Below are 72,089 nucleotides of genomic sequence, written 5' to 3'. Positions count from 1 at the left end.
CTCCGCCCAAATCTCATCTCAAATTGTAATCCCCACGTGTTGAGGGAGAGACCTGGTGGGAGGTGATTGGATCATGGGGGCAGTTTCCCCTCTGCTGTTCTTGTTATGGTGAGTAAGTTCTTAAGAGATCTGATGGTTTTCTAATGGGCTCTTCCCGCTTTGCTTTTGTTCTCTTTCCTGCACCATGAGAAGAAGGTATTTGCTTCTCCTTCGCCTTCCGCCATTATTGTAAGTTTCCGGAGGCCTCCACAGCCAATCAGAACTGTGAGTCAATCAAACCTTTTTCTTTTATAAATTACCCAGTCTTGGGTATTTCTTTATAGCAGTGTTAGAATGAACTAATACAAAGTTCCACGAAGGTTCTACACCACACCAAATTTGATTAGTCATTGGGACATTATGCAAAAAAAAAAAAAAAAAAATTCTCTTGATGGAAATAGTATGGATCCAGAGTAATCTACAATAAAGGGATGATCTGATAGAATTAGCAAATGTTCCAGTCTCTTTACTGGTTTCCTAAGAAGTCCCCTTGAGTTCTTGGAGCATGTGACTCATTGGAGCATCTGTGGAATCCATTCCTTTGCTTTGACATACATTCGCGTTGAATTTAGAGAGCTCTGGCTTTGCTAGTACTGGTCTAGACTGAAGGCAAAAGGAGAATTGATGGTTGTAGTTGGTTAAAGTCAAGACAGAAGGCTGGAGTATCAAGGGCACTCCCCGAGCTGGGAGTACAAGGACCTTGTCAGTCTCATTATCTCATCCCTCACATGGAGCCTGCTATTGAGTAAGTGTGATTCATGCTTCCATTTGAATGAGAAATGAAGCCTGAGGAATGTGTGATAGCCAGGGGTGGCAATGCCTTCCCCTAGTCCATCGTTTCTTGCAGCCCATTATGGTGGTTCCCCAAATGGAAAACTCTCTGCTAATGGCAAACCACATTCTGGCTCTTTCCCCAACCAGAGTGAATAGAGCGAGCCAGCTGTCTCATGTGATACCGCGGACTCTGCCATTGTGTCAGCCCACCTGGGCACTGCTATTATATTTCTGTTTCATGGAACAAGTTAAATGGTGGGAAGTTGCCCGGACTGAAAGGGCCCCAGGGCAGAAAGGAGCAAGCGACATCAAAGCATTCCTTGCTCACTCAGTGACTTTCAAATGTACTTCAAGCAGGCAGTCATGCCACTCTAGCTAAGCAGGGGGAAGATGCAGGGAGGATGCTCTGGCTCTTGCAATTAAGCATACTGGAACCCTGTGGCTCAGGCCCGTGTCATGGGAGGAAGGCAGGACTAAGTGACTCATTTATGGCTTGGCACTTATGTGTTCAGCCAAGCAGCTGGTGCCTGGAGATCAATAGGTTCAGCAAGCTCAGGTGTGGTTCTGGCCCGTGTCTGTGACCAGGAGACAGACAATACTCAGAATCATGATTGTTGAAGGTGGGCTGAGAGCAGACTCCAGTTCTCTGGGAAAGAGTCAAAATATGTCTAGTAGACCTCATCATTAAGCAGACTGCAATCCAGGCAGAGCATATATTCCTGGAAGGCACCTGTAGGGCTGGGCAGGAAAGCTGAGCTGGAAGCCCAGGTATACTGAACTCATGAAATCTATTGAGTACCGGGATGACAGGGGGTTCATACCGGTATATCTGACACGTGGGGCCAGTAACTCCATGAATGCCCCCTGTCCCTCACTCGGGCAGGGGACATCCACATGCCTTGCTTAGGGTCATTTCAGGGCCCAATCAACACTGAGACTATAAATAAGGGACCAGGGACTCCAGGCAAGAGGGGCCCAGGGCTATAAGATTGTTCAGAAGTCAAGGAAAATTGGATCATCCTCTAACAGGACACATCTCTGCTCCAAATGGGCAGCAATGGCAACCCCCACAATGCAACGTGGTATTGCAGAGGGTCGATCGTGGCTGCTTTCCATCCTGGGTCTGTGGGATGGACCATTAAATGAACACGTTGCCAACTAAGGATTTTGTTGTAGCATTTTATTGATAAAGAGAAAAGACTAGCTCACGGACTCTAGCTCACGGACTCTCTGTGTGGATCCAGCAGATAGCCCAACTCCCCACTTCCCACAGGTAATTGCCTGCTCCTAATTGGGTCTGAAAGCAGTGAGTTTGTATTTAAAGGCAGGAGTACAGAACTCTTTGTATTTTTTTCAGAGGCCTCATGGAGTTTAGGGCTATGTGTAGCTGTGGCTTAAAGAGCCAGATGGGTTCTCCATGCAACCCAGGTCCTGCACGTAAAGCTCTGTGTCCTGGGCAGAAAGTATCACTTCTCAGAGCCAATGTTTCTTTATTTATAGATAGAAAAAAAAAGAATTACTGATACATGCTACAACATGGATAAATATTTTAAAAATTATACCGATGGAGCTGGGCGTGGTGGCTCACACCTGCAATCCCAGCACTTTGGGAGGCCGGGGCGGGTGGATCACAAGGTCAGGAGTTTGAGACCAGATCACGCCACTGCACTCCAGCCTGGGCAACAAGAGTGAAACTCTGTCTCAAACAAAACAAAACAAAACAAAACAAAACACCCATTATTCTCTTTATAAACTTTTTCTTTTTCTTTTTTTTTTTTTTGAGATGGAGTTTTGATCTGTAGCCAGCCCGGAGTGCGGTGGTGTGATCTCGGCTCACTGCAACCTCCGACTCCTGGGTTCAAGCGATTCTCCTGCCTCAACTTCCCAAGTAGCTGGGATTACAGGCATGTGCCGCTACGCCCAGCTAATTTCTTTATTTTTAGTAGAGACGGGGTTTCACCAGGTTGGCCAGGATGGTCTTGATCTCCTGACCTTGTGATCTGCCCACCTCAGTCTCCCAAACTGCTGGGATTACAGGTGTGAGCCACTGTCCCCTTCCTGAAACTCAACTCTTAACCACTTGGGTCTGGAGAGTTTGTGTTTGTTTTGTTTTGCCTTACCTTGACTTCTTACTTTTAACTCCCAGTTTTTGTTTTCTAATTTTTATTTTATCATATGTAGGCTCACTCTAAGTTGTCTCAGATTGACACAAAATGAGGCAGAGTACAAAATAAATAAACATAATTGAATAAAGTTGCTTTTTAATAACAACAGAACTCATTTATAGGTGAAAAGATACTGAAAATTTGTCTGTTAAGTAATCTGTTATGCGCAGAATCTTATATTCCAGCTGACTTTCATTATAAAACAGAAAATGTGTCCCTTCAGGAAAAAGAGTTCTAGTCCCAAAATGTTATAAAAATTATACTTTAAAATTGCAGCATCTATGTAAATTCACATATTTTAAGGCAAATAAGTATGCTATTGTGAGTTATTGAGAATAATATGCAAAGGAAGTCACAAAATACAAATGCAAAATAATTAGAATTGCTTTTATGTCTTCATGAAATGACTTAAAGCTTGCAGGCTTGCAGGAAAAGAACATGAGTTTTCCTAACAGGAGACGCCACTCTGAGTCTCCATGTTCACCTTTCCCTGGAATCCACTGAAGCGGGAATTCTCAGATCATGGGCAAACTTATCCTTTCACTTTTTGACATCCTTGCAAGTCTCTGATGATGTTGTTGTTGTTGTTTGTTTTTGAGACAGGGTCTTGCTGTGTTGCCCAGGCTGGAGTGCAATAGTGAAATCATAACCCACTGCAGCCTCGACCTCCTGCGCTCAAGGAATCCTCCCTCCTTAGCCTCCTGAGCAGCTGGGACTAGACATAAGCAACCATGCCCAGCTAATTATTTTATGTCTTTTGAAAGAAATGGGGTCTTGCTATGTTGCCCAGGCTGGTCTCAAACTCCTGGTCTCATGCAATCTTCCTGACTCAGCCTGTCAGAGATCCTAGATTACAGGTGTGAGCCACTGGGCCCAACTCAGGCTCCTGTTGTTATAAGTCCATCAATATTGGTCTTTCCAATCAATTTCTTTTTTAAACTTAAATTTATTTAGAGAGGAAACAGTTTAAATAATATACAGTGTGTGTGAATTCATGTGTTTGATATTTTCATAAGGTACATTAAAATCAATTCAAAAGTATTTTTTAAAATACTATGGAACTGGGCACAGTGGCTCACGCCTGTAATCCCAGCACTTTGGGAGGCTGAGGCGGGAGGATCACCTGAGGTCAAGAGTTTGAGATTAGCCTGGCCAACAGGGTGAAACCCCATCTCTACTAAAAATACAAAAATTAGCTGTATGTGGTGGTGTGTGCCTGTAGTCCCAGCTGCTCAGGAGGATGAGATGTGAGAATCGCTTGAATCCAGGAGGTGATGGATGCAGCGAGCTGAGATCATACCACCACACTGCAGCCTGGGCAACAGAGCGAGACTCCAACTAAAAAAAAAAAAAGGATAGTGTGTTACCCAAAAACTATCTCTTTCACCCGATGTTGCCCATGGAGCAGTGGTGGGGTGCTCTTTCCTGGGCAATGAGTCTGCACTGGACTGCTCCCAGCCCTTGGAAGTAGATTAACTAGGCTGAATGGAGGAGGAAACCTGGCCACAGCGAGATATGCTTGTTAATGGGTCAGCAGAGAGAGGAGGAAGACTCCCCCCAGTTAAAGAGAAAATGAGGCTGGCTGGGTGTAGTGGCTCACACCAGTAATCCCAGCACTTTGGGAGGTTGAGGCAGGCAGATGACCTGAGGTCAGGAGTTTTAGACCAGCCTGGCGAACATGGTGAAACCCCGTATCTACTGAAAATAGAAAATCAGCCAGGCGTGGTTGCACACGCCTGTGATCCCAGCTACTTGGGAGGCCAAGGCAGGAGAATTGCTTGAACCCAGGAGGCAGAGGCTGCAGTGAGCCGAGATCACACCATTGCACTCCAGCCTGGGCAACAAGAGTGGAACTCTGTCTCAGAACATAAATAAATAAAAATTTTAAAAATAAAGAGAAAATGAGGCAAGGTGGGAATACTTTTGCTGAAACATATGCAAGGAAGTCTTGTTGAATGAGTGCTGAGCAAGGATGTTAAGAAAGATCTTCAGGAAGCTTGGGGTGAGGACTCCTCACTGTCACATGGTCACCATTAGCGAATAGCTCACCCCAATTCTTTCTTGTTGTGATGTAGAAATGACAGGTTCGTTTCCAACAGTCATTCCAATAGAAATCCAACAGTAATTGCAATTGGCTTTTATTTTATTACTTTTATTTTTATTTTTATTTTTTTGAGATAGAGTCTTGCTCTGTTGCGAAGGCTGGAGTGCAGAGGCACGATCTCGGCTCACTGCAACCACTGCCTCCTGGGTGCAAGTGATTCTCCTGCCTCAACCTCTCGAGTAGCTGGGATTAGAGGCATGCACCACCATGCCTGGCTAATTTTGTATTTTCGGTAGAGACGGGGTTTCACCATGTTGGTCAGGCTGGTCTCGAACTTCTGGGCTCAAGCAATCCTCCCACCTTGGCCTCCCAAAGTGCTGGGATTACAGGTGTGAGCCACTGCACCTGGCCAAAAAGGCAGACTCTTGAGCCCTATCCCAGAGGTATGGTCCTCCAGAGATTATAATGGGTGCTAACATTGAGAATCACTGTTCTAAAAGAAACTCTGTTGTTGTACAGTAAACAGAGGGTGAACAGCAAGGAAAACTGAGATCTACTCACAGATCTGTAGCCAATTAGCTGTGACCTCAGACCAGAGCCAAGTTGCTGTCACCTGGAACAGGGGAAAAGGCCTGGATCTGAGCAAAAGTTCCCAGCCTTTAATCACCTGAGAACATTTTTATTTATTTATTTATTCATTCATTCATTTTTGAGGCAGGGTCTCATTCTGTTACCCAGGCTGGAGTGCAGTGGTGCGATCTCAGCTCACCACAACCTCTGACTCCCGGGTTCAAGTAATTCTCTCACCTCAGCCTCCTGAGTAGCAGGGACTACAGGCACACATCACTACACCTGGCTAATTTTTGTATTTCTAGTAGAGACAGGGTTTCGACATGTTGGCCAGGTCGGTCTCGAACTCTTGACCTCAAGTGATTCGCCCATCATGGCCTCCCAAAATGCTGGGATTACAGGGGTGAGCCACCGCACTCGGCCTCTGGGTAGCTTTTTGAATTCTGATGCTGCTACACCTGAGTCCATCCTTTATGATTCAATTTATATTAAGTTGTAGAATAGGCCGAAACTAATTTATAATGAGAAAAATCACATCAGTGGTTGCCTGACGGGAGGGTGGGAGTGGATCGACTGAGAAGGTATAAAGGGGAAGTTTTTTTGGGATGATTGTGATGTTCTGTCTTGAGGGGAATATGGGTTACACGGGTGCATGCATTTGTTAGAATTTATTGAGTGGTACACATAAGATTTTTACATTTTACTATATACATCAAAAAATTTTTTTGTAGAGACTGGGGTCTCACTATGTTGCCCAGGCTGGTCTTGAATTCCTGGGCTTCCGCCTTGGCCTCCCAAAGTGCTGGGATTTCATGAGCCACCATGCCCAGCCCAGAATATTTGATTATTTTCTTTCATGGTATGTTATTATTTAAAGCCATGATTTAGAAGATGCTCTGTCTCTGGTCTGGGATGCAAGTTTATTCATTGGAAAAGTATGATCTACATTGCAACATGATCCTCAGCAACACATTGAAGCAAAAAGGAAGAGACTTATGTGCCTTCTCTCTTCTTTGTTGGAGACAGAGTCTCGCTCTGTCACCCAGGCTGGAGTGCAGTGGTGCCATCTCGGCTCAATTCAATCTCTGCCTCTTGGGTTTGAGTGATTTTCCCACCTCAGCCTCCCGAGTAGCTGGGATTACAGGCGTGTACCACCATGCCCAGCTAATTTTTGTATTTTTAGTAGAAACAGGGTTTCACCATATTGCCCAGGCTATTCTTGGACTCCTGAGCTCAAGTGATCCACCCGCCTCAGCCTCCCATAGAGTTGGGATTACAGGCGTGAGCCACCGCGCCTGACTTATATGCGTATTTTATGTCCAAAGAAAAAATGACTATAAATAAATATGAGAATCTTGTTATAATATGTGTGCTGAAGTGTTTAGGGGTAACATGTACTAATGCTACAATTCCTTTTGAAATGCCTTCAAATAGAATGGTTTGAGGGATGGATAGTTGAATAGATTATATGATAAACTGAGCATAATGAAATGTTAATTGTAGACTTCAGGGGTGGGTATGGATGTTCACTGCAAAATTCTTCCAACTTTTCATTAAGTTGGAACATTTCTTAAAAATGTTAATTAATTTATTTTTTAGAGACAGGGTCTTGCTCTGTTTCCCAGGCTGGAGTGCAGTGATGTGATCCTAGCTCACCGCAGCCTTGAACTCCTGGGCTCAAGGGATGCTCCCTTCTCAGCTCCCAGGAAGCTGGGACTACAAGTGTGCTCCACTGCATTTGGCTAATTCCCCAGGCTCGTCTCAAACTCTTGTCCTCAAGCGAGCCTCCCATCTCGTCCTCCCAAAGTGTTAGGATTACAGGTGTAAGCCCCACACCGCAGGCATTTTTATAATAAAACATTGAAGGGAGATTCTGATGCTGAGACCCTACGCTCACATGTGTTAATGGGATCTTTCCTCGATTAAATATTCTATCATTGGAAATTGATACATTTCTTGTCAAGGGCAACAGTTGTTAAGGCATTCACGTACACATATTCCTGGGAGAAGTGACACTGTGGGAGATTTTTTTTTTTTTTTTTTTTTTTACCCCTGAAAATGAACTTACCGAGGAATACATTCATGATCTCTCCACAGGTTCTAATAATGGCAGGGGAGAGACCTGGGTTCTGCACCTGGCCTTGTTGTGGTTACTGTTGCTTTCAGGCGATGGCACCTATTCTCCAGTTGAGTCTGGACTTGTATATGCTTTGGCCATATATGGCCACCAGGGGGAGAAGTCACCACACAGTTGCTTGGAGCGCCCACACTCTTCAAACTCACAGCCTGAAATGTCACCCGTGGCCATCTGAGGTCATCCACAGTTATTTTCTGTCTGTCTTTCTCTCTCTCTCTCTCTCTCTCTCTGTCTTTCTTTCTTTCTCTTTCTTCCTTTCTTTCTTTCCTTCTTTCTTTCCTTTCATTCTCTTTCCCTCTTCCTTTCTTCTTTCTTCTTTCATTTTCTTTCTTTCCTTTTCTTTTTCCTTCCTTCCTTCTTTCCTTCCTCCTTCCTTCCTCCCTTTTTCTCCTTTGCTCCTTCCTTCCTTCCTTCTTCCCTCCCTCCCTCCCTTCTTTCCTCTTTTTTTCCTTCCTTCCTTCTTTCCTTCTATCCTTCCTTCTTTCTCCCCTTCTCTCCCCTCTTCTCCCCTTCCGAACAGTTTTGCTTTTGTTGCCCAGGCTGGAGTGCCGTAGTGCAATCTTGGCTTACTGCAACCTCTGCCTCCTGGGTTCTGGCTCTGTAGTTGGGGACCTAATTGGCATTTTGTTTTCTGTAAAGAGGAATTTTTCTAATTGCCACTTAGCAGGGAGCCTGACTAGGGATGGAATCTGGGGTCTTTAGTATTGGTGCACCCTCCTGGGGACCCCGCATCTTTGGTCCACGCATATTCTCCTTGGGGTGACATCCTGGAATTAATGATCTCTTACACATCACAGCACCTCGAAGCTCCCCCAGCCACATCCTCATCTAGCCTCTCACTCTGATGCCATCATTACCTAGGGACACCTCCGCATAGGCCCACACCATGTCCCAAGCTGCTCATCTGAATGACATTTGTGCTCCGGGAGGTGGAGGTGCCCTGGGGTTCCTCACCAGGAGCGTGGGCAGGTGAGCTGGGTAGAAACATGGAAGGTGGTACAGCAGTGAGACGTGACAGGCTAGATGAACACACAGCATCATTTAAAAAAATCTAGTGTTGGCCGGGCGTGGTGGCTCACACCTGTAACCCCAGCACTTTGGGAGGCTGAGGCAGGTGGATCATTTAAGGTCAGGAGTTCATGATCAGCCTTACCAACATGGTGAAACCCCATTTCTACTAAAAACACAAAAACATTAGCCAGGCCTGGTGGTGCATGCCTGTAGTTCCAGCTACTCAAGAGGCTGCGAATTGCTTGAACCTATGAGGCAGAGGCTGCAGTGAGCCGCTGAACTCCAGCCTGGGCGCTGAACTCCTTTTCAGTGGAATTTCCATTTCCTGCAGAGCTGCCGCTGCAGCTCTTTATTTTTAAAAGTAACACCTCTACCCGCAAGGGTGCGGGCACCTGGGCGCAGCGGGAAGGGCCCGCGCCTCTAGAAAGAAGGGCCGCCGTCCCCACAAGGGCGGTGCAGGGGAGGCCCGTCAGCCGGTCTCTTGTCACTTACAGGCGGCTCCTCCGGGCAGAGCAGACCAGGGCCGGGCCGGGCTCGCGGGCAGCGGAGTTTGCTGACTCAAAGGCGCGCGGCGGCGGCAGCGGCGGCGAGCCCCCAGGAGCGCACACGAGCGCAGCCCCGCGCTCCCCGCGCACGTAGCGGCCCCGCGCCCGCGCTCGGCGCCAGCAGTCCGCCTGTGGCCGCGCGCCTAGTGCTTCCGCCGCCCCAGCGCAGCCCAGCCCAGGTGCGCCCCCGCCCTGTCCAGCTAGCCGCCTGCTTCCTGATATTGAGTTAGGGAGGAAATGCCCCCATTAGCCGGGAAGCTGAGGCTGAAGGTGATCCAGCAGCACCCTTCGGAATTCGCCACCTGAGTCACCTTAAGCTTCCTAATCCCGACCCCACAGTTATGGGGAGGATTGCGATGTTGAGGGGAACGGATAAATAACGTGATAAACAAGAATGGCAGAATGTTCGTAGCATCTAGGTGGTGGGCTTATGGGTGTTTATATAAAATTACTTCAATTTTTGTCTGTTTGAAATGTCTCTTAATAAAACATTTGGGGGGAAAGCTAATGAGATCTGCCAAGGGACCTGACTGAGGAAAGCATTTCCCAAATGGCACCTGAGGCTGGGTCCCCACACCTGTTTGCATGGGAAACCGCAGCCATCACTTAAACTGCTAATAAGTGACTGAATGACACAGAATAATAAACGTAGCCTAATATTTCATTTTCCAAGCATGAATTTTCCCATTAGACACAGTTTGTCGCTGATCATCCTCCAGGGACCATTCCAGGCCCACCTGAAAATGCATCTGTTCACCACACCTACGTTAACTCCCTAACAAAATGTATAAATATGCAATGTTGTGTCTTAACATCTTGGATCTTGAAGCTGTATTGCTGAACCCTCAGTCATTGGTATTTAATTTCCTAAAATGGCACCCAAGTGATGACACACAAGTGAATGCAACCATGATCACTTTTGAAAATCAAATTAGGCCGGTGCGGTGGCTCACGCCTGTAATCCCAGCACTCTGGGAGGCCAAGGCGGGTGGATAACAAGGTCAGGAGATCGAGACTATCCTGGCTAACATGGTGAAACCCCATCTCTATTAAAAATAGAAAAACCCAGCTGGGCGTGGTGGCACGCGCCTGTAATCCCAGCTACTCGGGAGGCTGAGGCAGGAGAATCGCTTGAACCCAGGAGGCGGAGGTTGCAGTGAGCGGAGATCATGCCATTACACTTCAGCCTGGGCGACAGAGTGAGATTCTGTCTCAAAAAAAAAGAAAGAAAATCAAATTAAAGTGTATTTTTTATATTCTTGTCCCTATGCTCCACAAAGAAAAACATAGGGTAGAAAACAAAATGCAGCATGTATCTAAGATCCTAAGAGATTCTGTAAAATTAAAATCTTTCTGAACTTATTGTCAAGAGCATGACTTTACAGCTGTAGACAAAGCAGCAATGAACCCTTGGAGAGTCTACTGACAGTCATTTGACTATCTGTTAGAATTATGACCCTATTAAGAATGGTAAATTGCAACCTGAATCCAGGAAACTTAAGTGATGGTCACCTTTTTTAGGTTGTGGCATTTTTGTTATACCATCAGTGAGGCTGGGTAAAAACTGAGACTCTACAGTGGTTAAGAAAGCTTGCTGGCCGGACGCGGTGGCTCGTGCCTGTACTCCCGGCACTTTGGGAGGCCGAGGCGGGCGGATCACGAGGTCAAGAGATCGAGACCATCCCGGCTAACACGGTGAAACCCCGTCTCTACTAAGAATACAAAAAAAATTAGCCGGGAGTGGTGGCGGGCACCTGTAGTCCCAGCTACTCAGGAGGCTGAGGCAGGAGAGTGGCGTGAACCCAGGTGGTGGAGCTTGCAGTGAGCCCAGATCGCGCCACTGCACTCCAGCCTGGGCGACAGAGCGAGACTCCGTCTCAAAAAAAAAAAAAGAAAGAAAGAAAGAAAGAAACCTTGCCTGCTGGCCAGGCGTGGTGGCTCACGCCTTTAATCCCAGCACTTTGGGAGGCCAAGGCAGGTGGATCATGAAGAGCTTGAGACCAGCCATGGTGAAACCCCCATCTCTACTAAAATACAAAAATTAGCCAGGCATGGTGGTGCATGCCTGTAATCCCAGCTTCTTGAGGAGAATCCCTTACACCAGGAGGCGGAGATTGCCGTGAGCCAGGATCGCGCCAGGATCGTGCTACTGCACTCCAGCCTGAGTGACAGAGTGAGATTCTCAAAAAAAAAAAAAAAAAAGGAAAGAAAGAAAGAGAGAGAGGGAGGGAGGGAGGGAGGGAGGGAGGAAGGAAGGAAGGAAGGAAGGAAGGAAGGAAGGAAGGAAGGAAGGAAGGAAGGAAGGAAGGAAGTCCGCCTACTGAAAAGATCACCATAAACATTGCTTTTAAAAACAAACATCAAAATTCTTAATAGATGAGCATTTTAACCCTCGGAAGACTGAAAATTGAGTATGAGACGTGTAAAAGATTCAAGCCTGTAATATTAATGTTTTGTTTTAAGGAATCTGGGCATATTTGGAATTCTATGTACGTGTTAATGTGTAAGAGAACTTGGCCTACTGAAGTAACCATTTGCCTTGTACGTTAAGTTTTAAAATGTGTAATTTAATAGCTGGATACGAATGAGTTGAAGATGGTCTTATTAACTTAATAAACAGTATTGGAACACTCACTACAATTTAAGATTTACCACATTTATAAATTTAATTTATTAGATGTTGAGTTACTTGTTAATCACACAATTAAAGACCTTTACAAGGGAAACAAATATATTAAATTCATGAATGAAGTTTAAAATATTTAGAGGTAATTAAGTCAATGGGATCAAACATTAATCAAATGCCTTTTTGGTTGTTAAAGTTTGCTAGTGTTATAAATGGAATAAGATTAAGTGTGATATTATAAAATATATATTTGGCCATCATCCTCATTTCCTAGTATAAAACTCTTAAAATCCTTAGAATCTCCAAAGTGATTTTTTTTGTATGCTAGTGAGTTGACTGGTGGCTGGCAGTCCCTAAGTAGCTTCAGGAAGGGGCTGGTCACTGGAAAGACCACACCCTGATTAGAGGATCGGTACTTCCAGCCCCGTCCCCAATTTCTGTGGGGTGGGGAACAGCTTAACATTGAGTTGATCACCAATGAGCAATGGTTTAATCAATCATGCCTACAAAATGAAGCCTCCATAAACACACAAGAGGACAGGGTTCAGAGAGCTTCGGGATAGCTGAACATGTGCAGGTGTATGGAGGGTGGTCCACCTGAGAAGGGCGTGGAAGCTCCATGCCCCTTCCCCCATGCCTCGCTCTATGCATCAGTTCATCTGTATCCTTCGTACCATCTTTCTGATAAATGTATGTGTTTCCCACAGTTCTGCGAGCCACTCTAGTAAATTATTTGAACTGAAGGAGGGGGTCATGGGATCCCCAATTTATAGCCGATCAGTCAGAAACACAGGTAAAACAGCCTGGGCGGAGCTTGCAATTGTCATCAGAAGTGGGAGAAGGCAATCTTGTGGGACTGAGCCCTCAACCTGTTGGATCTGACACTGTCTCCAGGTAGGTGGTGTAAGAATTGAACTGGGGCGGGGCGCTGTGGCTCATGCCTGTGATCCCAGCACTTTGGGAGGCCGAGGCGGTTGGATCACTTGAGGTCAGTAGTTCGAGACTAATCTGGCCAACATGGTGAAACCCCATCTCTACTAAAAATATAAAACTTAGCTGGGCGTGGTGGCTCATGCCTGTAATCCCAGCTACTCGGGAGGTGGAGGTGGCAGTGAGCCAAGATTGTGCCACTGCACTCCAGCCTGGGCGACAGTGAGACTCCATCTCAAAAAAAAAAAAAAAAAAGAGGAATTGAACTGTAGTAGAGAACACCCAGCTGGTGACGGCTGCAGAATTAACTGGTTGCTTGGTGTGTGGGGAGAAACCTCCACACCTTTGGTCACAAAAGCCTTCCATGTTGACTGTGGAGTGAGAGCAGAGGAAAAACTTTTTCCACACAGTTAGGAAAACTTTAAAAACTAAGGAATAATTATACTCTTAAACGTGTAACTTTAACAAATCAAATATTCTAAAAATAGCATCGAAACAATATTTTCTGTGCACAAGAACTACTCTTGGAGGCACACACACACACACACAAAACACATAAACAATTATGACCAGGCCAGGCATGGTGGCTCACGCCTATAATCCCAGCACTTTGGGAGGCCAAGGCGGACAGATCACCTGAGGTCAGGAGTTCCGAGACCAACCTGGCCAACATGGTGAAAACCCATCTCTACTAAAAATACAAAAAATTAGCCAGGCGTGGTGGCACATACCTGTAATCCCAGCTGCTTGGGAGGCTGAGGCAGGAGAATTGCTTGAACATAGAGGGCGAAGTTTTCAATGAGCCGAGATCATACCACTGCACTCCAGCCTGGGCAACAGAGTGAGATTCCATCTCAAAAACAAAAACAAAAAAAAACAATTATAACCATTTCTGCCTCTCTTGGTATAATGTCCTTACGCTGGGGATAAGGACATGGAATATCTTCTCAGTTCTTTGTATTTAGGGCTGTAATGGGAGCATTTGGGAAACTTTACTTTCTTGTATTTGTGGTAGATGTACTACTACACCAGCTTCATAGGGCTGTTGTGGAGTTTAAATGAAATAACCCAGGTAAAGCTCTTATGCCGGGTAAACAGTAAGTGTTCAGTAAATTTTAGTTGTTATTATAACTTGGTCCTCTTCTCCAATCTCTCCTGTCTCCAAGCTAAGTGCACTTAGTTACATACAGTAAGGAAAGCCACCTCCACCCCGTCCTTCCACCATCTCTTAGGAAAATTGCAAAATCCACAGAGTGAAAATGGAAGTTGCCTGGACTTAAGGTTAAGAAATTATAATTAACTGATAATATACATAACATTGTATTCAAAAACACTTTACATTTACATGAATGGTTCTGCCTTCTTGGGAAACACTGCCACAGGAAATATTTGCGATGTAGGGAAGATGGTTTTTATCTTTCATCAAACAACTAATAATGGGATATAAGAAAATATTTAAGGCCGGGGACGTGACTCAAGCCTGTAATCCCAGCACTTTGGGAGGCTGAGACGGGCGGATCACGAGGTCAGGAGATCGAGACCATCCTGGCTAACACGGTGAAACCCCGTCTCTACTAAAAAATACAAAAAACTAGCAAGGCGTGGTGGCGGGCGCCTGTAGTCCCAGCTACTCGGGAGGCTGAGGCAGGAGAATGGCGTAAACCCAGAAGACGGAGCTTGCCTTGAGCTGAGATCCGGCCACTGTACTCCAGCCTGAGAGACAGAGCGAGACTCCGTCTCAAAAAAAAAAAAAAAAAAAAAAAAGTAAAAAAAAAAGAAAAAATTTAAACAAATGACAATTTGGATTTTTTTTTCTGATATTGTGATTATAATTACTGTTTTTTCAAAACAATGAAATATAGAATAATGGTGAATAACATAACCACTCTTAAATATCAATCTTATACAGTGTTTCAAAATATTTAACCTACGCACGCCTCTCCAAAAAAGACTAGAAAAACGTTTTGAGCGACCTTACCTGTTTGTAAGACGAAGGAGTTTAACATCTCATCCATCCACTCACCTCCTTATTCTTGTTAGTGGACTACTCTTCTCCCAGTTAACACCCCAAACGTGCTAACTTTGGCACTTCCTTTGACCCAATCCCTTCCTTTGATCTACTCAGGTCCAAGATCCATACATTTCATCTTGGCCAGATCATGGTGGAACTCACCTTCTGTGTTCTACTCTCTCAACTCTCAGAATCCTACAGTAGCCTCTCTACAGCAATCCAATTTACTGGTTTTTCAAACGCCTTTAGCAATGGAACCCTTTTTTCAAATGAACTCCATTTATAAAACAAAGAAAACACGATTCCATTACTATACATTTATTTGATGAATTCAATTTTGTAGCATTTGCTAATTATAGAGAAATCAATGACCATCCGAAGCTGTTTTGTTGAACACCAAGATTTGAAATTAGGGATTTGTGAAAGATCGTAGAATCTCCTATCAGTGTCAACATCCCATTTTTCCCCTCTATTTGATTGCTCAATATTAACAAGATTCCAATCTACTCAGAAAAATATTTGCAAATGGAAACAATTCAGACATTTGAAAAAGGAGTAGTTGAAATTTTTGTTTCAAAGTTGAAGTACTAAGGGCATCTCACGTCTTCACATTTTATCACTTACAGAAGTTGCAAGTAAGAAGACCAATCCTTACTGTAAATGCTAAAGTGTCTATAATGGGAATTATCACCACATGACTTGCTATATGTTCATATGGCTTTACATAACTGACAGGAGCACACACCCAAGCAGAGGTAGGCACCTTGCCCCGTATTCCCCAGAACCACCAAGGGATGCTCTGCAGTGATGTCTTGCTCATTCTGCTCTACCAAAGTAACTTCATTCCTAGAAAAGAGAAAACAAAAACAAAAAAGCTCTTGCATTGTCAAAAGCTACATTTTAAGGCCTGACACGGTGGCTCATGCCCATAATCCCAGCACTTTGGGAGGCTGAGGTGGGCAGATCACTTGAGGTCAGGAGTTCAAGACCAGCCTGGCCAACATGGTGAAACCCCATCTTTACTAAAAAATACAAAAATTAGCCAGGTGTAGTGGTGCACACCTGTAGTCCCTGCTACTGGGGCAGCTGAGGCAAGAGACTCACTTGAACCCGCGAGGCAGAGGTTGCAGTGAGCTGAGATCAGTCACTGCATTCCAGCCTGGATGACAGAGTGCGACTCAAAAAAAAAAAAAAAAAAAAAAAAAAAAAAAGAAAGAAAGAAAAAGAAAAGAAAAAAAAAAGCTGCATTTTAAAAGCATTCGTTTCAATGGTGAATTTTATTTTATTATTATAAACTAAAAATAAATTGATTGATTAAAACTGACAAAAACGAAACAAACCTTTAGCTATTACTGAGCATATCAAACATAAACCCATTCCCAATCATCCAATTTCTAAGCCTTTGATATAAATGGCAGTATGGTATAATTGGCACCAACCCTCAATCAAAGAACAAGAAACCAGTAGAGAAGCCATCTTCTTGCATGGAGGAGCTGGGGTTTTTTGTTTTGGGCGGGTTTGGTTTTCTTTAGTGCTCTGCATGTGCTGTGTAGCCTTTAGTACCTGTACACGTGGTACTAGTTCTGGATATTGGGTGCATTATAGTCTATAACCATGTGGAGGTAGTAGAGTACAGTGGTTAAGGCTCAGGCTCCAGCGCCAAAAAGCTTCCTTCTAATCCCCAAATTCTTTAGGCAAGTTACTTCTTGTCTCTAAGCCTCAGTTTTCTCATCTGTGAAATAGTACCTATCCAACAGGGTTATCATTAGGAAATAATAGATATAAATTACTAATATAAATTACTAAGTCCAGGACTGCAACAGAGTAGGAAAGAGCTTCATAAACATGATTTTGATGTTGTTGGTTTTAGTGCACATCTCATCTTTCCTAAATAAATAGTCGCATAATATCCAAATCTCATTATGACAACTTTTGCAGAAGAAAGTATGCTTATACTCGTTTATACAATTTTCTGTGAATGGACAGAGACAGGACTAAATTTTTTCTAACAACCAACCTATGTATATGTATGAAATTTCTCTGAAAGGATAAACTTTGGTGAGGAGAAATAGCGAGGTGGGGGCAAACATGAGAGGAAGATTGCTTTTTAATCCATATCCTTTTGAACCATTCAAATATTATGTAGAGTGCATTCAACAGTATATAAACAGGCCAGGCGTGGTGGCTCATGCCTGTAATCCCGGCACTTTGGGAGGCCAAGGCCGGAGGCCTGAACCCAGGAATTCAAGACTAGCTTGAGCAACATAGTAAGACCTTATCTCTGCAAAAAATAAATTAAAAAAAAAATAGCCAAGCACAGTAGTGCACACCTGTGGTCCTAGCTTCTCAGGAGGCTGAGTTGAGAGGATTGCTTGAACCCAGGAGGCAGAGGCTGCAGTGAGCTGTGATCATGCCACTGCACTCCAGCCTGGGTGACAGAGTAAAACCCTGTCAAAAAAAAAAAAAAAATATATATATACACACACACACACACACACACAAAACTATATATATATTTATATATACTATATATATTTCTCTATATATGCTATATATAAATATATTTTGCATATATTTATAAGACATACAAATATATTTATAAGATATGTATTTTTCTATATATTTATATAGAAAATAGAGTATAGTGAATAAATATTTATAAATATTTTTATTTATATACATAAATATATATATCCATGTACACAAAGAGACAAGCACTGAAGGTATTGTAGGGGCAGCAAAACTCCACCTCTGTCCTCTTTTAGCCTGGGCTGGAGCATTAAATTCACATAAGACAGATTAACAGGAGAAAAGCATGCAAGTTTATTTAATACAAGTTTTAAATAGTGTGGGGGCCCCCATAAGGAAATGAAGACCCAGAAGCATTTAGAGTTATTTTAACAAGATCTGTACAGAAGTTTCTCAGTCTCAACTTTCCATCCTTGATAAGAATGCTGTGGGCGTGGCCGGGCACAGTGGCTCACGCCTGTGGTCCCAGCACTTTGGGAGGCCGAAGTGGGTGGATCACGAGGTCAGGAGATCAAGACCATCCTGGCTAACATGGTGAAACCCCGTCTCTACTAAAAATACAAACAAATTAGCCGGGTGTGGTGGCGGGTGCCTGGGTGTGGTGGCGGGTGCCTGTAGACTCAGATACTTGAGAGGCTGAGGCAGGAGAATGGTGTGAACCCAGGATGCAGAGCTTGCAGTGAGCCAAGATCGGGCCACTGCACTCCAGCCTGGGTGACAGAGGAAGACTCTGTCTCAAAAAACAACAAAAAAAGAATGTTGTGGGGGTTTTGGGGGGGGGTTGTTTGGTTGGTTGGTTATTTGTTTGTTTAGAGACAAGATCTTGCTATGTTCCCCAGGCTGGACTCAAACGATCCTCCCACCTCAGCCTCCCAAAAAAATACTGCATCTTTCACATGAGAATTTCATCTCCTGCTTTTAAGAAACAGAATGAAAGTCACATTCTTTTTTCTTTCTTTTTTTTTTTCTTTTTCTTTGAGACAGGGTCTTTTTCTCTGTCACTCAGATTAGAGTGCAGTGGCACAATTATGGCTCACTGCAACCTTGACCTCCCCAGCTCAAGTGATCCTCCCACCTTAGCCTCCCAAGTTGCTGGGACTACAGGCACAAACCACCATGCCCAGATAATTTTATTTTGTTTTGTTTTGAGACAGAATCTTGATCTGTTGCCCAGGCTGGAGTGCAATGGCGCAATCCCAGCTCACTGCAACCTCTGCCTCCCAGGTTCAAGCAATTCTCCTGCCTCAGCCTCCTGAGTAGCTGGGCTAATTTTTGTATTTTTAGCATTTTTAGTAGAGACAGGGTTTCACCATGTTGGCCAGGCTAGTCTTGAACTCCTGATCTCAAGTGATCATCCTGCCTCAGCCTCCCAAAGTGCTGGGATTAAAGGCGTGAGCCACCGCACCCGGCCTTTTTTTTTTTTTTTTTTTTTTTTTTGTAGAGATAAGGTCTTGCCATGTGTTGCCCTGGCTGGTCTTGAACTCCTGAGTTCAAATGATCCTCCAGCCTCGACCTCCCAAAGTGCTTGGATTAATTACAGCCATGAGCCACCACACCCAGCCAGGGGTGTCATATTCTTAACCCCTTCAATATAAATAGACAACTCACAAAAGAGAAAATACCAATAACTAATAAACATAAAAGGAGAATCTATTTCTCAACAGTTTAGTAAAAAAAAAAAAAAAAAAAATTTGAGACAGGGTCTCACTCTGTCTCTGTTGCCCAGGCTGTAGTGCAGTGGTGTGATGATGGCTCACTGCAACCTCAACCTCCCAGGTTCAGGTGACTCTCCCATGTGTCTCCTGGGTAGCTGGAACTACAGATGCACCCACCACACCTGGCTAATTTTTTGGATTTTTCATAGAGATAGGGTTTTACCATGTTGCCCAGGCTAATCTCAAACTCCTGGGCTCAAGCAGTCTGCTCACTTCAGCCTCCCAAAATGCCAAGATTACAGTGTGAGCCACTGACTGCAGCCCAAAAAATTTGTTTTACCTTTTATTTTTTATTTTTTTATAGAGATAGAGTCTCACTATGTTGCCCAGGCTGGTCTCAAACCCCTGGCTTCAAGCAATCTTTCCACTTCAGCCTCCCAAAGCACTGGCATTACAGGCATGAGCCACCACACCCAGCCAAGTCAAAAAATTTTTGCATTGAGAATATCACATATTGACAACAGATAGTTTCATGCTTTGCTCATGAGAGTATAAATTGGAAAAGCAATTTTAAGAATTTATTTATTATTATTTTATTTTTGAGACAAAGTCTCACTCTGTCACCCAGGCTGGAGTGCAATGGCGTGATCTCGGCTCATTGCAACCTCCACCTTGCAGGTTCAAGCGATTCTCCTGCCTTAGCTGCCCAAGTAGCTGGGATTACAGGCATGGGCCACCACGCCCAGTTAATTTTTGTATTTTTAGTAGAGACAGGGATTCGTCATATAGGCCAGGCTGGTCTTGAACACCTGACCTCAGGTGATCTGCCTGCCTCAGCCTCCAGAAGTGCTGGGATTACAGATGTGAGGCACTGTGCCCAGCCTGGAAAAGCAATTTTAGAGAGCAATTTAGCAATGTCCTACTGAAAGGACAGGCAAACCCCAAAATTGGGGCTTAGCCTGGGAGGGTCCTTGGCTTCACCCAGGAAAGAATTGAAGGATGAGCTGGTGGTGTTAAACAGCAACTTTTATTGAAGCAGCAGTGTAAAGCAGCAGCAGAGGTACTGCAGTTGTGGAGCAGGGCTACCCCATAGGCAGTGTGCCCAGAAGAGCAGTTCAGAGGTAGTTCATCGGTCACAGTTACACCTGCTTTTAATTACATGCACATTAAGGGGGAGTTGGTGCAGAAATTTTTAGGAAAAGCATGGTAACTTCCAGGTCATTGAGTCATTGCTATGGAAAGGGATGGTAACTTCTGAGTGTTGCCATGGCAATGGTAAACTGACATGGCACACTGGTGAGCATATCTTATGGAAAGCTGCTTCCACCCTGGCCCTGTTTAAGCTAGTCCTCAATTTGGTCTGGTATCCAAGCCCTTCCTCCAGAGTTGAGTCCCACCTCCTACCTCACTATCACAACTAAACTCCTATGTGCCTTATGGCCCAGCAATACTACCTCAGTATCTCTCCTACAGAAACCCTCACACATGTGCCTGAGACGATAGGTACAAGGGTGGACACTGCAGCATAGTTGGTAACAGCAAAAAACTGGAAGCAAGTTAAATGTTCACCAATACGGAAATGTTTAAATAATCCATAGTATATTCATAGTGTGGAATATTATACATCAGATTTTAAAATTAGCAAGTGCTAGCTGTTCAACACACATAGAAGCTGATATGACATTGACTTTTGAGAAAAGAATTTGACGGGCAAGGAGACAGGGGTCAATTCTCAAATCTCTCTCTCAAGCTGGGGTCTGGGGCAGGTTTTATGGGCAAAGGGGAACAATGGAGGATATAGGAAGATGAAATAAGGTGTGACCTGACTGGGTTCATGCAAAGAAGCAGTAGTCTGATGAGATCATGCAATGAGGTGATGTTGGGTCTTCGGCTTTTAGAAAAGTCCATACTCCAACCAAACAGGGCAACCCTTGCTTTTTAATCTGGTCTCTGTTGCTTGGTCCATGCACTTAGATTCTGCCTGTGGTTGGCTTTTTCATTCCAGCTGGTTCTGAGGTCAGGACCTGGGCCTGCTTGATTCTTCTGGCCATACTCAGGTTAGGTGACTTGCAACCTGGGGGTCCTTAGGAGCTGAAAAACAACTCATCATTTTGTTACATTTATTGTTGACAAAGTTGAACCAGATTGTATAGTTCCAGGGTTACATATGGTTACACTGAAAGATCTTTAAGGCATACTGAGAAAGGCGAGATAGAAAATATAGTGTGCTACTTGTTAAGGGTGCAGGGTCTTTACTGCAAATTGTCAGGTTCTTGGCATTTTGAACAGAGAATTGGACAAAATGCACAGCAAAGCAAGAAAAGAATTAAGCAACGAAAGCAGAGATTTATTGGAAATGAAAGTACACTTCACAGGGTAGGAGTAGCTGGAGCAGTGACTCAAGGGCCCTGATTGCGGGATCTTCTAGGGTCCAATTACCCTCCAGAGGTTTTCCATAGGCCATTTGGTGGATACCTCATGCAAATAAAGTAGTGGCCAACGATCAGTCTGATTGGTTGCAAAAAGCAACCAATCAAAGGCTAAAGTGAAATTACAACGTTACACTCCTATGCAAACATCTGATTGGTTGCACAAAGCAACCAATCAGAGGTACTTTCCATTTTCCATCTGCCAGGCTGAAAGTGGGGGGCAGGGGTGGTTTGCAAAGGGTTTGCCTTTGGTCCTTTTCATACTTAGGTGTTGAAAGTTGGGGTTTTCCTTTTTAGTTCTAGGAAGTCAACATGAATTGGCCTTAGGTTCCCTGCCTCCAGACCCTATTTTGCCCCACTACTGTTTATATATTTAAAGCTTTTTTTTCATTTATATATTTACCTATTATTTTATTTTGTTTCCTTTTTTTTTTTTTTTTTTTTATGGTAGAGATGGTGGCATCTCACTACATTGCCCTGCTGGTCTCGAACTCCTGGCCTCGTGATCTTCCTGCCTTGGCCTCTAAAGTTTTAAAATAATAAAACTTCTATTTTTCTATGTACATATATTTATGTTATGTGAATATATGGTCTAGAAGGACAACTTCAAACTTTTATAAGAGATTACCTCTGGGGAGAGGAATGATCCAACATAGCTGGTAGCCTATATAATACCTTTGTGAGAACTTTTTAATGGTTACCTTTCTTCCAGACAATTTACTGCCATCTGCTGGAAAATTATCATTTAAAAATGTCAAATGTACTACCCTGTGAATAGTGACCCCTAGGGTTGCTCATGGCACAACTTGCACATAGTCTGTGGCCTTAGAGGATGTTCCTTGAGACTGAGATCAAGTTTTATTCTGAGGGCTATACAAAATAAGTCAATTTGACCACATGGATAAACACTAGCTTTCAATGTGTTAAAATTTATTTTGTAACATTTCTACATAAAAAAGCAGCTAAGTTTTGGAGAGGTGAGTATCGTGGGTTAAATTGTGAGTTATGTCACTGGCAAAATCAGAGACTCACTACTTCCAAGTGCAGGGAGGATTGAGCAGCAGCAACTGGGTACTAAACAAGACAAGTTACCTCTCAGGTCCTTCCTTTCGAATAGCAGGAATGCAGTATATTCTTGCATAATAAAGTATTTCTCAGTACCGGGTGTCCGTTTTCTTCCCTTCATGTTTCAAATCATGTTTTGGAGGGAGGAAGAATTGGTAAAGTAGTTGCAGCAATTGCTTCTGGCAGTTTACAATATTTTTGAAATATTGCTCTACTTCTATATTTGAGTCCTTATGGACACACCATAACCTACCTTAATAGGTAGACAAGATTGAAAACCTAACTTAGCAGTATGCACCTGCAACAATATAGCTGAGTCTTAGCCAATCCCAGCACCTGTACTTTAACTACTCATGGCTGTTGAGTGTTCAAACTATGTTTAAATAAGGCAAATGCCAAGCTGTAACCAATCCAGCTGCTTCTGTACCTCACCTGCAATTTGTGTACATCACTTTCCTTTTTTGTCTATAAATTTGCTCTGACCACAAGGCATCCCTGGAGTCTCTGAATCTGCTGTGATTCTGGGGGCTGCCCAATTCGCAAATCATTCATTGCTCAATTAAACTCCTTTAAATTTAATTCAGCTGAAGTTTTTAACAATGTTCAAATTGTGAATAATTTTATTTGTATGAAAATATAAGGGCAAAACGAAAACTTCCTCTTCATCCTTAGAAAGTTCACTGAAAAATCAACTCACAAAAACCAGATTAAGCCAGGTGTGGTGGCTCACACCTATCATGCTAGCACTTTGGGAGGCTGAGGTGGGAGGATCCCTTCAGGCCAGGAGTTCAAGGCCAGCTTGGGCAACATAGTGAGACCTCGTCTCTACAAGAAGTTTTTAAAAATTTTCCAGGCTTGGTGGCACATGCCTTGGTCCCAGCTACTCAGGAGGCTGAAGCAGAAGAGCCCAGGAGTTTGAGGTTACAGTGAGCTATGACCATACCACTGCACGCCAGCTTGGGCAACAAAGTGAAATCCCATTTCTTTTTTTATTATTGTTATTTTTCTTTTTTCAGACCCCAGTGTGTCCAGAGTTGGTTCCTTCCAGTGGGTTCATGGTCTCGCTGACTTCAAGAATGAAGCCAGAGGCCGGGCACAGGGGCTCATGCCTGTAATCTCTGTACTTGGGGAGGCCGAGGCAGGCGGATCACATGAGGTGGGGAGTTCGAGACCAGCCTGACCAACATGGAGAAACCCCCGTCTCTACTAAAAATAAAAAATTAGCCAGGTGTGGTGCTGCATGCCTGTAATCCCAACTACTCAGGAAGGTGAGGCAGGATAATTGCATGAACCCAGGAGGCGGAAGTTGCGGTGAGCCGAGATCGTGCCATTGCACTCCAGTCTGGGCAACAAGAGTGAAACTCTGTCTCAAAAAACAAAAAAAAGAATGAAGCTGCGGACCTTCATGATGAGTGTTACAGCTCTTAAAAATAGCACAGACCCAAAGAATGAGCCATAGCCAGGCTTATTAGGAAGAGCGAAAGAACAAAGCTTCCACAGCATAGAAGAGGACCCAAGCAGGTTGCCACTGCTGGCTTGGGGGTGGGGAGTGGCCAGGTTTTGTTCTCTTATTGGCCCCGCCCATGTTCCATTTCTGTCCTATCAGAGTGCCCTTTTTTCAATCCTCCCCGTGATTGGCTACTTTTAGAATCCTGCTGATTGGTGCATTTTACAGAGTGCTGATTGGTGCGTTTTACAGAGCACTGATTGGTGCATTTTACAATCCTCTTGCTAGATACAGAGCACTGATTGGTGTGTTTTCTGATTGGTGCATTTTACAGTCTCTCTTGCTAGCTACAGAGCACTAATTGGTGTGTTTTACAATCCTCTTGTAAGACAGAAAAGTTCTCCAAGTTCCCACTAGACCCAGGAAGTCCAGCTGTCTTCACCTCTCACCAGCTCTTAAAAAAAAAAAAAAGGGCAGAAATTGGAGTAAAGGCATACAAATGTATTATTGTATATACAGGTGAGAATCACAAAGTGATTGCCCAGTATCCCAATGGGGCCCAAATACTTACATAGCTATTTCTTCTTCTTCTTCTTCTTCTTTTTTTTTTTTTTTTTTTTTTTGAGACAGTGTCTGGCTGCGTCACCCAGGCTGGAGGGCAGTGGCGTGATATCCGCAACCTCCATCTCCTGGGTTCAAACAATTATCCCTGGCTCATCCTCCCAACTAGCTGGGATTGCAGGTGCCTGCCACCACACTGGGCTAATTTTTGTATTTTTAGTAGAGACGGGGTTTTGCCATATTGGTCAGGCTGCTCTCAAACTTCTGACCTCAGGTGATCCACCCTCCTGAGCATCCCAAAGTGCTGGGATTACAGGCATGAGCCACCTCACCCAGCCTTATATAGACTTATTTTTAGAAAGGAATGAGGAGATGGAAAAGTGTGGGCTATTTTAGGGGGCTAGTAAATGATTTTTAGGAACACTCAATGGACATGAAGAACATACAATGGCCTAGGACAAAGCCTGTTGGGTCCACAGGGCAAAAAAATGGTTTGTGACAAAAGTCTGTCTGGGTTTGTTGAGAGACTTTAGTCTTTCTTCCTGTGATAAGAGTTCAGTTAATGAAAAATCAGGGACGGACCAGAGGTCGTTGTTTTCTTCTTTGGCAGATCTGAACTCTAGTCAGACAAAGGAATTTTAGAGAACAACTTCATCCTGCCTTTGGAAGGGATAGAGGATTGAGAGACTGTGGCAGGGGGAGGAAGCAGTGGGGGTGGGGAACAATTGTTCTCCTTGGTTGGTCCTTCAGATCTTCATGTAGATAGGGGAAAAGTCTCTTCTAGCATCTGTTGATCTCTACAGGACTTTAATTCAAAATATTCATTATACCAGGGAGCCACATTTGGAGGTGAAGTTTCCTGTGCACTCAAATATTAAGTAACCAGGCCTGGTGGCTCACACCTGTAATCCCAGCACTTTGGAAGGCCAGTGCAGGAAGATCACTTGAGCCCAGATGTTCGAGATCAACCTGAGCAACATAGTAAGACTCCATCTCTACCAAAATTATAAACATTAGCTGCGCATGCTGGCATATGCCTGCAGTCCCAGCTACTTGGGAGGCTGAGGTGGGAGGCTCACTAGAGCCCAGGAGGTTGAGGCTGCAGTGAGTTGTGATTGTGCCACTGCACTCCAACCCAGGTGACAGAACAAGACTGCTCAAAAAATTAAAAAATAATATTTCATTACATTTTTAAAACATCAGCCAGGCGTGGTGGCTCAAGCCTATAATCCCAGTACTTTGTTGCCCTCCAGCCTGGGCGACAGAGTGAGACTCTGTCTCAAAAAATAATAATAATAATAACACATAAATAAATAAATAATTTCTTTGCTTTTATTTTTTCTTTCTTATTTTGAGATAGAGTTGCACTCTTGTTACCGAGGCTGGAGTGCAATGGCGCCATCTTGGCTCACTGTAACCTCCGCCTGTGGGTTCAAGCGATTCTCCCACCTCAGCCTCCCAAGTAGCTGGGATTACAGGTGCCCGCCACCATGGCCGGCTGATTTTTTGTATTTTTAGTAAAGACAGTGTTTCACCATGTTGGCCAGTCTGTTCTCGAAATACTGACCTCAGGTGATCCTCCTGCCTTGGCCTTCCAAAGTGCTGGGATTACAGACATGAGCCACTGTGCCTGTCCCTAAATAATTTATTTTCAATATTTTATGTTTAGGCTGGGCACGGTGGCTCGTGCCTGTAATCCCAGCACTTTGGGAGGCCAAGGTGGGCGGATCGCCTGAAGTCAGGAGTTTGAGACTGGCCTGGCCAACATGATGAAACCCCATCTCTACTAAAAATACAAAAAAATTAGCCGGGTTGGTGGCACGCGCCTGTAGTTCCAGCTACTCGGGAGGCTGAGACAGGAGAATCGCTTGAACCTGGGAGGGGGAGGTTGCAATGAGCCAGGATCTCACCACTGCACTCCAACCTGCAACCTGGGCTACAAGAGCAAAACTTCGTCTCAAAAACAAACAAACAAACAAACAAACAAAAAAAAAAACAAAGAAAGAAAGAAAAAAGAAAAGAAAAAAGAAATCTGGTGGGGCGTGGTGGCTCACTCCTGTAATCCTAGCACTTTGGGAGACCGAGGCTGGTGGATCACCTGAGGTAAGGAGTTCAAGACCAGCCTGGCTAACATGATGAAACCCTGTCTCTACAAAAATACAAAAATTAGCCGGGCATGATGGCGGGTGCCTGTAATCCCAGATACTCGGGAGGCTGAGGCAGGAGAATTGCTTGAATCCAGGAGGCAGAGGTTGCAGTGAGCCGAGATCACACCACTGCCCTCCAGCCTAGGCAACAGAGCAAGACTCCATCTCACAAAAAAAAAAAAAAAAAAGAAGAAGAAGAAAAGAAAAGTCTATTAAATAAGATTTATTTTTGCTTTTTAATTTTTTCTCAAGAAACACACCTCTGCCTTCATGTTTTAATTAAATTTATTTATTTATTTGTTTGTTTATTTTTGAGGGGGCAGAGGACAAACACTTGTTAATGGGTTTTAAGATTTTTTTTTTTACAACTATAACAGATAATCATGCAATGCTGCCAGTATTGAACCCAATCTGGGGCCACAAGTCTGCACACTCCTTTGCTACTGGTCCTGTAATGGCAGAACCTTTCATCTCGTCTTTATTTTTTATTATGACCCCTGCATTATCTTCAAAATAAAGAAACACTCCATCTTTTCTCCATATGACTTTCGTTGTCAAATGACCGCTGCTGGATGTACCTTTTTTCTGAGCTCTGGTTTGTCTTTCTTGACTATGGCCATCCCCATGTCACCCACACTGGCAGGGAAGTCTGTTCATCCGTCCCTGATCCTCTTCACGGAGATGATATACGGATTTTTGGCTCCTGTGTTCTCAGCACCGTTGAGTAGGGATCCTACCAGAAGACCCGAGGAAATCCAGAATTTCGCACCAGAGGACTCACCATATCCTCGCTTTGACGTCTTCAACGCCAGAAAGAAGGAAAAAGGCAATTGACTTATCTTTTTTTAGAAACAGGGTCTGTCTCCCAGACTGGAGTGCAGTAGCTCAAACACAGTTCACTGCAGCCTTCACCTCCTGGGCTCAAGCAATCCTTCCACCTCAGCCTCTTGAGTAGCTGGGACCACAGACATGCACCACCACACCTAAGTTAATTTTTTTTTTTTTTGTAGAGATGAAGGTATTGCCATGTTGCCAGGCTGATCTCAAACTCCTGGGCTCATGCGATCATCCCACTTCGACCTCCCGAAGCACTGGGATTACAGGTGTGAGCCTCCATGCTCAACCTAGCATTTTAATTTTGATAGGTGATATTGAATGTGTTAGAAGATGAATAACTTGGATAACGCATATGGAACTTTTGATTAAAATATATTCAAATTTTGTTCATTTGACTCTAGCTACATCTTATTTTTAATACTTTAGATATTTACTGTTGATAGAAGACAAATTATGTCAAAATCTTGATAACAAAATTAATGATTTAGACAAAATAAAATTAATAAAAATAACTTTATGGAATAAATATATAATAATTTTGAATTACGAATGAATTTACCACTCTTGTAAAAACACCAGTCCATCAACAGAACACCCAGACATGCCCAATAATAAAGAAACTCTGTAATCTTTGATATTTTTCCAAACATAAAAACACGAGTATGAATGTATTTTTCAATTTTGACATTATGAAGTTAGATCTGTCAAAGTAGGGGAATAGAATATATTTAACTTCACAGTTTGTCAGTTTGATTTATATCTTGTAAATATTTAGTCATTTGAAATACAACTCTCGGCCGGGTGTGGTGGCTCACGCCTGTAATCCAGCACTTTGGGAGGCCGAGGTGGGTGACCCACCAGAGGTCAGGAGTTCGAGACCAGCCTGGCCAACATGGTGAAACCCTGTCTCTACTAAAAATATACAAAATTAGCTGGGCGTGGTGATGGACGCCTGTAATCCCAGCTACTTGGGAGACTGAGGCAGGAGAATTGCTTGAACCTGGGTGGTGGAGGTTGCAGTGAGCCGAGATCACCCCACTGCATTCCAGCCTGGGTGACAGAGTGAGACTCCATCTCAAAAAAAAAAGAAATACAACTCTCATGCCAGGTATAGTGGCTCATACCTATAATCCCAGCACTTGGGGAGGCCGAGGCAGGTGGGTCACTTGAGACCCGGAGTTCGAGACCAGCTTCGCCAACATGGCAAAACCCCATCTCTATGAAAAATCAAAAAATTAGCCCAGCGTGGTGGCATGTGCCTAAAGTCTCAGCTACTCAGGAGGCTGAGGCAGGAGAATCGCTTGAACCCGGGAGGCAGAGGTTGCAGCGAGCCAAGATCGTGCCACTGCACTCCAGCCTGGGCGACAGAATGAGACTCCATCTTGAAAAAAAGAAAAAGAAAAAGAAAAGAAAAAGAAATGCATCTCCATTTTACATTTGGCCCAGGACCTATAAATGTTAGGGGCACATTTATGAATATATACATATATATTTTTTAATATCACATGATAAATATCATTTCAAGATACATCATAGATCTAAATATGAAAGGTAAAACTATCTTTTAGTTGAGAAATTAGAATGCTGTTTGCTGAATATAGGCAAAAAGTTTTTTAAACGGCATAAAAAGCATTAAACATCAGGAAAATCTGATAAATTGGACTACATTAAAAGTAAGTAGTTCTGTTCATCAGGACACATTAAGAGAGTGAAAAAATTAAGAGTGGGAGAAATATTTTCAATATATACATCTGACAAGCTACTTGTATCTAGAACATATAAACAACTCCTTAAAATCAATTGTTTTAAAAAGCCAGAAAACTCAATAGAAAAATGGGCCAAGCCTTGAATTTCCCATAAGATATCCAAATAAATAAGAAATATATAAACATATAAAATAATATTCAATTTTGTTAGTTATCAGTGAAATATACAGTAAAACCACTGACACAGCTGGGCAGTGTGGCTCACACCTGTAATCTCAGCACTTTGGGACACTGAAGCAAGATTACTTAAGCCCAGGATTTTGAGACCAGCCTGGCCAACATGAAGAGACACCCTCTCTACAAAAAAGTTTAAAAATTAGCTGGGCATGGTGGTGCACACCTATGATCCCAGCTACTCAAGAAGCTGACGTGGGAGGATTGCTTGAGCCCAGGAGGTCAAGGCAGCAGTGAGCTGTATTCACACCACTGCACTCCAGCCACGATGACAGAGAAGAAACTGTCTCAAGAAACAAAAAACAAACAAAAAACACTGACCAGAATAAAACTAGTAATACTAAATTTTGCTGAGGATGTGGAGCAACTAGAACTCTCATAATTCACTTTTGGGTTTTTTGTTTGTTTGTTTTGTTTTTGAGACAGAGTTTCACTCTTTCTGCCCAGGCTGGAGTGCAGTGGCATGATCTGGGCTCACTGCAACCTCCACCTCCCAGGTTCAAGCAATTCTCCTGTCTCAGCTTCCTGAGTAGCTGGGATTACAGCCACCTGCCACCACACCTGGCTAATTAGTTGTATTTTTAGTAGAGATGGGGTTTCGTCACGTTGACCAGGCTAGTCTTGAAGTTGACCAGGCTAGTCTTGAACTCCTGACCTCAGGTGAGCCACCTGCCTCGGCCTCCCAAAGTGCTGGAATTACAGGTATGAGCCACCGCACCCGGTCTCATAATTCACTTTGGAAAATCATTTGGTATTATTTACTATGGACACATCCCCTGTGGACCAGTGAATGCACTTCTGGATGTATAACCAGGAGAAATGCACCTGCACATATGTATTTCTAAATAGCATGTATAAGAATGTTCCTAGCAACAATATGCATAATATCCCCAAACTATCAGTGACGCAAATGCTCATCAACATCAGGAGAGATAAGTAAATTATGGAATATTCACACAACACTAGGAGTGAACTTACACCAATTGCTGTACACAACAATATGGATGACTCGTAAGCATGATGTTTAGTGAAAGAAGCCAAATGCCAAAGAGTATATAAAATACTAAACAGGCAGAACTCCCTAGAATCACCACTGAGGTTCAGTCTGTGGTTCTGCTGGACCTGACAATGGTCTTAGCCTCCCTGCGTGAGATTATGCTTTCATTGCCTCACTGTTTGGCAAGTTTCTTTTCACTGCCTCTCAAGTATCACTGGAAAATACACATAGAGCTTCAAGGATTTCCCTGCTCAACATTTACATGAGCATGAACTACAGCAAAAATTTGAGCAGTATGACTTCCATGGGGGTTTTCATTCACCACAGGTGGACTTTTCCCTGGGCCAGCATGAACTGACTTTACAGCCCTGTAAAGCATGCTTGAGCCAACAATAAATGATTTTATGTGACTGACTCCATCATAGTGGAACAAATGGCCTTCATGAGCAAATTTTCTGCCATCCCAACTAGATGCGACTCTTACATTAATTACTGCACAGTGCATTTTTCTCATTGAACACCATCTTGTATGCAGTTTCTTGAGCTGCTGCCAAGCTGCCCTGGCCTCTGATCCAGAGACACAATTGATGACACCCTACTGTTGGTTATGGAGGTATCATCGTTATTATTCATTTATTATTACTAGGGGCAGCAGTGGGCGCACCTTTCTGAAACTGGTCAAAAGGAAAATAATGTAGAATGGAAAAAGACTTGGGAATTGGGTGGGATATAGTGAGAATGTCTTTTGTGTATATGACTCACTCCTTTTGGAAAAAAGGAAATTCGAATATGATAGTTTGATATTTTGTCTGTATAAAAATATGTCATGTTGAAACATCAATATCAGCTGCAACTAGCTGGGATCAAAAAAATTGTCATCTTTGGGTCACATACTATAATAACAGATAACATATAGTCTTTTTAGCCTCAACATCCCAATCACATTTGTTTGTTTGTTTGTTTGTTTTTGGAAACAGTCTCACTCTCTCACCCAGGCTGGAGTGCAGTGGCAGGATCTCGGTTCACTGCAACCTCCACCTCCCGGGTTCAAGCGATTCTCCTGCCTCAGCCTCCCAAGTAGCTGGGATGACAGGTGCCCACCACCACGTCCAGCTAATTTTTGTATTCTTTAGTAGAGACAGATCACAAGGTCAGGAGATCCAGACCATCCTGGCTAACATGATGAAACCCCATCTCTACTAAAAATACAAAAAATTAGTCGGGCATGGTGGCAGGCACCTGTGTTCCCAGCCACTCGGGAGGCTGAGGCAGGAGAATCACTTGAACCCAGGAGGTGGAGGTTGCAGTGAACTGATATATATATATATATATATATATATATATATATATATATATGCATGTATATATACATTATATATACATGTATATATACATTATATATACATGCATATATAAAATATTTGTAATAGCTATTGCTGGCAAGTATGTAGGGGAAAGGATATTTCCACATTGTTCTTGAAAATGTGGAATGTTATAGCATCTTTTGAAACAGCAATTTATCGGCCGGGTCCGGTGGCTCACGCCTGTAATCCCAGCACTTTGGGAGGCCAAGACGGGCGGATCACAAGGTCAGGAGCTCGAGACCATCCTGGCTAACACGGTGAAACCCCGACTCTACTAAAATACAAAAAAAATTAGCCAGGCGAGGTGGCGGGCGCCTGTAGTCCCAATTATTCAGGAGGCTGAGGCAGGAGAATGGCGTAAACCCGGGAGGCGGAGCTTGCAGTGAGCCGCGATGAGGCCACCGCACTCCAGCCTGGGTGACAGAGCGAGACTCCGTCTCAAAAAAAAAAAAAAAGAAAAAACAATTTAGCAACATTTACTACAATTAAAAGTACATACATCCTTCAAACCCAAAAGTCCACTTCTTAGAATCTATACAAAAAGAACTTTATAAGGAAATTTTACTAAAGGATGGTGACTGTTTATAGGAGCCAAGAACCAAAAAAAAAAAAAAAAAAAAAAAAAAAGAACTCCTATCAACACAGAATGCCTGTATAGGTTGCATTTTATCCACACCATGAAATATTTCACAGCCATTCAGACTAATTAATTAGCACTCTATCAGTTGACTTGAGGAATTTTCATGATTGTAAAATGAAAGGTAAGGTACAGCCGGGCGCGGTGGCTCACGCCTGTAATCCCAGTACTTTGCGAGGCTGAAATGGGTGGATCATCTGCGGTCGGGAGTTCAAGACCAGCCTGGCCAACATGGCGAAACCCCACCTTTATTAAAAATACAAAAAAATTAGCCAGGCGTCGTGGTGGGCACCTGTAACCCCAGCTACTTGGGAGGCTGAGGGAGGAGAATAACTTGAACCCGGGAGGCGGAGGTTGCAGTGAGCCTAGATAGTGCCACTGTACTCCAGCCTGGGCTACAGAGCGAGACTTTGTTTCAAAAAAAAAAGGTAAGGTAAAAAAACTGTGTATGATCCAATTTTGGATAGCATACAGAGACACATACATTTTAAAAACTGCATGTGTGTATATATATGTATATATGTTTATGTGTGTTTATATATGTATACATAATTATACATATGTATTTCTTTATACACAATATATATTTTTATGATCACATGTATACAAAGAAGAATATGAAAGGGCATATTAACTAGGTAGTTAATATAGCTTATCTAGAAGTAAAGATGGGAGTGTGTGAAGTGTTCATGTTGTGGACATGTTACCAGTGGACGCCATCCAAGTTACTCGAGTTACTGGCAGCGCATCTGTACGGATCCCCAGCAACTTCAGTGCTTGCCTCCCCAGAAGAAAGAATTTGACTGAGAGACATAAAACAGAAAAAGGGACGAGGCAAGTTTCAGAGCAGGAGTGGAAGTTTATTTTAAAAGGCTTTAGAACAAGAAAGAAAGGAAGGTGTGTTTGGAACAGACCCAGGAAGGCACATGAAGTTTAAAGAGCCAAGTGCCCCATTTAACCGTGATCCTAGGACTTTATAGGCTCACCTCTTTCCCATGATTCTTCCCTTAGGGTGGGCTTTCCACATGTGCAGAGCTCTTCTCAACCTTGGGAAGTGAGCACATGCAGTGTGCTTAGGAAGCTGTACCTATGACCACGTGAGACTTTCTTCCCTTTTTCCGGTGGAGTGTACCCAGAAGGTCATATTTTGCCATTTCATCTCTTAGTGCACATGCCCAAGAAGTTTCTTCCCCCTGACATCTGCATTCAATTAACACTTTTTTTTTTTTTTTTTCTTGAGACGGTTTCGCTCTTGTTGCCCAGGCTGGAGTGCAATGGCGCAATCTCGGCTCACTGCAACCTCTGCTTCCAGGTTCAGGTCATTCTTCTGCCTCACCCTCCTGAGTAGCTGGGATTACAGGCACTTGCCACCACACCCGGCTAATTTTTTTGTACTTTTAGTATAGCTGGGGTTTCACGACGTTGACCAGGCTGATCTCAAACTCCCAACCTCAGGTGATCTGCCAGCCTCAGCCTCCCAAAGTGCTGGGATTACAGGTGTGAGCCACCACACCCAGCCCACTTAACACTTTTAATGTTAATAGCTGTGGATCATCAGGAGATTATTAGTGTTACTTAGTAACACCAAGTAACACCACATATTTGAGGTGATGGATATCCTATTACCCAGATCTGATCAGTGATACACATTACATGCTTGTACCAAAATATTGCATGCACCCCACAAATATGTATAACCATTATGTATCCATAAGCATAAAAAATAAAATAAAATAAATACCATTTTAAAATTATGCCTTATTGCCATGCTCAGGACAGAACGGGCTACTGATAATGTGCTCACTGATTGATTGAGAAGTAATATTGTAGAATGTTTTGGTGTTAAAGAATCATATTCCACTTTTTAATTATAAAGAGAAAAATGGTAACTTTACAGTGGAGAAATGTGAGAGATAGAACCTTACCCAAGTAATCAAAATTTACATCACCCGGGAGACAACGTCTTGCCATAATCGACCCCAAGAAGATGCAGTGAAAAGGGCACATCGTTGCTTGCGTGGTGTTCCTGCCAAAAATGAAAAACCTCCATCTAATCACAAGGAAACACCAGACAAACCCAAACTGAGGGACAGTCTGCAAGATATCTGACCAGTAGTAAGCCACAGAAAAGCTGAGACACTGTCACAGATTAAGACTGAGCAAATGTGACACTACATGCAATGTGGGATCTTGGATTGGATCCTGGACCTGAAAAAGGACATCTATGGGAAAAGTTGAGAAATTCTAATGAGGTTTGTAGATTAGTCAGTAGTATTATAACCAAGTTAATTTCCTGGCTTGGATACTATGGTTATGAAGATGTTAACTTTAGGGGAAGCTAGATGAAGGCTCTATGAGAATACTGCACTATTTTTGCACCTTGTCTATAAGTGTAAAATTACTTCAAAATAAAACGTTAAATAAGATTTATGAGTTTGGTTTTCAACTTGAGTGAGGATCCAAACAACGAAAGCAGCTACCGTGAACCAAAACGAATAAAGTACGCTCCATTCTTGTTACTCGCGGTAGCTGTGTTCTACATGGTTGCTGCGAATAGTGAATTAGCGAATACTAAAGCATTGCTCCTAGGGGAAATACAGGGTTCATTTCCTAAAAGCCTCTGGCCACATTTTTGTCAACTGATCAATGCACAACATTGTTTTATGTGTGTTTCTGTTTAAAGACATCCTATTTAATATGTACTGTTGATTCATTAACAATGAACTCATAGCTAAAAGCCCTGTAACTCATGCCTGAATGAAGTTTATTAGCCACATATTTTCTTCATCAGGCACATCACAACCTTCTTATGCTTAGGAACTCTAGCCAGCACTTCAACATTACACTTGGGAGTCATTTTAAACAGCAAAATCATCAACAGAAAGCATACAAATGCAAAGAACAGTGGCATCGGGTGACACACATTTTTTGCCACTCTGCACATGTCCATAAATGATTACAGAAGCTCAGCAAGTGTTAATTTGGGGATTTCAAATACATTTTAGTGAGTGGGCTAACTCACAATGTGGAATCTATGGATAATGAGGATTGACTGTACCTAGAAACATGCACAATGATTGTGAACTTCTTGGCAGTCACCTTGAGTCAATAAGAAATAAGTATAATGATACTTGCATTTGAAATGATAAAGGAAATTCTTGAAAGATTAGCAACTTAGTAAGTAACTTAGTTCTATCTCATTTTAGGGTCTTTTTCCTCATTCTGGCTACACTAAGGATTTTTCTAGTACCCTGGCTTCATCAATGCTAACGATATTTGTCTCCTTTCCATTTTAGTCATCAGTAAACACAGCCACAACCTGAACTTCAGTATCAGTATCCCCAACTGCTTCACCTTCAGGAAGTCCCTTCTTAATTGCCACATATCCCACTCTCCACTTCTATTGAATCTATTCAACTTCCATTTAAGGCCTAAAAACAAAAACTCCTACTTATTCCCCCAGCCAGTCACTCTCTTCTAGCTGTGCTTTATTTAGTCAGTAATACTTGGGAAGTTATTTTGATGATGCTTTCACTAGCACCCCACAATCCACTATCGTTTGATCTTTTACAAGTTTTTATCTTCCAAACTTCGATCGCGGTAATCAGTTTATTTTTTGTGTGTCCATTGCTGGTCTGCCAACTATTTCTGCAAAAATTCACAAACACATATTGTTTAAATGCAAAATAAATTAATTTACCTAATCAACCTTCAACAAGTCTTCATTGTTCTTATTCTTATTGATCTACTTAAAATCCAATTGCACAGACAGGATCTGCCAAATATCCCCTCCTTTCTACACACACTGCCAACCCTCTATTTCAGACTGATACATAGATCACCTGAGCCTATGGTAATAAGTTCCTAACTAGTCTCTTCACATCCTGTCCTGTCCACTTTATAAGCTAATTAATCATCTAAAGTAGACAGTTAATCAACCTACATGCTCCCCATAGCTACCTGGCAAAAGTTCAACCACCTTTACATGGCATTCAAATTCTTCTACGAACTGACTTCAGATTACTTGTAAAGCCTTTTCTTCTACTAAACCTATTTGCAAACTATGTCTCAGCCCAAATAGACTATTTGCATTCTTGAAGACGTCCTATTTCTCTCTAATCAAGTCCCCTGTCTGCACTTTTCTCTTTATGTGGAATATTTTGCCCCCTCATCTCTGTCCATCAAAACTTTACCTGTTCTTCAAGCCCCAATATAAAGTACATCTCTCCCTGAAGCCTACTCTGATTCTACAATTGGAAATAGTCTCTTCCTTGGATTCACTACAGCACTGTGGAACTGCAGTTAATGCATTTGTATTTGTAATTATTTTATTCTTCACACCACATTTCAAGATCGTTGAGGGCAGGAAATACCATTTCAATCTTGCATTTACCACAGCACCTAGCATAAATGCTCAGTAAAGTACTATTTAATACATGAATGAATAAATGTGCCTCCCGTATGCTTAATATGTATACATATGTAATATATAATGTATAGATAGATACATTTACATGTAACCTCTGTATAACAGTTAAAATTGAACAAGGTACAACACATTGTCAATGGACCATATTATTGGTAGATTAAAACTGGCAGTAGACATAGGAAAAAAAGAGAAAACAAGAGTGGTAAATTAAGAATTATTTGACAGGCCAAAATAAAATTGATTGGGAAAACCTACGTGTGATTAACTATTATAATATTAACTTTTTAGGCAGGGTTGTATTGAAATCTTCCCAGATACAGAAATTTATGTACTTTATTCCTAGGAATCCAAAAGAAAACATAAGAATAAACATATTCAATGAATCTTAAATTGAATAGACATTGCTAGACACAGTTAATACTATAATAGCACATCGCTTAACTTGAAGGACTTTTCAATTTTGATTAAATGAAAAAAGTAACTCATTCTTTATTCTCTATTCCATTTGCACAGTGAATACTAACAAAATAAATTGCCATCATTACCATCACTATCAACATCATCATAAAATGTATTTCTTAGTGAAAAAAAACTTCAAAAACTATACTAAGAGACGTAGCTCTGTAGGAAGCTACAACTGTAAAAGCTTAGTAACATCAAAGCAAAGCAATTTATCAATTTCATGACTATGATGGTTTTATTTACATCTAATGAACAATATAGAAAAGGGTATATCAAGGCCCAGCCATTTAACAATGGACATTTCTCCCCAGTAAGTTTTGTTTTGTTGCAGGAAAATTCAACGTGATTACTCTAAAATTTAAAAAAATTAAGTAATGAAAATAAGTCAGTTCTGTACTGATAAGCATTACAATATTTCTTCCTGAGGTATTTTCTACATATTTATGGTGTAACGAACCCTTTAATATCTGGTGATTCCCAACATGCTAAGGTAACTTTTCAAAAGCTAAGCTTCAGTTGCAGCCTAGTGTCATTGGCTGTTGAACGTGTTTCAGACTGGATCATGTGCACTGAAGCAACAGCAGAATGAAAGGTAAAAATTCCGTAGATGCTAAAATAAACCTCTACGGAACTTATGCGGAGGGCATAAAGGTGACCGGAGATTAACATTTCCTAAATCAGAGACTTGTGAAAAATTGCTTGCCAGAAGAAAATTTTGTTCAAGTGAACACACACTTATTGAGCACCTATTCCGAGTCAACCTGGGAATAAAAGGATGGTTAACATGGTGTCTATCCAATCAAATAATTCAAAAAACTATCACAAAATAGACATATACAACACTGAGTATTATATGCTATGATATGTTAGTTGTTTAAACAAAGTGTTATGTGAAAACAGAAGAAAGAGTTGTCTAAGGGAGGGGAGAAGGAAACAGAGAAAAAGGCTAGTCTTTGACCTAGGCTTCAGAGGACACAGACAGCCCAAACAAACATATCCTCAACCTTGAGTGTAGCCTTCAATAGGAATCCAAGTTTTAGGATAATTCCAAAGCATGATATATGAAAGTGATTGAGATTAAAGATATATCATAAATATCTGAAGTGATGAGTATGCTAACTAGCCTGATTTGATCATTCCACATGTATAGGTATCAAGACATTCCATCGTATTCCATAAGTATATACAACTATTTGTCAATTTAAAATAAAACAAAACTTAGAAAAGATAAATCATAGGCAGAATGAGTGATGAGACACTGAATGAAGTTAACAAAATGAATTATGTTTATGGGGATGGTATTCTCGCTTAATAAACCTTAAGACCCTGCAAGATAAGGAATATATTATTGGGTGTGGTGGCTCACCTCTGTAATCTCAGCACTCTGGGAAGCAAAGGTGAGAGGATTGCTTGAGCCTAAGAATTCAAGATCAGCCTGGGCAACAAAATGAGACCCCATCTCTCCAAAAGAAGAAGAAGAAGAAGAAGAAGAAGAAGAAGAAGAAGAAGAAGAAGAAGAAGAAGAAGAAGAAGAAGAAGAAGAAGAAGAAGAAGAAGAAGAAGAAGAAGAAGAAGAAGAAGAAGAAGAAGAAGAAGAAGAAGAAGAAGAAGAGGAAGAGGAAGAGGAAGAGGAAGAGGAAGAGGAAGAGGAAGAGGAAGAGGAAGAGGAAGAGGAAGAGGAAGAGGAAGAGGAAGAGGAAGGAGGAGGAGGAGGAGGAGGAGGAGGAGGAGGAGGAGGAGGAGGAGGAGGAGGAGAAGAAGATTAGCTGGGCATGGTGGTGCACACCTGTAGTCCCAGGTACCTGGGAGGCTGAAGTGGGAGGATCCACTGAGCACGAGAGTTGGAGGCTACAGTAAGCCCTGATCACACCACTGCACTCTGGCCTGGGAAACACAATGAAATGCTGTCTCAAAACAAAAAAACAAAAAAACAAAAAAACACAGAAAGGAATATATGCTACAGTCCATATTGAATTTATTGTCAGAAGCGCCCCTGAGAGATGTCGTCATCTGATACAGAAGAGGTTGGGAGTGACTTACTGGGGCTTTTAGCATTTACAGGTGACTCTTCAACATGGGTTTGAGCTTCATGAGTCCATGTATAAGCAGATTGCCTTCCGTCTCTGCTACCCCTGAGATAGCAAGACCAACCACTCCTCTTCCTCTGCCCCTCAGGCTACCCAACCTGAAGATGACAAGAACGAAGACCTTTATGATGACACACTTCCACTTAATGGATAGTAAATATATTGTCTCTTCTTTATGATTTTTTAAATAACATGTTCTCATCTGTAGCTTACTTTATTGTAAGACTCTAGTATATAATACAGATAACATACAAAATATATGTTAGTCAACTGTTTATGTTATTGGTAAAGCTTCCAGTCAACAGTGGGCTATTAGTAGCTATGTTATACTTGGATTTTCAACTGTGTGGGGGTTGCTGCCCCTAACTCCTGAGTTGTTCAAGGGTTGGCTGTGCTATACAGAGACAGTAGAAAAATGATCAGCTTTTAAGAAATACTTTAGCTTAAGGATAAGCAACATAATCAATTGTGCCATGGGTTGCCAAGCTATGGGCTGCCAGAAAGTAATCCATCATATTTAGAAGGGTTTTCTCCTCAGTACTAAATAGAAGAGATTTCCAAATAATAAATCAGGATTCTGGAAGCAGAGAGCACGATGGCTGGGCCCTATCAGCAAGCCTCAGACAGAATTCCTTGCTACCACCATTTTCATCAGAACAGACCAGCATCCAGACACCTCCTCTGAAAACAGAGTGGCCTGAAGTTTATCCTATACTACCTTAGAAACACAATCTATAGATAATTGGATTATCTATACCTTCTTAATAGGTATAATTTAGCTACATTCTTTTAACCACTGTATGCAAGACTTGGGCAAATAATCAGCTGAGAAGCCCTAAGCCCTCTGAAAGCAAGATCTTTTGACTGTCCCTATATTTACTTGTAAGAGGCCCAAGGCCATGTATGAAGGAGATTCAATTAAAAAAAAATTTAAATCAACAGCAACAATAAAAACAGCTTTGATTTTTGATCCCAGATAGGCCATTCGAAGTATTACCTGATGTGGAAAGCCTAACATGCTTGCACAACATAGAGGGTAAAAAATAGTTCTTTTCTTGTTTGTGTTTTTGAGACGGAGTCTCACTCTGTCGCCCAGGCTAGAGTGCAGGGCCGCGATCTTGGCTCACTGCAATTGCCGCCTCCCAGGTTCACGCCATTTTCCTGCCTCAGCCTCCCAAGTAGCTGGGATTATAGGCACCCGCCACCACGCCCGGCTAATTTTTTGTATTTTTAGTAGAGATGGGGTTTCACCGTGTTAGCCAGGATGGTCTTGATCTCCTGACCCCGTGAACTGCCTGCCTCGGCCTCCCAAAGTGTTGGGATTACAGGCATGAGCCACCGTGCCCAGCCAAGGGTAAAAAAGAGTTCTTAAAAAAGTTGTCTTTGAGGGTGGGAGTTGGGGTGAAAGATAAAAGACCACACATTGGGTACAATATACACTGCTCGGGTGACGGGTGCACCAGGATCTCAGAAATCACCACTAAAGAACTTATCCTTGTAACCAAAAACTACCTGTTCCCCCAAAACTATTGAAATTTTTAAAAAGAGTTGTCTTTGCTAACAGTCCTGGGGAAGGAATTTTTTATGAAAATATTGACATTCCTCCCAATGCTTCATTTGTCTAGATAAATGTAGCCCACAGCACAAAAATATGTTCTTAGGTCGGGCACAGTGGCTCATGCCTGTAATCCCAGTACTTTGGGACGCCGAGGCAGACGGATCAGTTGAGGTCAGGAGTTCGAGACCAGCCTGGCCAACATGGTGGAACTTCATTTCTACCAAAAATATAAAAAATTAGCCAGGTGTGATGGTGGGCGCCTGTAGTCCCAGCTACTCAGGAGGCTGAGGCAAGAGAAATGCTTCAACCCAGGAGGCGGAGGTTGCAGTGAGCCAAGATTGTGCCACTACACTGGGCGAAAGAGCAAGACTCTGTCTCAAAACAAACAAGCAACACCAAAACTACATTCTTAATCAAGTTGAAATGCACAGTGATGATGCTTTATTTATCATGCTTGCATTTTTCTAGCAATTTTTATTTTTCTATCATTCCCAACATTTTTCATTTTCCATGTGCCTGGGATAGAATGTGGAATTAAAATAAAAATTAAATCAAATCTCTATCTAAGAGCTTTCTTGAAGTATGACAAAGGTTTAGGGACAACGCATTTGTAATTCGCTGATGGCAGGAAAACTAATTCACTACTGGGGAATTCTGACATCTAAAATCTACATATTGACATGCCCGAGGGGAATGAGAGAGAACGTCTATGATTTTAATTTACTTAACCTATTTAGAAAAAAAGTCACTTGAATCATCCTGGCTCACTTTCCTTAGCATTAGTCAGACTGCATTTCCTTAAGCCTGCGAGTGTGTTTCGATGTAAATAAACTATGTAGTTCACTTGGGGATAAAAGTCACAGTATTTAGAGATTATAAAGACCTATTAGATCATCCGGTCTGGCCCACAAGAGATAGTCCCTAGATAGGGAACATAACCGTTGATCTTTGCCAAGAAGCCGAGAAGAAACAGTTGGTAAAAATATTTTCCATACTTTTTTTTTTTTTTCATTTTAACTTATCTAACGGTGCTTCAGTCACTTCCCAAGTGAAATGATCATGAAACAGCTCAACTTATCGAGAAGATGCAAAGTTTAACTTATCTGAATTGACAATGTTCCACACTCCTCCATTTGTTAAAGAAATGCTCTTGTTTGCAAAATGTGAACAGTGAAGAATCTGCTCTTTGAACTAGTCAGGCAGTTTCCTTTCAGTCAAGAAAGTCAAAAGGCAAGTTGCCTCTCACTGGTTTTCTTAACCTACTTTCACTAGTTTCATAGAAATTAGAGATTAAAAGAGGAATTTGTACAGAATAGAAAATGAATATGATACATTTACAACTTACCGCTTTACAAACCAAAGTATTTTCCATTTTCATTTTCTGTATTACATAAAATATGAAATATTATTGAAACTTGAAGTATACAGAAGTTTGGCATTAGGGTAAAAGTCAAAGTGACTCAGCAATATGAACCTTAAGAAATAAGAATTTCCTTAAGATTTTCCAGAGTCAGTATGATAGTTGTATCATAAGAGATTATATTCCATCAGAAATGCTGTTGAAAAAAAAAATAATGTGACCCTTGACTTCTTAAAGTCTATATCCTAAAGGCTGGGTACAGTGGCTCAAGCCTGTAATCCCAGCACTGTGGGAGGCCAAGGCAAGCAGATCACCTGGGGTCAGGAGTTTGAGACCAGCTGGGCCAACATGGCAAAAACCCATCTCTACTAAAAATACAAATATTAGCTGGGCGTGGTGGCAGGTGCCTGTAATCCCAGCTACTTGGGAGGCTGAGGCGAGAGAATTGCTTGAACCTGGGAGGTGGAGGTTGCAATGAGCCGAGATCGTGCCACTGCACTCCGGCCTGAGCTACAAGGGGGACACTCCCTCTCTAAATAAATAAATAGTAAAGATACCTATTCTGGTCACTATTTCATTTATTCCCTAGTTCTTAAATCTTGTTTTGATCACTCTACATGTTCTCCCTACTGAGATTATATTCAGAAAATTGTGAATATTCCCGAAGAGGTGAAAGTCACACACACACACACACACACACACACACAGAAATAGGAAAAACTAACAAATAGTAGGGGATGAGCTGGTAACGTAAAATTAAAAGTTAGAAAAATTGGATCTAAACATTTAAAGTAGAATTATTTCTTATCAGCTAAACACAAATCAACATAACCCAGGAAGGAAATTTCCTATTTTTATTTAGTTAGAATTTCCAGAGTCAGTATGATAGTTGTATCATGAGAGATTATATTCCATTAGAAATGCTGTTAAAAAAATGATGTGGCCCTTGACTTCTTAAAGTCTACATTCTAAGTCAAGAGCTTATCTTTTATTTAAGCCCATAACAAATTTGGGGATTTCAGAACTCAGTGAGACTCTCCATGTGCACCGAGCATGCACTGTGAGCTAAGCCCTTTGCCAGGTTTTGCAAGAAATCATAAAGGCGGTATTAGATACGGTCTCTGCCCTTCCAGAGCTTACAGTATGATAGGAAAGATAAATATCTACTCCTCCAACCCTCATCTCCCACACATGATGGAAAGTGAGTGACTAACTTCTGTTATCTCATTTACATTGACCTCAGATGGTGAATCAGAGTCTAGACAAGAAAATCACACGTGTAGATGGGGAAACTGAGGAAAGTTTAATGAAAGGATAATTTGTAAAGATTGGACAGAGTTAAGAGGGACCAAGAAGAGATAGCGAAGTGTTCCAGGACTAGCAATAGCAGGAAGTCCTTACACCCCAAGGCCTGAAAGAGCAAGAAGGGCGAGTAGTTATCAGAGGCCAGAGAGAGAGCTGAGACTGAGGCCTGAAAGAGCAAGAAGGGCGAGTAGTTATCAGAGGCCAGAGAGAGAGCTGAGACTGCAAGAGATGGCCCCCCTCAGGAAGGAATAAAGTCAGGTCCTCTCTGTAGCCTACAGGAAGCAAGTCAGGGGCATTTAGTACCCTAACCTCTCTCTTCACTTTCCCTCTGATCTCTCCTTGTTGACTCCCTTTGGCCAAACACACTCAGAAGCTGGTGGGCAAAAGAGACTGTTGAGGCAATGCATGAAGGTGAGCCTCTGAGAGCGTAGAGCCAGAGAGAAAAAGGTAGAGAAAAGATCTGGCAAGGCAGGGAATGGCCAACAGAGCTGGATGAATTTAGAGCCACCCAAGCTTACAGGATAAGTATATGCTATATCCAGAAGTAAACATTTGGATAGACCAGTGAAGAGTAATGCTTTATTTGCAACAGAACATTCTGGCACTTTCCCATTAGATAAGATCAGTCAATGTTAGCATAAGCTTCCAACCTAAGCCACAGAACATATATGGTGAACTCTCATTTAACCAATATTCTGCCAAGTGAGGCCTGTAATTTGCACTTTTATGTGTCAACTAATCATACAAGATAAATTTGGTTTCAGAACAGTGACCTTCAAGCATGCAGGATTCAGAATAACATATAAATCTTAGGAGACGTTAAATTGTATTTTAAACAGTTTTTTTTTTTGTTTGTTTTTGTTTTTTGTTTTTTGGTTTTTTTTTGAGTTTTGCTCTTATCACCCAGGCTGGAGTGCAATGGCATGATCTCGGCTCACTGCAACCTCCGCCTCCCAGGTTCAAGTGATTCTCCTGCCTCAGCCTCCCAAGTTTGAGTAGCTGGGATTACAGGCGCCCGCCACCATGCCTGGCTAATTTTCATATTTTTAGTAGAGACGGGGTTTCACCACGTTGGCCAGGCAGGTGATCCACCCACCTTGGCCTCCCAAAGTGCTAGGGTTACAGGCGTGAGCCACCATGCCTGGCCAACAGTTTTAGTTTTAAGCAGAATATATTCTTTATTTTAAAAACTGGTCATTTGTATATCTCATACATGGCAATTCTATTAAAAACTATATTGATTAACCAGAAACTCTGCTTCTTGGTCATGGCAAATAATAAAAAGCTTACTTTCCATAAATTCATTTTGCGCCTTTCTCTTCAGTCTTTGAGGGATATATTATCCTTTAATTATGCTTCATTCAATATGTGTTTTGCATATTGGTTCCAGTATATCAATAGCACTTCGTTACTCAATAATAAAAAGTTACAAATAGATTAAAAGACTCTTTTAAGCCCCTTGAGTATTTAGAACACACACCACGAATGTTCCATTTATGTTTCAAAGTTGCTTATTGGCAGCTGAGCAGGAGCAGTATGTTGCTCTAACACTGCAGGCTCACCATGGAGCATCATGCGTCCCAATTCGGAATTCAAGTTATGATTTGAATCCTATACATTTTATTCAAATATGAAAATGGCAACCACAGAACACTTGAGGCCTTATTCATCAAACAATGAGTCATTCTGGAATTGCTGTCTTTCTTTCCTGGACTTGATGAACTTTGATACATGAAATTTGGCTGCCCTTGGTACAATTCAATCAACAATTAGAGCACTAGAATTGCAGTGATCAGCCTGCTTTGGAAACACGTCTAAAAGTTTTTGAGTCAATGTAAAAGCTGAATGTGTGGCCCGCTCCTCTTTCCCCGTTCCCCTCATCAAAGCCCTCACAGTCATCTGACAGCAGGACTTAGCAGTAATAAATAATGCATATCCCTCAAATGTTTCAAAGACTATATATAACATAAAAAAGTGATAATTATTTGTTGGATCTGAAATGTGCAGATAACCCTGAAAGTGGATTTCTGACCCAGAATTTTTTTTTTTTAACCACAGAGAGAAAAGTCTTTAGCACTTGAAGAAATGGGGCATCTTAATTTTAGCTTCCGATCACAGTTTATAAACTACAAAACAAATTTCTTTTTAAAGTCTTATAAGAACAAGAAGTGATCTTGACTAAGATTCCCCTGAGAAAGCCTCGCAAGGGAACAGATAGTAAGATCACAAAAATGTGTTTGCCTGTGATCTTTAGATGACCACACAGAGCACACAGTCTACTTTCAGGTAATTTTCAAGTAAAAATCTCAGTGTAATCATAATGTATTGATCTGTTTTGCCTTGACTCCTTTTCACAAATATATTGATCCACATTCCTTCTATGTGAAGCACTCAGAAGAGAAAGGCAAGATGCACAAAGTAGGATAAGTAAGAAAGAGGTGGCTACGTTATCAAACATTTATTTGGGTCACATTTTAAGAAATACCTCATAAAGTCTCTACTGTGCTTATTCAAAGAGTCCTCTTTCCCTGAATTTGTATCTTGAGAGGTTAAAACTCGTTTTCCCCTGCCAGAACTGGGACTATTTATTAAAGCAACAGAAAGAAAATGAAGAAGACAGAGTCCATCTTCTAGACAAGGCTCAAGCCATATTAAACATGATGTTACGTGAACGTCTCCCCTCCTCCACCCTCCTTAATGCACCATATAGAGAGGCTCTCGTGCTGTAAAGATGTCATATATACTTTCTCTTCACTCAAAGCTTCCTGAATAAAGAGAGATCTATTTGTCTCCATGGTGTTTTCACCATTAACAGTATCAGAGCTGCGGGAACACGATGGGAGATGTGTTTTCCGTTAACCTCTTGACTCAGAGATGTCCTGATGCTAAACGTTATTGCATTTTGCATTAGCACAGAACAGTGGGAGTTCTGTGACTGATGTAAAAGGGTTGAGAAGGGCCACAGAAGCTCTCATGTGCTCCATACTGCAGTTGGCAGTGGAGCACGAAGCACATAATTTTTGTTCCGAAAGAGCACAAATGGGAACCAGGGAAGGAGGTGGTGAATCTGACACATTCCCTCCTGTTCACCACTGAGATAATCTACACTGTAAAATGATATTCAGTGTCTGATCATAGACATTAGCTTGGCAGAAACTAATTTACTTTTCTTTATTACCTTAGTCATCAGCAAACCATGGAACCAACAAGAGGATTAATATTTACTTTCTTCTCAGGGTACTTTTTCCACTGCCTTAATATGGCCTTCAGCGTTAGTAGTTTGATGTGGTAACCATTACTGAAAATGTTCCTTACTATTCTGCTCATGTCCCTTTGACAGTGCAGAGATAGAACTGGTGAAATAACCTTCCACGCTATAAGACAGGAGGATATGGAGTCTAAGAAGTAAGAGTCGTCCGGGTGCGGCGGCTCACGCCTGTAATCCCAGCACCTTGGGAGACCAAGGCAGGCCGATCACAAGGTCAGGAGATCGAGACCATCCTGGCTAACACGGTGAAACCCCATCTCCACTACAAATACAAAAAATTAGCTGGGTGTGGTGGCAGACGCCTGTGGTCCCAGCTACTCGGGAGACTGAGGCAGGAGAATGGCATGAACCCAGGAGGCAGAACTTGCAGTGAGTGGAGATCACACCACTGCATTCCAGCCTGGGTGACAGAGTGAGACTCCAGCTCGAAAAAAAAAAAAAAAAAGAAGTAAGAGTCTACTCATGAAATCAAAGATTTCAATCCCAGAATTGCAGAATATTCATTATGGGCACCACAGAAACTATTCTGTTTCATTTCACAAGTTTACATATTTGAACAGTGGAGAGGTCATAAAGTTTAAAGGATTTGGCTATGGCAGAATCAGGTCGGGTACCAGCACTCATGTACGCATGTCCCCAGGTGAATTCTCTTTACATGCACTATTCAAGCATGCTTCCGTTGAATGAATGACCATTGAACTATGAAAATCTATAGGACCTGCTCAATGTCACTATATCCCTATTTCTAAAATGTAACTTTTTTTGTACTGCATCAAAGGGTTCTGTATTAGTGAAGAGAACTAAAATGTATTAAAAAGATAGACTGTGTGATCCACAATTAAAGGGGGGAACTTGATGTATTTATGTAAAGATGGGAAGCCATCCTCAGATTTCTTACCCTCAGCTTAAGTACTTAGGCTTCTGGAGTAAAGAAGTATTTGATTATGTAAAACCTTGCTACCCTAGAGTGTGTTCCATGTGTTAACAGTATCACCTGCTCTGAAGGAATGGTAAGAAAGAATAGCAGCGGCGTAGGCTGTTATTCTATATGTAGTTGGAACTTATATTAAATATTTAGGAAATATATATTGGTTGAATTAATAAAAACTTGGTTTACTCCTTTTTCCTTAGATCTTCATGAAGCTCAGAGAAGAAAATATGCCAGAGTCAACTTAGAGAGAAAGCTAGTGTTTGTCCTCACAAGACTGTCTTCAGAAGTAAACACATTTCTGGTGTAAGAAGGGGGTTGGTTGCACTGTTACATGCTAGTTTTAATATCTCTATTAATAAGCCAATTAGGAAAGAATCTTATGCCTGCTAATTAAGGAGCACAGATGATCCATCTTCAATAAAGTTTATAAACTCACTATTCTAAATGACCAGTCCCCTTAATTGGGTCAGCAAAACATTCTTTGCTGGATGAAGAAGGTCAAGATGCCAGCAACGTTTCTATGTTTTGAAGCTCGTCAGTGAACTAGAAAAGTAGCTGGATTAACAGATTCTGAAAAATTAAAATAAGATATGTACCACCCATAGAGATATAATTTCTTGATAATATGTAAAAGTGTATCCCACCACAAGTTTCTCTTCCTTCCCCCCGCCTTTTTTTCTTTTTTTTTTGAGACAGAGTCTCACACTGTCACCCAGACTGGAGTGCAGTGGCACGATCTCAGCTCACTGCAACCTCCACCTCCTGGACTCAAGTAATTCTCCTGCCTCAGCCTCCCAAGTAGCTGGGACTACAGGTGTGTGCCACCATGTCTGGCTAACTTTTGTATTTTTTAGTAGAGATGGGATTTCACCATGTTGGACAGGCTGGTCTTGAACTCCTGACCTCAAGTGATCCACCCCCACTCAGCCTCCTCTTTTCCTTCTTAAACCCTGAGATTAATTGCTAGAAGATACTATGACCATTTGTCTAAATGATGTATTTTGGATTTATGGGGTTAAAAATGATTGTCCATTATATAAAATTCAGTGAAGAGTTTCCCTGAGGAAATAGAACACATACTCACCAAAGATGAAGACAAGGGATACATTATTTTGGAAAATACTTTACCCATCCACTGCTGCTGAAATTCACACTAAGATGGTATCTAAAGTGGCTTCCAACATTATTTATTTTCCTTGCAGTTCTCAAACTCTTTGTCCCACCATGAGCTATTGGCTAAAAATCACAACAATATGAGCTCCTAGACACTATAGCCATTCTAAAAGCATAGAAGGCATTATTTAAACTCAAGTAGATAAAACCTCATTACTAAAGTCAGTAGAAATTCAATCCTCGTAAGGTTACTTTGCCTTCAGAAGCAGAGTATTCCAAACACTAGCTCACTCTTGGGAATCATGATGTGTAAACCCACCCAGGTTTATCCCATTGAAAAAGGAGAGGATCTTGTTGTTTTGTAGAGAAAGATAACTTGATTTTTTTTTTTTTAAAAGAAGCTTTATAAATGTATAAACAGTACTAAGTAGGTCCTTATCTGTGTCAAGTGGCTACAGATGTTTAATATACAAACTCATCCAACACAGATACAGGTAACAAGTATGCTTAATGTTAAACTCATAATGTCACAAAGTAATGACAGCATCTTCTAAAGCAAGGCATAGTACCTTCTAAAGAATGGAAGAATGAGCTAAGAAATAAAGATGGCACGAGAGCCTTTGAGTCTTGCTCCTAGTCCTGCTACAGAGTTTCAGGGTGGCTTGAAAGTAACATCGAACCTTCAGCTGTGCTTCATTATAAGGGGGGGCTAGTTATTCCTGACCTCTTAGTAACACTAAGTAACACTAAACTAAAATTTAAAAAAATTATTTTAAAAATAAAAATAAAAGTTAGTAAGGCATGGTGGTGTGCACCTGTGGTCCCAGCTACTCAGGAGGTTGAGCTGGGAGGATCACTTGAGCCCAGGAGTTCAAGGCTGCAGTAAGCCATGATTGAGTCACTGCACACCAGCCTGGGCGATGGAGTGAGACCTGATCTCTTAAAAAAAAAAAAAAAAAAAGAATTGTCCTTTCGATTTATGAAGCTGCTGCCCAGCCTCAGCTGTGGTTCCTACTCCTTGTGGCTTTCCCAAGCTTTTCTTGTCTACCGGAAGCTTTCACTAGAGGGTAGAGGACTGGCTCTGTAGTTGGGGACCTAATTGGCATTTTGTTTTCTGTAAAGAGGAATTTTTCTAATTGCCACTTAGCAGGGAGCCTGACTAGGGATGGAATCTGGGGTCTTTAGTATTGGTGCACCCTCCTGGGGACCCCGCATCTTTGGTCCACGCATATTCTCCTTGGGGTGACATCCTGGAATTAATCATCTCTTACACATCACAGCACCTCGAAGCTCCCCCAGCCACATCCTCATCCAGCCTCTCACTCTGATGCCATCATTACCTAGGGACACCTCCGCATAGGCCCATACCATGTCCCAAGCTGCTCATCTGAATGACATTTGTGCTCCGGGAGGTGGAGGTGCCCTGGGGTTCCTCACCAGGAGCGTGGGCAGGTGAGCTGGGTAGAAACATGGAAGGTGGTACAGCAGTGAGACGTGACAGGCTAGATGAACACACAGCATCATTTAAAAAAATCTAGTGTTGGCTGGGCGCGGTGGCTCACACCTGTAACCCCAGCACTTTGGGAGGCTGAGGCAGGTGGATCATTTAAGGTCAGGAGTTCATGATCAGCCTTACCAACATGGTGAAACCCCATTTCTACTAAAAATACAAAAACATTAGCCAGGCCTGGTGGTGCATGCCTGTAGTTCCAGCTACTCAAGAGGCTGCGAATTGCTTGACCCTATGAGGCAGAGGCTGCAGTGAGCCGAGATCATGCCACTGCACTCCAGCCTAGGTGACAGAGTGAAACTCCATCTCAAAAAAACAAAACAAAACAAAACAAAACAAAGCAAAACAAAACAAAAAAAGCCTAGCACTGCCTGAAAACAGAAAGCAACGCCATAAGGCCACAGCTCATTGCCATTTGTGTACATTAAAATACTCATGTACAAAATAACAACACAGGTGTTTAAGAACACATTTAGGCCAAGGGCAGTGGCTCATCCCTGTAATCACAGTACTGTGGGAGGCTGAGGTGGGAGGATCGCTTGAGGCCGGGAGTTCGAGACCAGCCTGGGCAACATAGCAAGACCCTGTCCCTACAAAAAATTAAAATTTAGCGGAGTATGGTGGTGGACACCTGTGGTCTCAGCTACTCAGGAGGCTGAGGTGGGAGGATTACTTGAGCCTGGGAGTTGGAGGCTGCAGTGAGCTATAATTGCATCACTGCACTCCAGCCTGGGTGACAGAGTGAGATTTAATAAAAGTGTATGCATTGAGCCCATTGGAATGTTATCTGTTGGAGGAATGGGAATAACTGGGAATCACACAATCAGACAGACAGACAGACAGACAGGAGTGGTCCCTTGCATGGGGCCATGATGCCGTGGCCTGTGGGTCTAGGTGGGGGAATGTGATGTACCCTGCCCTCCCCCAGGCCCCATCAATCCTGTCTATCTCAGGTGTCCTTACCTGTGGCTCTCATGCTCCCCTGCAAAGGCCCATCGTGGCTGCAGCTTCCAGCTTCCTCGGAAGCAAACATTATTTGGTAAAAGCCAAGAGGCCAGGCTGTGCATGGTGGCTCATGCTTGTAATCCCAGCACTTTGGGAGGCTGAAGGGGGCGGATCATGAGGTCAGTAATTCGAGACCAGACTGGCCAACATAGTAAAACACTAAACTCTATTAAAAATACAAAACAACTAGCTGTTGTGGTGGTGTGTGCCTGTAATCCCAGCTACTTGGGAGGCTGAGGCAGGAGAATCGCATGAGCCCAGCAGATGGAGGTTTCAGTGAGCAGAGATGGCGCCATTGCACTCCAGCCCAGATGACAGTGCGAGACGTCATCTCAAAAAAAAAAAAAAAAAAAAAAGCCAAGTGGCCATTCTTTATTGGGACCACACCTGAAGTCTCAACCATGACAAAGAAAAGACACGGCCCCAGTCTCCCACTCCTCATTACTGCCTATTTGGATATTTCCCTATTTCCTTCCGGTAACATTTGGGACCATCCTACCTACAGACACAGAGACGCTGGCTTGGTTCCTGAATTCCTAAGGTCTGGTTAGCCCGCTCTTCTGGAGCCAGATGGGCTAGCCGGGTCCAGTGTGGGTGAGGACACTCTTCAGGAGAAGGATGGGGCCCACCTGCCTGTGACGTGGGACCGAGAGGGGGTGGTTTCTTACTGCCCGGAGCCCCAAAGATAGTGAGAGCTGGGACTGGCAGAGTCTGGGGGCGGCTTGATTCTTCTTCTTGGTGGTCCTTTGTGGTCTGCACCAAAGAGCTTCCCCAGAAGGGTGATGTGGCGGTGAACCCGCACCTGCTTGTCACCCCAAAATGCCAACTTGTAGCATGCTGCTGGCTTCTTTTTTTCCTTTTTTTGAGACAGAGTCTCCCTCTGTCACCCAGGCTGGAGTGAAGTGGTATGATCTCAGCTCACTGCAACCTCCGCCTCCCGAGTTCAAGTGATTCTCCCTCCTCAGCCTGCTGAGTAGCAGCTGGGAATACAGGTGCCCACCACCATGGCTGGCTGATTTTTTTGTATTTTTAGTAGAGACAGGGTTTCACCATGTTGGCCAGGCTGATCTCGAACTCCTGAACTCAAGTGACCTGCCTGCCTTGTCCTCCCAAAGTGCTGGGATTACAGGCAGGAGCCACTGTGCCCGGCCCACTGACTCTGCCTTGTTAATTCTCCCATCGCGCTGGCTCCAAGCCACCCACACGGTTCCACCAAATGGGCATCTGGGAAGAGATGCGTGCAGTTGGCTTTTGGGGTATTGGTGGGCTACTGCCCCACCCATGGCCTGCTGCAGGTTGCAGGAGCGGAGGGTACTGGATGGTGGAGAAGGGAGAGGTGGGCTGCACCTCCCCAGAAGCAGACGAGTCAGTGCTCTGGCCAGGTGATTTCTTGTTAGAGTGACTCTCATTTAGGCTACACTTGGCTGGGTGTGGTGGCTCACACCTGTGGTCACAGCACTTTGAGAGGCAGAGATGGGAGGATTGCTTGAGCCCAGGAGTTTGAGGGTGCAGCGAGCTATGATGGCATCACTCCACTCCAACCAGGGTGAACAGAGGAAGACCCTGTCTCAAACAAAACAAAACAAAACAAACATAAAAAGCTGGTTGCAGTGGCTCATACCTGTAATCCCAGCACTTGAGGGTCACTTGAGACCAGGAGTTCAAGACCAGCCTGAGCAACATAGCCCAACTCTAAAAGGAAAAAACAAAAGCTAGACTGGAGGAAAATGCTTAGAGAGAAAGCTGTATTCTCTGACCCTCACGAGGAAAGTTGAAGTTTTCTCTCCTTTTATGTAGAAAAATCCACTGGGATGTGACATTCTCATTAGACTGTAGTTTAAACAGGACGGGCTTCCGTTTGCAGGTGAGAACTTTAGTTTTCACAGCCAGGGGACAAATGTCAGACCCTTTCATGGGATTTATCTGAAATTTGGAAAATCACCGTCATTTTTATACAAATGAAGCCTGGGTGGTTCTCTCTACAGAACTTTCTGGTTAGAAAAGAGGACAAAAGTCTAATCTTTGAATAGGAATTCCCTGTTTCTTGCAGGTGAATTAATTGCTTTCTGCCTTGGGCTCTTTACAGAACACTGATGACAAGCTGAGAGGAAGGAGGGAAAAAAATCTTGTAAAAAATGAGGAATTTTTAGTTGCAAAAAGAAAAATTATGCCCGCTAAGTGAGAAAGATGTGAATTGGCCTTAAAAAGGAGCAAAAATGAATGTTACGTGGCAGCTTTGTGCTGAAGGTGGCCAGGCGGCCTTGGTGGCCAAAGATGAAGACTGGGGGGTGTGGAGGTGATGGATCCTTATAGAACCTTCTAGAAATTCTGTCCATTTTAACTTTTTTTTTGAGACAGAGTCTCACTCTGTTGCCCGTGCTGGAGTGCAGAGGCATCATCTTGGCTCACTGCTACTTCTACCTCCTGGGTTCAAACGATTCTCCTGCCTCAGCCTCCCAAGTAGCTGGGATTATAGGTGCCTGCCAATATGGCTGACTAATATTTGTATTTTTAGTAGAGATGGGTTTTCACCATGTTGGCCAGGCTGGTTTTGAACTCCTGACTCCATTTTTTTTTGAGACTCCATCTCAAAACAACAACAACAAAAATCAATGTCTCCCCGTTGTCTTCTGCCATGATTGAGAACCTTCCTGAGGCCCCCCAAATAAGCAGATGTGCCTGACATTTTTCCTGTACAGCTTGCAGAATCTTGAGCCCATTAAACCGCTTTTCTTTATTAATGACCTGGCCTCAGGTATTCCTTTAGAGCAATGCAAATAAGATTTATCACAGCCCTCTTTCCTTGCAGGTGAATTAATCGCACCCGATCCTTGTCACAGGCTGTACGGTTGGGGGAACTCACACTGGAACACTGGGGGGTCCCCTCCCAGCATCACCACTGCCCTGCTGTGTGGCCCGATTTCCTGGGTCTCTGGAATGTGTTAGGCTCTCAGTACCTGGAGAGAATCGAGGTCTGTTTGTCTCACATCTCAGGCTGTTTAATCATCCCAATGTCATCTCTCTATAGCCCTGTCACTGAAAGGTGACTGTACCTCCCAGCCCACTAACATCAGGATCAGCTGTGAGATGAGAGCAGAGGTGATTTGTGCTGTGTTAGAGTAGAAACTTCACAAGCCATTTTCTCATCCTGCCATGAGCCCTTCTCCTCTGCCGTGAGACCAGCACGTTCTAGATCAGGACCGCCCCTTTAGTCCTGGTCCTAGAATAAGGATTACAGGGAGAAAATTCACTGCTGATCTGCAATTGACAACTATGGTGGTGAGAAACACACCTCCCTGCCTATCTTCCTCCCCCCATTCCTTCCTTCCTTTTTTCCGTCCTTTCTTCCTTCCTGCCTGCCTTCCTTCGTTCCTTCTTTTCTTATTTCCTTCCTTCCCTCCCTCCCTCCTTCCATCTTTCTTTCTTTCTCTCTCTTCTCTTGCTTTTTTCTTTCTTTCTTTTCTTCTTTCCTTCCTTCTTCCTTTCCTTACTTTCTTCCTTTTTTCTTTCCTCTTTCTTTATTTCCTCCTTCTATTCCTCCTTCCTTTCCTCCCTACTTAGTTTTCTCCTTCCTCCCTGCCTCCCTTTCTTTCTTCCTTCTTTCATTTTCTGCTTCCTTCCCTCCTTCCCCACTGAGATTTCTGGGGCTATGTGTTACTGCAACATAACCTAACCTTTCCTGACTGATACATCAGGAAATAGAGCAATGCCCTCATCTGGTCTCATGAATCTCCCCCTCTCTGATACAGCCCCTAAGGAAGAAAGTGTCTCTAGCCTGGGGTCCCAAATCCCAGTGCTGAAACTCTGTGATGCAGGCTGGATCCTACAGAGCCCCCTCCTTCCTCAGGTTCAGGAATTGGGGATAAAGGCCTCATGATTCAAATCCACCTGCCCCAGAGGATGCAAACAGAGAGGAAGAGAGCGAGACAGAATAATACTGGTGCCCAGTACCTAAGGCCTGATGGCCTGGTCTGCCAGCCTGGCTGCCCCTTGAGAGAAAAGAGAGCAAAGTGGAGGAGCTGGTTCCAGAGGCTGATGAGGAGGCATGGCCTGTGTGACCTGTGTGCCATCATCCCTACATTGTCCCCACCTGCTGCTAAAGTACAGTAGGAACTTATGTCAAAAAGAGCAGATTGTACGGAAAACACGAGAGCCCTCTGAGGCACAGGCACCTATGCACTAGCAAATGAGCCCCAAACCAGACCAACTCCACGCAGCAACCTCTCCCCTCACACACACAGGGCTGGGGTCAGGTTAGGGAAGATTCATGAGTGAGTTTTCACCCTAGGATACTGTAGAGAAAACCACGTTTGCAAAACTGCTTTCTAAATACTAAAACGTCTGGCTGGGCACGGTGGCTCATGCCTGTAATCCCAGTACTTTGGGAGGCCAAGGCGGGTGGATTGCTGAGGTCAGGAGTTCGACTAGCCTGGCCAACATGGTGAAAGCCTGTCTCTACTAAAAATACAAAAATTAGCTGGGTGTGGTGGTGCATGCTTGTAATATAAGCTACTTGGGAGGCTAAGGCAGGAGAATCACTTGAATCTGTGAGTTGGAGGTTGCAGTGAGCCGAGATCACACCACTGCACTCCAGCCGGGGCGACAGAGTGAGACTATCTCAAAAAGAAAAAAATAGTAAAACATCTCCTATATCATAGAATCCACCTAAGCACCCATCAATAGACTGGAAAAGAAAATGTGGTCCATATACATCATGGAATACTATGCAGTCATAGAAAACCATGAGATCATGTTCTTTGCAGGGACATGGATGGAGCTGGAGGCCATTATCCTCAACAAACTGATATGGGAACAGAAAACCAAATACCACATGTTCTCACTTAGAAGTGGAAGCTAAATCATGAGAACACATGGACACAAAGAGGGGACCAACACGCACTGGGGTCCATTGGAGGGTGGAGACTGGGAAGAGGGACAGGATCAGGAAAAATAACAAATGGGTATAGGCTTAATACATGGGTGATAACATAATCTGTACAACAAAACTTCACGACACAAGTTTACCTAGGTAAAAAACCTGCACTTGTACCACTGAACTTAAAAGTAAAAAAATAAAGAAATAAAAGAGATGGGAGGAGAGGCCTTAATTCTAAGGCCCCAGGGAGGGTTAATTCCAACCTTAGAGAGGGTTCATCAGTCACATCTTGCTTTACTGGATACTGACTTCTTAGGGCAGGTGCTAATTGTGAGATTTTTTTTGTTTTTTTTAAGAGAGTCTTGCTCTGTCACCCAGGCTAGAGTGCAGTGGTGCAATCTGGGCTCACTGCAATGTCTACCTACCGGGTTCAAGCCATTCTCCCACCTCAGCCTCCTGAGAAGCTGGGATTACAGGTATGCGCCACCATACCCAGCTAATTTTTTATTTTATTTTCAGTAGAGACGGGGTTTCAGCATGTTGCCCAGGCTGGTCTTAAATTCCTGACTTCAGCTGATCTGCCCGCCTCAGCCTCCCAAAGTGCTGGGATTAGAGGCCTGAGCCACTGTGCCTGCCTAATTGTGAGATTTGAGGAAGAACTTCTTTCACATCCACAATAAGCTGGTAGATGTTTTTCCCAAATCGTTGTTTCTATGGACCGGGCAGATGGAAGAATTTATCTAAAAGGTCCTCCCATTGGCATTGAACCAGCTGCGTCTGATGCCTCTGGGGCAGAGGCTGCTCTGGATCCAAAATCTCACCTTCGCCGCTACCTAGCAAAAAACAGAAACACAACCTCCTAAGGCTTGAGAGAGAAGCCAGTTGCAGCCATAAACTCCATTTAAAGCATTCTAGGGGATGAGAGGACCACGGAGGAGAAGAGGGTTGCCAAATAAACCAGAGTTGTTCTATTCTATTTTCTTTTCTTTTTTTTTTAAACTTGAAAACAGAAAATCACTGCTGACATAAAAATCCTAAGCCTGTACTGACCACAAGGTCCTGTCTTCCACCAGGAGGAGGAGAGGGGAGGTTTGGAGATCGCGGGGTCATTATGGGCCCTTCCAGACCAGGCCTCCAGCTTGGTGGGTGGAGAAGTTTATTTTCCCTTTTCTCATTCATTTTCAATCTTGCCTATCTCCAATTTCTTTCTGAGCATTTCTAATGTTCTCTCTCTCTCTCGCTCTCTCTTTTTTTGTTGTTTTGAGATGTAGTTTCACTCTTGTTCCCCAGGCTGGAGTGCAGTGGTGCAATCTCGGCTCACTGAAACCCCGCCTCCTGGGTTCAAGCAATTCTCCTGCCTCAGCTCCCCGAGTAGCTGGGACAACAGGCATGTGCCACCACACCCAGCTAACTTTGTAATTTTAGTAGAGACTGCGTTTCACCATGTTAGTCAGGCTGGTCTTGAACTCCTGACCTCAGGTGATTCACCTGCCTCTGCCTCCCAAAGTGCTGGGATTACAGGCATGAGCCACCATGCTCGGCTGCTCATATTCTCTTTTCTGATCCTTCCCTTTTTTTTTTTTTGAAACAGCTACTCCAGAGGCTCTGTTGCTCAGGCCGCAGTGCAGTGGCTCAGTCACAGCTCACTGCAGTCTCCACCTCCTGGGCTCAAATGATCCTCCCACCTCCACCTCCCAAGTAGCTGGGACTACAAGTGTGCACCACCATGCCTGGCTAATCTTTTTTTTTTTTAATTGTAGAGATGGGGTCTTACAATGTTGCCCAGGCTGATCTTGAACTCCTGGCCTCAAGCGATCCTCCCGTCTCAGCCTCCCAAAGTGTTGGAATTACAGGTGTGAGCTGTTGCACCCTGCTGTCTTTTCTGATTCTAATTCATTATGATAACTTCCTTTCCTTTTTAGAAATTTAATTTCCTTTTAAAATTTTATTTTTATTTATTTTAGGCAGGGTCTTGCTGTGTCACCCAGGCTAGAGTGTAGTGGCATGATCATGGCTCACTGCAGCCTCACTCTCCTGGGCTCAGGTGATCCTCCCATGTCAGCCTCCTGAGTAACTGGGAGTACAGGTGTGCGCCATCATGCCCGGTTAATTTTTCTATTTTGAGGGTGGTAGAGACGGGGTCTTGCTGTGTTGCCCAGGCTGGTCTCAAATTCCTGGGCTCAATAGATCCTCCTAGCCGGGTGTGGTGGCTCACACCTGTAATCCCAGCACTTTGGGAGGCCGAGGCGGACAGATCATGAGGTCAGGAGGTCGAGACCATCCTGGCTAACACGGTGAAACCCCGTCTCTACTGAAAATACAAAAAAAAAAAAAAAAAATTAGCTGGGTGTGGTGGTGGGCACCTGTAGTCCCAGCTACTTGGGAGGCTGAGGCAGGAGAATGGTGTGAACCCGGGAGGCAGAGGTTGCAGTGAGCAGAGATGGGGCCACTGTACTGCAGCCTGGGTGACAGAGCGAGACTCTGTCTCAAAAAAAAAAAAAAAAAAAAAGAGATCCTCCTACCTTGGCTTCGTGAAGTGCAAGAATCATGGGTATGAGCCTCTGTGCCCAGCCTCCTTTTGTAATTTGTAATTTTAAAAGTTTGTTTTTAGTAGACAAGGCCTCGCTCTGTTACTCAGATTGGAGTGCAGTGGTGCGATCCTAGCTCAATGCAGCCTCAATCTCCTGGGCTCAAGCAATCCTCCCACCTCAGCCTCCCACGCAGCTGGGACCCCAGGTACACACCACAACACCTGGCTTAGAAAGTTGATTTCTTGATCCACTCCCTTCACTTTTGCATCCTGGGATTGTTTACTGACACAATGAAATGCTAATGTTATAGCAAAGTTGCCAGAAAACAGAGAAGATCCCCTGTCCCCTACACTCAGCAGCCCCAGGATCTGTGGCTGCAGGAAGGTGCACTGTGGCCTAAGCCCCTGAAGGCCCCTGTGGGTGCTTGGGTGTCGGGGCAGCTCAGGTCCTGGTGGGCTGGCTCAGCAGGAGTCAGAGGGCGTGGAGAGGTCCCAGCACGAGGGAACCCCTGGTCAGCATCGAGCCCTTCACCCCTAGAAGCTCAGGGCACACCGGGAGGTGGGTGCACACCTTGTTCTTTGCAGAGAGGCATGGGGAGGGGTGGGGACAGAGAGGAACTGGACACCTTGGGATCTGGCTCGTACCTGGGGTGCTTGCAGTTATTCTAGAACCCTCTGCAGTAAGTGCCACTCTTATTTCTTTGTTGCTCTCTCCTCCTCCATTTATCCCCCAAGCCTTGATGGGAAGGTTTGGGGAGGCTCAGTCAGTGAGCCACGGATCTAGGAGAAACTCTGGGGTCCTCTTCACTCCAGCCTGATAGGTTCCCTTCAAGGGGCATGTGCTCATTCATTCATTCATTCATTCATCCAGGGCATATTCCTTCTCACCCTTCTGTGTATCAAGCAGATCATTTAAGCCCACTGACTCTGGGGCAGACTGTCTGAGTTCAAACCCTGGCTTCACCACTTACAAGCTGAGTGACTTCGGGCAAGTGACTTAACCTCTCTGTGCTTCGGTTCTCTCTGTGAAGTGAGAATAGCAATAGTAATATCTTATTCATGAAGATTAAATGAGGTAATCTTGTAAAGCATTTATAGGAGCGCCTGGCATACAGTAGACATGATATGGGTGTTTGTTCAATGAAAATATGCTGTTTTAGGTGCTGAGAAAAACACGGATGTCCCGGATTCCACAGAGCCTTCATGTAGGAGGGCAGAGACAAACAATAAACATGTGAACAAATAAATGATCAAGGCCAGGTGCGGTGGCTCATGCCTGTAATCCCAGTACTTTGGGAGGCCAAAGTGGGCAGATCACTTGAGGTCACGAGTTCAAAACCAGCCTGGCCAACACGGTGAAACCCCGTCTCTACTAAAAATACAAAAAAATAACAGGGCGTGGTGGTGCATATCTGTAATCCCAGTTATTTGGGAGACTGAGGGAGGAGAATCTCTTGAACCCCGGGGTTGGAGGTTGCAGTGAGCTGAGATCATGCCATTGCACTCCAGCCTGGGCAACAGAGCAAGACTCTGTCTCAAAAAAAAAAAAAAAAAAAAAAAGATCAAATTGAAGAGTCATGAGGAACATTCAACCAGCAATAGGATAAAGTGTACGTAGCAGGGGGAGGCTGGGGTGGAGGAGTGTTATTTTAACCAAGGAAGTCAGGGAAGGTCTTACAGGGCTGGGGAGGGACTACACAGAGCCCTAAATGATAACAACGATCAGCTGTAGAAAGACCAGAATGGGCCAGGTGCAGTGGCTCACATCTGTAATTCCAGCACTTTGGGAGGCCAAGGCGAGAGAATTGCTTGAGCCCAGGAGTTTGAGACCGGCATTTGCAACATAGTGAGATCCCACCTGTCTCTACAAAATGTTAAAAAATTAGCCAGGTGTGGTGGCATGTGCCTGTAGTTCCAGCTACTCAGGAGGCTGAGGCAGGAGGATTCTTTGAGCCCTGGAGTTTGAGGCTACAGTGAGCTGTGATTACACCGCTGTACTCCAGCCTGGGCAACAGAGCATGACCCTGTCTCAAAAAAATTAAAAGTAAAAATAAAGATTAGAAAGGCAAATTCCAGGCAGCAAGAACAGCTTGTGCAACAGCTTGTGGACTGGAGGACAGGGCAGGGGCCTGGGGTGAGTGCAGGACAGAGAGACAAAGAGAAGCAGGCCCAGGTCCCATGGAACCCAAGGATCCCAACAAGAAATTGAGCTTCTTTTCCAATTACAACAGGAGACTGTGTTAGTCCCCCAGGTCTGCAGCAGCAAGTGACCACACACTTGGTGGCTTCGAACAACAGAAATGCATTATTTCATCGTTCTGGAGCCCAGAATTCTAAGATCATGGTGTTGGATGGACTATGGTCCCTCTAAAGACTCTAGGAGAGGATATTTCCTGCCTCTTCCAGCTTCTGGTGCCCCCAGGCATCCCATGACTTGTGACCGTGTCACTGCAATCTCTGTCTTTATCATCACATGGACTTCTCGCTGTGTGTCTCTGTTTTCTCTTCTTTTAAAAAGATTATTTTTCTTGTAGGAATGGGGTCTCACTATGTTGCCCAGGCTGGTCTCAAACTGCTGGCCTCAAGCAATCCTCCTGCCTCATCCTCCCAAAGTGCTGGGATTATAGGCCTGAGACACCACCTGAGCCCAGCCATCTTCTCTGTTTTTTTTTTTTTTTATGGAGCCTTGCTTCTGATGCCCAGGCTGGAGTGCAATGGTGTGATCTCAGCTCACTGCTACCTCTGCCTCCTGAGTTCAAGCGATTCTCCTGTCTCAGCCTCCAGAGTAGCTGGGATTACAGGTGTGGAGCACCAAGCCCAGCTGACTTTTTGTATTTTTAGTAGAGATGGGGTTTTGCTATATTGGCCAGGCTGGTCTCGAACTCCTGACCTCAGGTGATCCATCCACCTCAGTCTCCCAAAGTGCTGGAATTACAGATGTGAGCCATCACACCTGGCCCATCTTCTCTTCTTAAAAAGACACTAGGCTGGGCGTGGTGGCTCACACCTGTAATTCCAGCACTTTGGGAGGCCAAGGCATGTGGATCACCACAGGTCAGGAGTTTGACACCAGTCTGGCCAACTTGGCAAAACCTTGTCTTTACTAAAAATACAAAAATTATCCGGGTGTGGTGGCAGTAGCCTGTAATCCCAGCTACTTGGGAGGCTGAGGCAGGAGAATCACTTGAACTCAGGAGGCAGAGATTGCAGTGAGCTGAGATCATGCCATTGTACTCTCCAGCCAGAGTGACACAGAGAGACTCTGTCTCAGAAAACAAAACAAAACAAAACAAACAAACAAACAATCTTTGGATGTAGGGCCCAAATCCAATATTATATCATCTCAAGATGCTTAACTTAATTATATCTGCAAAGACCCTATTTCCAAATAAGGTGACATTCACAGATACCAGAGGTCAAGTCTTGACCACATCTTTTTGGGAGGCACAATTCAATCTGCAACAGAAGGTACTGGTAATTTATGAAGAGGACTGGCGTGATCTCATTGCTGATAGAACAGATCTCACTGGCTGCTGTATGGCGATTAGGCCAAAGTGGGGAGGTGGGAGATGGGGCCATTGCGGGAAGCTGGGCCAGGGATGATGGTGAGAAAGAGAAAAGTGTCACAGACTCGCGGACTCTCACGGCTGGGCCTGGGTATTCTCCCGTTAGATGTAAATGGTTTCATAGATCATCAGTGTCAGGGAAGGCCACTCTGTGGCCATGACGAATCAAGGTAGTAGTCAGACCCCGTCTGAAATCATGTCTGAAAACCAACAAAATGTGGACGGTGTCTGAGCCACAGCATTGACCAAACATGCCCCATCGAGGCTGGCAGGAGAGACTGAGCCTTGGAATTTTCCTTTTTTTTTTTTTTTTTTTTTTTTTTTGAGATGGAGTCTCGCTCTGTTGCCAGGCTGAAGTACAGTGGTGTAATCTCAGCTCACTGCAACCTCTGCCTCCCAGGTTCAAGTGATTCTCCTGCCTCAGCCTCCTGAATAGCTGGGACTACAGGCACGCGCCACCACGCCCGGCTAATTTTTGTATTTTTAGTAGAGATGGGGTTTTGCCATGTTGGCCAGGCTGGTCTTGAACACCTGACCTCAGGTGATCCACCCACCTCAGCCTCCCAAAGTGCTGGGATTAAAGGTGTGAGCCACCATGCCCAGCCTCTTTTGTTTTTTTTTTTTAAATCAATCAAGCCTAAGCAACATGGCGAGACCCCGTCTCATTTCTACAAAAGATACAAACAATTAGCTGGGCATGGTGGCCTGTGTCTGTATCCCAGCTACTCATGAGGCTGAGATAGGAGGACCACTTGAGCCCAGGAAGTCAGGGGGCTACGGTGAGCCATGATCATGCCTCTGCACTCTGGCCTGGATTACAGAATGAGACCCTGTATCAAAAAAATTAAAATGGGCTGGGCATGGTGGCTCATGCCTATAATCTCAGCACTTTGGGAGGCCGAAGAAGGTGGATCACCTGAGGTCAGGAGTTTGAGACCAGCCTGACCAACATGATGAAATCCTGTCTCTACTAAAAATACAAAAATTAGCCTGGCATGGTGGTGCACTCCTATAATCCCAGCTACTTGGGAGGCTGAGGTGGAAGAATTGCTTGAACCCAGGATGTGGATGTTGCAGTGAGCTGAGATTGTGCCACTGCACTTCAGGCTGGGCAACAGAGTGAGATTCCGTCTCAAAAATAAAAAAAACAAATAAACAAATAAATACTCACAATTCTAGCCTTCCTCCATGATTCTCATCTTCTAGATGAGAATGATCAAGATGGTCATGTGTGGTGGTATTAGTACTATTACATGTACTGATAGTACATGTAATATCAGTACTCTGGGAGGCTGAGGCAGGAGGATCACTTGAGCCCAGGAAGTTGAGACTGCAGAGAGCTACAGTTGTGCCACTGCACTCCAGCCTGGGCAACAGAGCAAGACTCAGTCTCAAAAAAAAAAAAAAAAAAAAAAAAAAGAATTACCAAGATACTCAATTGTGGATACCATCTCATGCTAGTCAGAATGGCAATTATTAAAAAGTCAAGAAACAACAGACGCTGGTGAGGCTGTGGAGAAATAGGAACGCTTTTACACCACTGATGGGCATGTAACTTAGTTCAACCATCGTAGAAGACAGCGTGGCGATTCCTCAAAGACCTAGAAGCAGAAATACCATGTGACCCAGCAATCCCATTACTGGGTATATTCCCAAAGAAATAGAAATCATTCTATTATAAAGATACATGCACACGTTATGTTCCTTGCAGCACTCTTCACTATAGCAAAGACATGGAATCAACACAAATGCCCATCAATGATAGACTGGATAAAGAAAATGTGGTACATATGCACCATGGAATACTACACAGCCATAAAAAGGAATGAGATTATGTCCTTTGCAGGGACATGGATGGAACTGGAAGCCATTATCCTCAGCAAACTAACGCAGGAACAGAAAACCAAACACTGCATTTCTCACTTATAAGTGGGAACTGAATAATGAGAACACATGGGCACAGGGAGGGGAACTACACACACTGGGGCCTGTTGGAGGGGCAGGGGAGGCAGAGCACCAGGATAGACAGCTAATGCATGCGAGGCTTAATACCTATGGTTCCATAGGTGCAGCAGACCACCATGGCACACATTTACCTATGTAACAAACCTGAGTGTTTCGCACATGTATCCTGGAACACAAAATAAAATTAAATTTAAAAAAGGAAAAAAAAAGGTGCTCAATTGTGGAATGACCTGGTTCTTAAGAGCACACAATCCAGAGCAAAGCCTTGCTTCCTTGAGCTATTTTCCAAAACATACAACACCAGCATGAATCCTAAATACATCCTTACTGAGGTGCCCTAGGGGTTTCCATGGTCTGTGTGCTCTTCTTGCATCGCATCAATAAACCCACTTTGTTCAGCTGTCAGTGTGTTCCTGGTGGTCTTGGAGGGGCAGGGCCAGCTTCATGTGTGTGGACCTGTGCAATCCACAGAGTCAGGGATACAGAAGGATTAATCCCTGGACCAGATTAATGCTTGGATGCTGCCATATTGAATTCTTTTAATTTTTTTACAGACAGGGTCTCTCTCTGTTGCCCAGGCTGGACTGCAGTGGCATGATCACAGCTCACTGCAGCCTCAAGCTCCTGGGCTCCAATGAATCCCCTGCCTCAGCTTCCTGAGTCGTTGGGACTACAGGTGCGGCCACCACGCCCAGTTAATTAAAATAATTTTTTTTGTAGAGATGGGGTCTTGCTATGTGGCTGAGGCTGGTCTTGAACTCCCGGGTTGAGGCCACCATGCCTGGCTTGAAATTCTTAATAATTTTTGTACAGGGGGCTCCCTGTGTTTGTTTTTCACTGGGCCCCAGAAGTTCCACAGGGAGTTCTGCTGAAGGGCAGGGCCAGTGGGTAACGTCAGGGTCATCGTGGAAGAGGATGTGAGAAGTGGGTGAATTCAGAACTTTTTGGCTAGGATCCATAAGACTGGCTGATATTTGGGATTTGGGTGGGAGAAAGCAGGGAAGAGAGAGGAATCACTCCCGCATGTGGGCTGGGACTTGTGCAATGAGCGCCCTTTATCCAGATGGGAAATATTGGGTAAACAAGTCAAGCAGATTTTGGAGTGGGCAGGTGGGGTCAAGAATCTGTTTGGTGAAAATAAGCTTCCTATCAAATATTATAAAATAAGGATGGGATATTACATTAAAAAGAATTGCTGACTAGCCAGGCGTGGTGGCTCATGCCTGTAATCCCAACATTTTGGGAAGCTAAGGTGGGAGGATCACTTGAGGCCGGGAGTTTGAGACCAGCCTGGGCAACATAGCAAGACTCCATCTCTACAAAAAATATTTAAAAATTAGCCGAGCATAGTGGTGTGTACCTGTAGTCCCAGCTACCTGGAGGCTGAAGCTGGGGAGGACTGCTTAAGCCCAGGAGGTAGAGGTTGCAGTGAGCTATGATTGTGCTGCTGCACTCCAGCCTGGGCCACAGAGTGAGGCCCTGTCTCCAAAAAAAAAAAAAAAAAAAAATTTAGGCCAGGTGCGGCGACTCACACCTGTAATTTTAGCACTTTGGAAGGCTGAGGCAGGTGGATCACCTGAGGTCAGAAGTTTGAAACCAGCCTGGCCAACATGGTGAAACCCCATCTCTTCTAAAAATATAAAAACAGTAGCCAGGGGTGGTGGTGGGCACCTGTAATCCCAGCTAACTGGGAGGCTGAGGCAGGAGAATCACTTGAACCTGGGAGGTGGAGGTTACAGTGAGCTGAGATCACGCCACTGCACTCCAGCCTCCAGACAGGGCGAGACTCTGTCTCAGAAAAAAAAAAAAAAAAGTGACTCAATTTGTACTACAGTTTTGCAAGATGCTACCACTGTGGGGAAACCAGGTAAGGGAGTTCATGAGCTCTCTGTATTATTTCTTACAACCGCATATGAATCTACAATCATCTGAAAATGAAAAGTTCAATTTAAAAAAATTGGTTTCCCAGAAGATCAGGACATGAATGGAGCAATAGGCAGCTCGGGGCAGGTGTTACTTATTTTTTTTTCATCAGTTCTCAAATCTGCAAGGAGTTTGGGGGCAGCGCACAGAGGCGGACACAGTTGGAAACAGTGAAGGGACTGTTCGTGGTGTCTTGGGGGACGGTGGCAGCAGCTCTGGCACCTGAGCATCTGTTCTTCCTGGTGGTCTGGTGGTGAGGGCTGATGGGGTGGACAGCAGCTCATCTCTTGGAGGCCCTGTCAAGTAAAGGGGTGAACTTGGCTCTAGAGGACAATGTCCTTGGGTCTGAGGACACTGACTTCAGCGCTCACCTCCTCTAGTAATTTCAGGTTACTTTGGCAGTGGGACAGACACAGGGGCACGAAACCATGGGTAGGAGAGGAGGTCAGCATAAGCCCGGTTGGTGTTCACTTTCAAGCTTTCCTTCACTAGAGTCAGGCTCCCAGCGGGGAGAAGAGCATCTCATCTTAAGATAATTGCAGATGTATTCACGGAACTTCCCACATATCTGGATGAGGATATACGACTTGCACCCTGGAGGAACGAGTTAAATGAATCGCTAAAGCACAAAATGTTCCTGTAAAATTGCTTCCATATTTTATTAGATGCAGATGAGCATGAATTATTGTGAAGCCAATAGGGGAGTTTGCAAATTTGTGTCTTGCCTTTTTCCATCAACAACCCCCCCTCACCTAGATGGTTATGGAAGGACTGGTTGAGGGATGCTGGTTTGGGGTTGGACCATTGAGTAAAGAGCTCATTCGCTTATTAATTCATCCCATCAGATGTTTATGGGGCACCTACCGTATGTCAGGGAATGCAAGCGCAATTACAGCTTGCAGGTGTCATTCTTGTTGATCAACCTTCCAACACCACCACCAAGGTTCTTCTGAGATGCATCATTTTTGTTTTACGGTTATGCTGGGGATGGCTTTTGGGGGAGGAAGCTTTGAGCCTCTGAGAAGCTTTGAGCCTCTCAGAGTGCCACTGTCTTATCTATGCCCTAGAAAAGAAGGCACATTTCACCTACTCCTCCAAGGTCAGAAATGCAAATTAACATTAATTCCACTTTCCCACAATCTGCCCATTTGCACCAAGGTGTGAAACTCCTTGGCGGGAAAATGGACACAATTGTGCAAAATTGGTTTTCTAGCTGAAGAGATCTGATGAGTTTCTTACACTCTATGTGACTCTGCCAATTTGTTTTTCTATCTATCTATTTATTTTTGAGACAGAGTCTCCCTCTGATGCCCAGGCTAAAGTGTAGTGGCACTATCTCAGCTCACTGCAACCTCTGCCCCTCTGGGTTCAAGCAATTCTCCTGCCTCAGCCTCCTGAGTGGCTGGGATTACAGGTGAGCGCCACCACGCTAGGCTAATTTTTGTATTTTTAGTAGAGACGGGGTTTTCCCATGTTGGCCAGGCTGGTCTCAAACTCCTGACCTCAGGTGATCCACCAGCCTTGGCCTCCCAAAGTGCTGGCCACTATTTGGCCAGGTGTGGTGGCTCATGCCCGTAATCCCAGCACTTTGGGAGACCGAGGTGGGAGGATTGTTTGAGGACAGGTGTTTGAGACCAGCCTGGGCAATATAGTGACACCCCATCTCTACAACAAATAAAAAATTAGCCAGGCGTGCTGGTGCGTGTCTGTAGTCTCAGCTAGCTGGGAGGCTGAGGCAGGAGGGTCACTTGAGCCTGGAATTCAAGACCAGATTAGGGAACATAATGAGACCCCATGCCTGCAAAAATTACAAAAAATAGCGAGGTGTGATGGCACAAGCCTCTTTCCAAGGTATTCAGGAGGCTGAGGTGAGAGGATAATTTAAGCCCAGGAGGTTGAGGCTGCAGTAAGACATGATAGCACCACTGCCCTTCAATTTGAAAACAGAGCAAGATTCTGTCTCAAAAAAATTTATTTATTTATTTATTTATTTTTGAGATGGAGTCACTTTCTGTCGCCCAGGCTGGAATGCAGTGTCACAATCTTGGCTCACTGCAACCTCTGCCTCCCAGATTCAAGCGATTCTCTTGCCTCAACCTCCACTGTAGCTGAAATTACAGGCGCGTGCCACCACACTTGGCTAAGTTTTGTATTTTTAGTAGAGACGGGGTTTTGCCATATTGGCCAGGCTGGTCTCTAATTCCATATACCAGGTGATCCACCTGCCTCGGCCTCCCAAAGTGTTAGGATTACAGGCATGAGCCACCACGTCCAGCCAAAAATTTATTTTTAAGTTTTTTCATTTCAATAGCTTCAGGGGTACAAGTGGTTTTTGGAGACATGGAAGAATTGTGTGGTGGTGAAGTCTAGGATTTTAGTGTATCTGTCACCTGAGTAGTGTACTTTGTAGTCAATAAGTAGTTTTTCATCCATCGCCCCCTAACATCATCCTGCTTCTTAGTCTCCAGTGTCCCCACTCTGTAAGTCTTCGTGTAGCTATAGCTTAACTCCCACTTACTGGTGAGAATACGCAGTATTTGGTTTTCTGTTCCTGAGTACTTCACTAAGGATAATGGCCTCCAGTTTCATCCAAATTGTTGTAAAAGACATTATTTCTTTTTCTTTTTCTTTTTTTTTTTCCTTTTTTGACAGGGTCTTTCTCTGTCATCCAGGCTGAAGTGCAGCAATACACGGCTCACTGCAGCCTTGACCTCCCAGGTTCAAGCCATCCACCCACCTCAGCCTCCCAAGTAGCTGGGACTATAGGTGTGCACCACCATGCCCGAATACTTTTTAAATTTTTTGTAGAGATGGGGGTCTCACTATGTTGCCCAGGCTGGTGTCAAACTCCTAGCCTCAAACAATCCTCCTGTCTTGGCCTCCTAAAGTGCTAGACCTTCAGGCATGAACCACCTCACCCTGCCCCTATTTCATGTTTTCTTTTTTTGCGATGGAATCTTGCTCTGTCACCCAGGCTGGAGTGCAGTGGCACGATCTTGGCTCACTGCAACCTCCGTCTCCTGGGTTTAAGTAATCCTCCCACCTCAGCCTCCCTAGTAGCTGGGACTACAGGCACATACCACCATGCCTGGCTAATTTTTGTAGTTTTAGTAGCGATGGGGTTTCACCATGTTAGTCAGGCTAGTCTCAAACTCCTAGCCTCAAGTGATCCACCATCTCAGCCTCCCAAAGTGCTGGGATTACACTGCGCCCGACCTCTTTATTTTTTTTTTTAATGGCTGAGTAGTATTCCATAATATATACACACCACATTTTTCTTTATCCACTTATCTGTTGATGGGCTCTGCCATCAGCTGGACATCTGAGGGGCCTGGCTCCCCCTTAGCACCCCATCCCAGGGTAGAGGCACTGGGGTTGAAAGAATGCATATGTTGTACTTCTCAGCTCTCCTTTAGAGATTGGGTATAGCAGAAAGGCTTGTAGGATCACTGGAAGCTGGAGTGATTGGCGTCTTTCACAGGCCCTGTCTGTCCCCACAGAGGAGGGAGTGAGGGTTGTAAAGAGCTTGTCTCTGCTGGCTTTGGCCTGAGCCACTGGTAGGAGCAATGGCGGCTGGCCCCATGGCCTGTGGGTGCTTGCTGGGTTGAGGGGTGGGGTGTAGGCCCTCAACCCTTCCTGGAAGGGCTCCCAGGGTTGTCAGGAGCACAACAAATTGACATCTAGAGACTGTGGAGTCTTTTTTTAATTTTTTTTTTTATTTTTAACAATCAGACAGAGTCCCTGTCTCTGTTGCCCAGGCTGGTGTGCAGTGGCACGATCTCGGCTCACTGCAACCTCCACCTCCCAGGTTCAGGCGATTCTTCTGCCTCAGCCTTCCAAGTAGCTGAGACTACAGGCATGTGACCACACCTGGCTAATTTTTGTATTTTAAAAAAATTGTATTTATTTATTTATTTTGGAGACAGAGTTTCATTCCTGTTGTCTAGGCTGGAGTGCAGTGGCAAAATCTCAGCTCACTGCAACTTCCACCTCCCGGGTTCAAGCGATTCTCCTGCCTCAGCCTCCTGAGTAACTGGGATTACAGGTGTCTGCCATCATGCCTGGTTAATTTTTTGTATTTTGAGTAGAGATGAGGTTTTGCCATGTTGGCCAGGCTGGTCTGAAACTCCTGACCTCAGGTTATCCCCCTGCCTCGGTCTCCCAAAGTGCTGGGATTATAGGTGTGAGCCACCACACGCAGTCCTGGAAGCTGTGGAATCTGCCGCAAGGAGAATTCCTGAGGAAAACCAGAGGCTGCATTGATGGCCCTTTGCCTGCGTGGCCACACGGGATTCTCACAGCAGCCCAAAGAATGGGATTGGGCAAAGGAATTGTCCTGGCCCCCAATTTAGGGGCAGAGAAACAGCTCAGCAAGACCCAGAAGTCATCTCTGATTACCCAGTGAGTCGTGGAGATTGGATTTCCACTTGTCACACTGCCTTTACATCTGCTTTTCCGAGAGAAGCTGTGCATTCAGCCCCTTTCAAAGGCAGGAAAGTGCTGTTGAAAAATATACCAGGGGCCAGGCACGATGGCTAATGCCTGTCATCCCAGCACTTTGGGAGGCCGAGGCGGGTGGGTCACCTGAGGTCGGGAGTTCAAGATCAGCCTGGTCAACATGGTGAAACCCCGTCTCTACTAAAATCACAAAAAATCAGCTGGGCGTGCTGGCAGTTGCCTGTAATCCCAGCTACTTGTGAGGCTGAGGCAGGAGAATAGCTTGAACCTGGGAGGCGGAGGCTGCAGTGAGCTGAGATTGGGTCATTGCACTCCAGCCCTGGAGACAAGAGAGACTCTGTTTTGAAAAAAAAAAGGAAAATATACCGGAGAGGCCAGGCATAGTGGCTCATGCCTATAATCCCAGCACTTTGAGAGGCTGAGATGGGAAGACTGCTTGAGGCCAGGAGTTTAACACCAGTTTGGGAAACATACTGATACCTTGTCTCTTAAAAAAAAAAATTAGCTAGGTGGTGGTGTGCACCTGTAGTCTCAGCTACTAAGGAGGCCAAGGAAGGAGGATCACCTGAGCCCAGCAGTTTGAGGCTGCAGTGAACTATGATCACTATCTTGCCAGTACACTCCAGCCTGGGCAACAGAGGTCCCTGTGTAGGAAAGGGCACCCTTTGCTGCATCTCTCTCTCTCTCCTTTTTTTTTTTTTTGAGACAGAGTCTTGCTCTGTCGCCCAGGCTGGAGTGCAGTGGCCGGATCTCAGCTCACTGCAAGCTCCACCTCCCGGGTTTACGCCATTCTCCTGCCTCAGCCTCCCGAGTAGCTGGGACTACAGGCACCCGCCACCTTGCCTGGCTAGTTTTTTGTATTTTTTAGTAGAGATGGGGTTTCACCGGGTTAGCCAGGATGGTCTCGATCTCCTGACCTCGTGATCCGCCTGTCTTCGCTTCCCAAAGCGCTGGGACTACAGGCTTGAGCCACTGTGCCCAGCCTTTTTTTTTTTTTTTTTTTTTTTTAGAGATGGGCTCTCGTCTTGGTCAGGTTGGTCTTGAATTCTGGGTCTCAAGCAGTCCTCCCACCTCAGCCTCCCAAAGTGCTAGTGTTATAGGCATGAGTCACCATGACTGGCCTGCATCTCTTTTCAGGTTAGTTAAATGGTGGAGGAGAATGACCCAGAAAATCTAGAAGTTTCTTCTTCTGCAGTCTGAGGGCTGCAGTTTACAATCAAGCCAGACAGACATATAGTCTATCTGCCCTTCATTCCAAATCATGGGTGCCTGGATTCGTTAGA

General features: G+C 43.9%; 1 pseudogene; it reads right to left on the bottom strand.

Moving 5' to 3' along the window:
* Positions 1 to 26,937: 26,937 nt before the first annotated feature.
* LOC140709541 (large ribosomal subunit protein uL14-like) lies at positions 26,938 to 51,516 on the bottom strand (annotated as a pseudogene).
* Between the last annotated feature and the right edge of the window lie 20,573 nt (positions 51,517 to 72,089).

Source organism: Chlorocebus sabaeus, chromosome 21 (assembly GCF_047675955.1).
Source record: "Chlorocebus sabaeus isolate Y175 chromosome 21, mChlSab1.0.hap1, whole genome shotgun sequence".
Lineage (NCBI taxonomy): Eukaryota > Metazoa > Chordata > Mammalia > Primates > Cercopithecidae > Chlorocebus > Chlorocebus sabaeus.
Note: the sequence above shows the minus strand (reverse complement) of the source record. Positions and strands in the feature narration are given on the sequence as shown.